Raw genomic sequence first — 72,089 nt, forward strand, 5'->3', positions numbered from 1 at the left:
ATAATGTAAGTGTATATATACATTTTTAAAATATGAGTTGTGCTAATCCCCTCATTTATGGAACTAGTGTGCCTTTGACTTGATATCTCTACAGCAATGTCACTGATGGGCCAGACCAAATGCTTAGACAATTTATTATATTATTGAAAATCCATTTCCCTCTTTTAACTGTCACAATAATTTCCAAATCTTGGCTGACTACTTCTCCATTCAGGGTTGACATCTTTTATCACAAAGCGTGAAAAGCAATCAAGCCTCAACACTTGACAGCACAGAGTCAAAGGACTTGCAGATTCATCTGCTCCTCCAGGTCTTGCCACAGAGCCTGTCTGTAATACTTCTTCATCAGAGGTATTGTAGTAACATGTACTTAGCTCATCTTTGGCAGAGACGTCCTAAGAAGGACGTTAACATACAGTACACACCCAGCCTCCCACACCCCTGTAATTTCCAACCTCAATCTATGCCCAAGTAAGTCAGAAGGTGAAGTTCCTGGCCCATTTTGCACTCTCTTGACAAACCAGTAACACAAATACAGCAAATGACAGTATTTTTCTCAAAATTATTGAGTATTCATGATTTTTCAGAGATTGGACTGAATACTTTCTAAGGTGTCATCCCATTTAATTCTTTTTTATTTTATTTTATATAGTTATTTGACTGAGAGAGATAGAGCACATGCACACAAGCAGAGGGAGCAGCAGAAGGAGAGGGGGAAACAGGTTCTCCTGAGCCTGATGCAGGGCTGGATCCCAGGACCCTGAGCCATGATCTGAGCAGAAGGCAGACACTTAACCAACTGAGCCACACAGGCACCTCCATCCTATTTAATTCTAAGACTGTATGAAGTACATAATATTTAACTCCCATTTTATAGGTGAGTGAACTGAGACATGGAGCAATTCAGGAACTCACTCAAAGCCATAATTCACTCAAAGCCATATAGCCCAGAAGAGCTGGATTCCAGATTTTTACTCAGGTAGTAATACCAGGTATCACTCTTAAATACTATGTTATTTAAATATGTAATATGTTAAAAATAAAATGAAATAACAAATTGAGAGACAATATTTTCAATTTATATAACAGAACTATCAGCCTTAGTGCATAAACAGAAACAAAAGATAGGAACAGGCAATTCATGACAAAATTACAAAAGCTAATAACCCTATCAAAAATTTCTACCTAAGTGAGTAAAGAAATTATATATATATATATATATATATATATATATATATATATATAGTTGGTTTATAGTGTTGGTATAGATATGAAATATTTTTTTAAAAATCACATTCATAAGTGATGAGAACATTACATGTTCCTCATTTTGGGAAGAGATTTGGCCTTAGAAATTGTCTATCTTTTGCCCCAGCATCTTTATAACTTTATAAATTATATTTGTATTTTTATAACTTTGTAAACTTTATAAACTTTTTATAACTTTGTAATTAAGAATTTTATCCCTAGGAAATAACTCTGGATGTGTACTGAGATTATCTACAAGGATCATCATTATAATACTACATCCCCCACCCCTGTTTTATTAAGATATAGTTAACTTACAACACCGTACTAGTTTAAGGTGTACAAAATAATGATTTGACATGTGTTCATTTGCAAAATGATTACCATAATAAGGTTGGTTAACATCCATCAACTCAAAAAAAAATAAATCCATCAACTCACATTGCTATAATTTTATTTTCTTGTGATAAGGCTTTATAAGATTTCCTTTTTTTAGCAACTTTCAAATATGTAATGCCATATGGTTATGGTTAACCCATAGCCATGATGCTATACATCACCCCAGAAATTATTTAACTTACAGCTGGAAGTTTGTACATTTTGACTACCCTCACCTATTTCCCCCAACCCCATCTCTGACAACCCCCAATCTGTTATGTTTCTAAGTTAGTTTTTTTTTAGATTCCACATATAAGTGTAATCATACAGTATTTGTCTTTCTCTGTCTGACTTATTTTTTAACATAATGCCCTCAAAGTTCATCCATGTTGTCGCAAATGGCAGGATTTCCTTCTTTTTATTGCTAAATAATATTCCATGCATGTGGCTGCATTAATTTTCATTCCCCATAAACAATGCACAGGGTTCCCTTATTTCCAGACCCTCACCCACATAGTCACTCTAGCTGGTGTGAGGTGATAGCTCATTGTGATTTTGCTTTGCATTTCCCTGATGATTAATGCTGTTGACTACTTTATCATGTACCTGCCAGCCATCTGTATGCTTTCTTTGAAAAAGAAAATGTCTATTCAGTTCCTCTGCTCATTTAATAACTGAATAGTTTATTATTTGGCTATTGAGTTGTATGAACTCTTCATATATTTTGGATATTATCCCTTCATTAAATATGATTTGCAGATATTTTCTCCTATTCCAGAGGTTACTTTTCCATCTCGTTGATGGTTTCCCTTTGCTGTGCACAAGATTTTTAGTTTACTGTCCTTTCATTGATCTATGTTTCTCTTTTTATGCTAATATCATACTCTTGCTTACTAGTGTTTTGTAATATAGTTTGAAATAAGCAAGTGTGATGCCTCGAGCTTTGTTCTTTCTCAAGAGGTTTGACTATCCCAGGTCTTTTATGGTTCTATACAAATTTTAGGACTTTTTTTCTATTCTTGTGAAATATGCCATGACAATTTTTATAGGGATTGCATTGAATCTATAGATTGTTTTGGACATTATTACAGTATTAATTTTTCTAATCCATGAGCATGGAATATCTTTCCACTTATCTGTGTCTCCTTCAATTTCTTTCATCTCTGTCTTATAGTTTTCAGTGTATAGATCTTTTACTTCCTTGGTTAAATTTATTCCTATGTATTTTATTCTTTTCGATACCATCATAAATAGGATTATTTTCTCAATTTCTCTTACAGTTTCTTGTTAGAGTACAGAAACACAACTGATTTTTACATATTGATTTTGTGTCCTGTAATTTTACTGAATGTGTTCATTAGTTCTAACAATTTTTCAATAGAGTCTTTAGGGTTTTCTGTACATATCATGTCATCTGTAAATAGAGACAGTTTTACTTCTTCCTTTCCAATGTGGATGATTTTTATTTCCATTTCTTGACTAATTCCTCTGGCTAGGACTTCCAGTGTTGTATTGAATAAAAGTGGCAATAGTGGGCATCCTTGTCTTGCTCCTGATCTTAGGAGAAAAGCCTTCAGTTTTTTGCTGTTGAATAGGATATTATCTGTGTTCTTTCCATGTATGGACTTCATTTTGTAGAGATAGATTCTCTCCTTAAAAGATTATTTTTACTTCTTTGTTTCTAACATTATTACTAAATAACAATATTAGTATACACACACTATTATACTCAACATTGTGATTAAGCTCTATAGAAGAAAACAAGGCATTATGAGAGAGAATAGGAGCATATAATTTAGAATAGGGTGTATTGGTCAATGATAGTCCTTCAGAGGAAGTGACATTGAAACTGATGCCCCAAAATAAGTAGGAATTAACCAGGTAAAGAGAAAATTGAAAGAGCATCTAGGTATCCTACATAAAGTCTTTAGGATCAGAAAGAATCAGGGATACCATAGAACCTGAAAGAAGTCTACTATGTTTGAGACAAAGTGAACAGTGAAGTCAAATGAGATTGGAAACAATATACACATTCTTTTTCTAGGGGAAACAATGTTGATCACTACCAGCAAACACACTGTTCATTATATTCTACTTGTTTCTTTGAAAGTCTTCATAATGTATATTTTTAAAATAAAAATAATAAACAATAAATCCATGAGAGCTAGAAGAATGGCCATATAGGAAAAATGTGATATTATTGGAATTAAATTTCCAGAAACTTTGAAAGAAGTGCACCTACAAAAAAAATCTAAGCAGGAGAGTTAGAAAGCTCTGAAGTTAAGCAAGTAATTGATCTTTTTTTTTTCATTTGATGAAAAATTTATACACAGTACACAAATCTTCAATGTATGTTTGTTGAGTTTTGACAAATGTGTGAACCCAACCTCCTATCAAGATAAGGAACATCACTATCTTTCTTCCATCCAATTCTCTCCTGCATTGCATAAAAGCAATCTGGTCTGATTTTTCTACTATACAGTAGTTTTAGCTGTTCTGGAATTTCATAGAAATGAAATCATAATTATGTACTCTTTCATGCAAGGCTTCCTTCATTCTGCATAACTTTTTGCATTTCATCCATGTTGTTGTATATATCAATAGTTTATCCCTTTTACCACTGGGGAGTAATCCATTGTGTTGATATGCAACAATTTGTTCATCCAGTCTCTGACTGAGCCACTTCCACTTGGGAGCCATTACTTACAAAAATGGCTGAAGATATATTTGTATAAATATTTTTGTTAACATGTGTTTTCACTTCTCTTGGAGCAATACCTAGAAGGGAATTATTGGGTCCTAAGGTGAGAAACAACTAGAACTTTTCCAATGTAATTATATCATGTACATTCCCATGCTATATTCTTGTTGCTCCCCAACTTTGTCAACATTTGGCATTGTCAGTCTTTTTAATTTTAGCCCTTCTGGTAAATGTGTACTGCTATGGAAGTAGCTACTTTTAATGTTTTTATACATAGTGAGACTTTTCTAATGCTAAATATTGTTCTAAGGCATGATTTTGGTTGACCACATACTGTTATTAGTACTAATGCCCTGTAATTCATTTAGTCACTTCCCCTGTTATCTCCTTTACAGATAAGTAGATAAGAAAATATATCTGGACAGTGAGAGCAACCTTGAAGGGAAGGGAGGGTTTTGAATGATGAAAGCAGAAATAAGACTTCAGCATTTGTTAAGAAACTTTTTTCTGACAACTAAATATAATATTTTCTATAAAATGTAATGTTAGCCTCTCCAGAATGGGGATGACTTAAGCTATATTGTCAAGATCACACAATGAATGTGACCCATCCAGGGCCAGGAGCGAGCGGGAGCAGTTGCTGGGCCATCTAGTAGCAAAGAAGTCAGTGATGTTAAATGATGGTTTTTGTACTGGAGTCCCTATGTACATAAGAGCTAAAAACAAAGTCTCCAGAAAAAGACCGATTACTAATCCTAAAATAGTAGGGGATGAAAGAAACAATGTGTAGATTATTTTTTTCCAGATTTGTTGAGATATAATTGACATATAATTTTGTGTGCATGTAAGACATACATTTTGATTATTTTTGAACAAAATGCCCCATCATTGCCATATCTTTCACCAGAAAGCAACTTTATATTTTTTAAATGATAAGAGCAAGTACTTTAATAGCACAAGGACAATTTATTGAACTATGGCTAGTTGTTTCTTCATTACTCCAGACACTGAGAGAATTTAGCAACCATTAAGCCTTACAGAGTACAAATTACTTATTTCAACAGAAATGAATAGAACCCCCTCAAATTTGTGAGCATGTGTGTGTGACTGCTTTTAGTTCAAATAATGGAGAATTTTGTTTTGAGAATGAAAGATCCAAAAAACTAAGTGCATTGCCAGAAGAATATTAAGGATATTTGGCAAGTTCCTCATTTCATTTAGTGAAAGAGCACTACAACTTCTTGCAAGGCACCTTTATGAGTTCCAGAATATTTGTGGATGGATTCTGTCCCAGTTCACTGTCTCCACCAGAGAGAATACAGAACAAAATCTAACATTCATCCAGCACCTGCATGTGCCAGGTTCTGCTTGACGGCTTTGCATGCACTTTATCACACTTAAAAAATATGTGGCTTAGGGACACCTGGTTGGCTCAGTCTGCTAAGAGTCAGCCTTTGGCTCAGGTCATGATCCCAGGGTCCTGGGATTGAGCCCCATGTTGGGCTCCCTGCTCAGCAGGGAGTCTGCATCTCCCTTTGTCTCTGCCTTTCCCCATGCTTATTCTCTCTCTGTCTGTCTTCTCTCTGTCTCTCTCTCTCAAATAAGTAAAATCTTAAAGAAGAAATGTGTGAATTATAAAGAATAACTAATTTTTAAAGCAATAAATAGCTAATAAGGGCCAGAGCAAAGTTTTAAACCAAAGATTAAAATCTGATTATAGATCTGAAGTTCTTACCATCAGGATATACTCATCTCCTTGTTATCAGTTACTAGCAGAATAGAAAACACAATCAGTGATTCACTGTTATGAGATTATGTTATTAATAAACCAGTACTGCCTTCACTAGTTATATCTTATTCGACATATTTTTGTATACCTGCCTTTTGTAGCACTCATCACACCTATGGTTGCTTGTGTAACTAAAATCTATCCTCCTAGCTAGACTGCATGCTCCAGCAGGACAGGACACATTTTTCTTTTCAATTGTTTCCTGTTTCATGCTCCAGGCTTAATACATTACTAAACACAGAATATGCACACAATAAATATTTAAGTTGGGCAGAGTTGAGCAGAACTGAGCTGAAGTTACAGTCTTTCAATCTTCAAAGAACCAAACCAATGGTTCTCAATTTCAGGTGCCTGTTGGCATCTTCTGGGGAACATTAAAAACTACTAATTCCTGGGCCCTACCCTGACAGAACTCTGCTTTCATCAGTGTGGTGTTCATTCTAGTTGTTGCTACCATTTGTTAGTCTAGCAAATAAAGATGTACATAGTCTTACCACAGAACCCAGCAGGTGTAAGATATGGAAAAATTGTGGCCTGGACATTGGAGCTTTCCAAAGCTCCCCAGATGTAGGACTGAACTTATCTCTCATTTAGACATACATGCATAACATGAATAACTAACAATTCACACTTCATGTAATTCAAAAATAATCTTCACAGGGAAGTCTTTTTGACTCCTCTTAAAGGATTCTGACATTATTTTTTTCTTTTGGTCTGCTTTTCTCTAGAATAATATCACCAAATATGATAACAGCCCTTTTGCTGACCTTGACGTGAATGTTTGTGTGGCTTCTTTCAGAAGGAGAGAGAAAGCAAATGAAGTTCAGACGGAAACTGAGAGGAAACACCTACAGCTGAAGCCTCAAATATGGAAATGAAATGAAATGTACAAGGATAGACTACCTAGAACTCCTTCCAATGCGAAAGCATTCTCGTCCATCAACAGTTCCTGAGGTCTTTGAGAGTGGCAAATTTATTCCCAGGACATGGTCAGCACACTGATGATTATTCTAGGCATTCAAACTATGTATGCCGTTTCTCCTCTCATTTTTCACTTTAGTACCTGAGGCTATCACAGTCATTCCAATAAGCTCAGTGAATATAACATATTTACAAAAACATTAATGCAAATTGACCCAAGTTTAATTTTTAGATAGATAATATCTTATACCTTTAGAAAAGGGGTAATTAAAAATAATTGCCTTGGGGGAGGAGTCAAGATGGCGGAGAAGTAGCAGGCTGAGACAACTTCAGCTGGCCGGAGATCAGCTAGATAGCTTGTCTAAAGATTGCAAACACTTGAAAATCCATCGGCAGATCGAAGAGAAGAAGAACAGCAATTCTGGAAACAGAAAAACAACCACTTTCTGAAAGGTAAGACCGGCGGAGAAGTGAATCCAAAGCGACGGGAAGATAGACCCCGGGGGGAGGGGCCGGCTCCCGGCAAGCGGCGGAGCAACCGCGCACAAAATCAGGACTTTTAAAAGTCTGTTCCGCTGAGGGACATCGGTCCAGAGGCTACCCGGGGCAAAGCCCACACGGGGTCAGCGTGGCCTCAGGTCCCGCAGGGTCACAGAAGGATCGGGGGTGTCTGAGTGTCGCAGAGCTTGCGGGTATTGGAACGGGAAAGCCGGCTACAGAGACAGAGCCGACAGTAAGCTCGCAGCTCAGGGTGACCTTGAACCGGTCGCAGGCTCGGTGAGCTCGGAGCGCGGACGGAGGTCAGGCAAACGGGAGTAACTGGGCACGGTTCTCTGAGCGCGCACTGAGGAGTGCGGCCCTGGGCTCTCGGCTCCTCCAGGCCGGAGACCAGGAGGCCGCCATTTGTATTCCCGTCCTCCGGAACTCTACGGAAAGCGCTCAGGGAACAAAAGCTCCTGAAAGCAAACCAGAGCAGATTACTCACCCCGGCCCCAGGTAAGGGCGGTGTAATTCCACCTGGGGCAGACACTTGAGAATCACTACAACAGGCCCCTCCCCCAGAAGATCAACAAGAAATCCAGCCGAGACCAAGTTCACCTACCAAGGAGGCGGTTTCAATACCAAGGAGAGCAGCAGAATTCCAGAGGAGGAGAAAGCAAAGCACTGAAATCATGGCTTTTTCCCTGTGATTTTTTTTAGTCTTGCAGTTAATTTAATTTTTTTCTTTTTCATTTTTTGTTTTTTATTCTCGCCTTTGGGTAAAATTTTTTTTTTTAAACTGTTACCTTTTTCTTTTTTAATGATTTTTTACTAGTTTATCTAATATATATATTTTTCTTTTTTATATTTTTCTTAGGTGGTTTCTTTTTTTTTTAAATTCTTTTCTTTTTTTTTTTTCTCTTTTCTCTCTCTTTTTTTTTTTTCTTCCTTTTTGAACCTCTTTTTATTCCCTTTCTCCCCCCTCACGATTTGGGATCTTTTCTAATTTGGTTAAAGCATATTTTCCTGGGGTTGTTGCCACGCTTTTAGTATTTTACTTGCCGCTTCATATACTCTTATCTGGACAAAATGACAAGACGGAAAAATTCAACACAAAAAAAAAAACAAGAGGCAGTAACGAAGGCTAGGGACCTAATCAATACAGACATTGGTAAAATGTCAGATCTAGAGTTCAGAATGACAATTCTCAAGGTTCTAGCCAGGCTTGAAAAAGGCATGGAAGATATTAGAGAAACCCTCTCGAGAGATATAAAAGCCCTTTCTGGAGAAATAAAAGAACTAAAATCTAACCAAGTTGAAATCAAAAAAGCTATTAATGAGGTGCAATCAAAAATGGAGGCTCTCACTGCTAGGATAAATGAGGCAGAAGAAAGAATTAGTGATATAGAAGACCAAATGACAAAGAATAAAGAAGCTGAGCAAAAGAGGGACAAACAGCTACTGGACCACAGGGGAGAATTCGAGAGATAAGTGACACCATAAGACGAAACAACATTAGAATAATTGGGATTCCAGAAGAAGAAGAAAGAGAGAGGGGAGCAGAAGGTATACTAGAGAGAATTATTGGGGAGAATTTCCCCAATATGGCAAAGGGAACGAGCATCAAAATTCAGGAGGTTCAGAGAACGCCCCTCAAAATCAATAAGAATAGGCCCACACCCCGTCACCTATTAGTAAAATTTACAAGTCTCAGTGACAAATGAAAATCCTGAAAGCAGCCCGGGAAAAGAAGTCTGTAACATACAATGGTAAAAATATTAGATTGGCAGCTGACTTATCCACAGAGACCTGGCAGGCCAGAAAGAGCTGGCATGATATTTTCAGAGCACTAAATGAGAAAAACATGCAGCCCAGAATACTATATCCAGCTAGGCTCTCATTGAAATTAGAAGGAGAGATTAAAAGCTTCCAGGACAAACAACAACTGAAAGAATTTGCAAACACCAAACCAGCTCTACAGGAAATCTTGAAAAGGGTCCTCTGAGCAAAGAGAGAGCCTACAAGTGGTAGATCAGAAAGGAACAGAGACCATATACAGTAACAGTCACCTTACAGGCAATACAATGGCACTAAATTCATATCTCTCAATAGTTACCCTGAATGTTAATGGGCTAAATGCCCCTGTCAAAAGACACAGGGTAACAGAATGGATAAAAAAACAAAACCCATCTATATGTTGCCTCCAAGAAACTCATTTTAAGCCCGAAGACACCTCCAGATTTAAAGTGAGGGGGTGGAAAAGAATTTACCATGCTAATGGACATCAGAAGAAAGCAGGAGTGGCAATCCTTATATCAGATCAATTAGATTTTAAGCCAAAGACTATAATAAGAGATGAGGAAGGACACTATATCATACTCAAAGGGTCTGTCCAACAAGAAGATTTAACAATTTTAAATATCTATGCCCCCAACGTGGGAGCAGCCAACTAGATAAACCAATTAATAACAAAATCAAAGAAACACATCAACAATAATACAATAATAGTAGGGGACTTTAACACTCCCCTCACTGAAATGGACAGATCATCCAAGCAAAAGATCAGCAAGGAAATAAAGGCCTTAAACGACACTCTGGACCAGATGGACATCACAGATATATTCAGAACATTTCATCCCAAAGCAACAGAATACACATTCTTCTCTAGTGCACATGGAACATTCTCCAGAATAGATCACATCCTCGGTCCTAAATCAGGACTCAACCAGTATCAAAAGATTGGGATCATTCCCTGCATATTTTCAGACCACAATGCTCTAAAGCTAGAACTCAACCACAAAAGGAAGTTTGAAAAGAACCAAAATACATGGAGACTAAACAGCATCCTTCTAAAGAATGAATGGGTCAACCGGGGAAATTAAAGAAGAATTGAAAAAAATCATGGAAAAAAATGATAATGAAAATACAACGGTTCAAAATCTGTGGGACACAACAAAGGCAGGCCTGAGAGGAAAATATATAGCGGTACAAGCCTTTCTCAAGAAACAAGAAAGGTCTCAGGTACACAACCTAACCCTACACCTAAAGGAGCTGGAGAAAGAACAAGAAAGAAACCCTAAGCCCAGCAGGAGAAGACAAATCATAAAGATCAGAGCAGAAATCAGTGAAATAGAAACCAAAAAGACAATAGAACAAATCAACGAAAGTAGGAGCTGGTTCTTTGAAAGAATTAATAAAATTGATAAACCCCTAGCCAGACTTATCAAAAAGAAAAGAGAAAGGACCCAAATAAATAAAATCATGAATGAAAGAGGAGAGATCACAACTAACACCAAAGAAATACAAACTATTATAAGAACATACTATGAGCAACTCTACGGCAATAAATTTGACAATCTGGAAGAAATGGATGCATTCCTAGAAACATATAAACTACCACAACTGAACCAGGAAGAAATAGAAAGTCTGAACAGACCCATAACCAGTAAGGAGATTGAAACATTCATTAAAAATCTCCAAACAAACAAAAGCCCAGGGTCAGACGGCTTCCTGGGGGAATTCTACCAAACATTTAAAGAAGAACTAATTCCTAGTCTCCTAAAACTTCCAAAAAATAGAAATGGAAGGAAAACTTCCAAACTCATTTTATGAGGCCAGCATCACCTTGATCCCAAAACCAGACAAGGATCCCACCAAAAAAGAGAGCTATAGACCAATATCCTTGATGAACACAGATGCGAAAATACTCAACAAAATACTAGCCAATAGGATTCAACAGTACATTAAAAAGATTATTCACCACGACCAAGTAGGATTTATTCCAGGGCTACAAGGTTGGTTCAACATCTGCAAATCAGTCAATGTGATACAACACATCAATAAAAGAAAGAACAAGAACCATATGATACTCTCAATAGATGCTGAAAAAGCATTTGACAAAGTACAGCATCCCTTCCTGATCAAAACTCTTCAAAGTGTAGGGATAGAGGGCACATACCTCAATATCATCAAAGCCATCTATGAAAAACCCACCGCAAATATCATTCTCAATGGAGAATAACTGAAAGCTTTTCCGCTATGGTCAGGAACACGGCAGGGATGTCCATTATCACCACTGCTATTCAACATAGTACTAGAGGTCCTAGCCTCAGCAATCAGACAACAAAAGGAAATTAAAGGCATCCAAATCGGCAAAGAAGAAGTCAAATTATCACTCTTCGCAGATGATATGATACTATATGTGGAAAACCCAAAAGACTCCACTCCAAAACTGCTAGAACTTATACAGGAATTCAGTAAAGTGTCAGGATATAAAATCAATGCACAGAAATCAGTTGCATTTCTCTACACCAACAGCAAGACAGAAGAAAGGGAAATTAAGGAGTCAATCCTTAATAATTGTGTATATATACACAATTGCACCCAAAACCATAAGATACCTAGGAATAAACCTAACCAAAGAGGCACAGAATCTATACTCAGAATACTATAAAGTACTCATGATAGAAATTGAGGAAGACACAAAGAAATGGAAAAATGTTCCATGCTCCTGGATTGGAAGAATAAATATTGTGAAAATGTCTATGCTACCTAAAGCAATCTACACATTTAATGCAATTCCTATCAAAGTACCATCCATCTTTTTCAAAGAAATGGAACAAATAATTCTAAAATTTATATGGAACCAGAAAAGACCTCGAATAGCCAAAGGGATATTGAAAAAGAAAGCCAACGTTGGTGGCATCACAATTCTGGATTTCAAGCTCTATTACAAAGCTGTAATCATCAAGACAGCATGGTACTGGCACAAAAACAGACACATAGATCAATGGAACAGAATAGAGAGCACAGAAATAGACCCTCAACTCTATGGTCAACTAATCTTCGACAAAGCAGGAAAGAATGTCCAATGGAAAAAAGACAGCCTCTTCAATAAATGGTGCTGGGAAAATTGGACAGCCACATGCAGAAAAATGAAATTGGACCATTTCCTTACACCACACACAAAAATAGACTCAAAATGGATGAAGGAGTTCAATGTGCGAAAGGAATCCATCAAAATCCTTGAGGAAAACACAGGCAGCAACCTCTTCGACCTCTGCCGCAGCAACATCTTCCTAGGAACAATGCAAAGGCAAGGGAAGCAAGGGCAAAAATGAACTATTGGGATTTCATCAAGATCAAAAGCTTTTGCACAGCAAAGGAAACAGTTAACAAAATCAAAAGACAACTGACAGAATGGGAGAAGATATTTGCAAACGACATGTCAGATAAAGGACTAGTGTCCAGAATCTATAAAGAACTTAGCAAACTCAACACCCAAAGAACAAATAATCCAATCAAGAAATGGGCAGAGGACATGATCAGACATTTCTGCAAAGAAGACATCCAGATGGCCAACAGACACATGAAAAAGTGCTCCATATCACTCGGCATCAGGGAAATATAAATCAAAACCACAATGAGATATCACCTCACACCAGTCAGAATGGCTAAAATCAACAAGTCAGGAAATGACAGATGCTGGCGAGGATGCGGAGAAAGGGGAACCCTCCTACACTGTTGGTGGGAATGCAAGCTGGTGCAACCTCTCTGGAAAACAGCATGGAGGTTCCTCAAAATGTTGAAAATAGAACTGCCCTATGACCCAGCAATTGCACTATTGGGTATTTACCCTAAAAATACAAACGTAGTGATCCAAAGGGGCACGTGTACCCGAATGTTTATAGCAGCAATGTCCACAATAGCCAAACTATGGAAAGAACCTAGATGTCCATCAACAGATGAATGGATCAAGAAGATGTGGTATATATACACAATGGAATACTATGCAGCCATCAAAAGAAATGAAATCTTGCCATTTGCGACAACATGGATGGAACTAGAGCGTATCATGCTTAGCGAAATAAGTCAAGCGGAGAAAGACAACTATCATATGATCTCCCTGATATGAGGAAGTGGTGATGCAACATGGGGGCTTAAGTGGGTAGGAGAAGAATAAATGAAAGAAGATGGGATTGGGAGGGAGACAAACCATAAGTGACTCTTAATCTCACAAAACAAACTGAGGGTTGCTGGGGGGAGGGGTTTTGGGAGAAGAGGGTGGGTTATGGACATTGGGGAGGGTATGTGCTTTGGTGAGTGCTGTGAAGTGTGTAAACCTGGTGATTCACAGACCTGTACCCCTGGGGATAAAAATATATGTTTATAAAAAATAAAAAAATATACTTGAAAAAAAAATAATTGCCTTGTAAATCAGTGTTTTAGGCTGATAATTTTTCAAATCAGATTTAAAGAAACATACTAGTTTTATAATGAAAAAAAAATACAGTTTACCTCACAAAGTGAAGGCTTATTTGCGTTGCCTATTAATTCCGACTGGAGTTGGATGATCATAACAAGGTCCTTAGTGGGACTAAATATGCTTATTTGTTAATATAAACTTGTAACTAATCACATTTGTTTGCATCTGGATGTGCTGAACAATCCCTAAGTTCTTTACTCCATAAGGAAACAGGTGTACCTTCGATGGCTATATACTACTGGTTTGGGAAGGAAAATTATCTTCATAATTAAGTCAATAAGGTATTCTCAACACTGATGTATTTGAATACATGATATGAACTCCCTCTTTTAAAAAAGTCTATACTTATTTGAATGTGCAGTTCACATACCAGTCATTTGGCAAACATTCTTTTTGTAAAGGATTTTATTCATTTATTTGACAGCGAGAGAGAGAGAGCTCAAGCAGAAGGAGTGGCAGGCAGAAGGAGAAGGAAAAGCAGGCCCACAAGGAGCTGGATGCAAGGCTCCATCCCAGGACCCTGAGATCATGACCTGAACTGAAGACAGACACTTAACAGACTGAGCCACCCAGCTGCCCCAATTTGGCAAAAATTCTTAACACCATCTGGGTTTGGAATGGTTCTTGAACCATAACCACTAAACATCAATCTAGCTTGGCCTCTACAAGGTTCAAGAGCTAGTCGGTCATGTTAAAACCAAAACATGAAATTTCAAATAAATTAAAGTATATATTCTGTTAACTGAAGAGGGAGGATTCAATATATAAGATTTATCCCATTATATGTGATATAATATTTCTACATTTATACAAAGAAAGCAGTTCGACTTGATATGAACAAACTAGAGAAAAATTTGGGGACTAACAGAGAACTAAAACATTCCAAAATACAGTATTTTTAAGAGAATGAATTCACTTTTAACTATCTTTTAACTTGTAATTATCTTTCAATTATATTACAATTTTGACACCTCTCTGCCTTCTTAAGCCAATAATTCAAAGAATTACTTAACCTTTCTTTATGTCTCAGGGGCATTCACATGCTTTCTCTAACCAGGTTGACACTCAGCAGTGACTTTGGAGGGGCCTTTTATCTCTAAATAGACTGGTCCACACGTCCTCACTGAGATATCAGAAGATCTACATGTCAGCTTTGACTGCATTCAGACATGAATGTATCCTGCTTCTAAGTTGGGCCTAAGGAGAGTCTTTTATTCATTCACTGATGCATTCAGTCAACTCATATTTCCTGTGTGTCTACTATGTGCGGCACTAGAAAGGATAGCAAGTAAGATAGTCAGTAAATAAGGTAGAAGACCTATGCGACAGCTCTATGTGACCTATTGGCCACATAGAGCCTTTGGTTTGTTTGGGTTTTGACTATTTCCCAATTAATGTTGGAAGTTCACTCAACTTCTCATTTAACAGATTTATAGTATTTTGAAACAGCATAGTCCACTCCTCTGTTATCTTTCATTTGTATTTATGCATCACGGGTAAAGTGTTAACAAAACCTTTTGCAGGACGCCTGGGTGGCTCAGTTGGTTAAGCAGCTGCCTTCAGCTCAGGTCATGATCCCAGCGTCCAGGGATCGAGTCCCACATCAGGCTCCTTGCTCTGCAGGGAGCCTGCTTCTCCCTCTGACTCTGCCTGCCACTCTGTCTGCCTGTGCTCGCTCTCACTCTGACAAATAAATAAATAAATAAAATCTTTAAAAAAAAAAACCTTTTGCTTTTCTGCAAGAGAATTTTCTCTTAGGTTAACTTCCTATAGCTCTGTTCTCCTAGCAACCTGGTAAAAGCCAAATGTCAAATATGTTTCTAAGCAACGCTGCTTACGGTTAAAAAAAAAAAAAGAAAGAATGAAAAAAAAAAAAGAAAAAAGGATCACCAATTGGTAACTTGCATCAGACCAAGAGAAATTATAAATGAATTATAAACTCTTGATGGGGAGGAGCACCATTCACTGGGCTTCCTGGAGCTAGAGGATTCTGGTAACTGGGTTTGCAGAATTTATGCCCATGAAGTTGTGGGTCTATGGAGCATGAGACTTTAATGTCTGGCAGATCCTGCACTTGCCCTGTGTGAATCTCCTAACACCAGAGCTGGATCTGACGAGAAGTTTTCTGGACATGTGTGTTGAATTCTGTAAGGCCTACCCCCATACAAATCAGGGGAGTGTCTGCCACTGCCCCCTGGCCCCTGAAGCTCCTTTCATACCCTCTGGGTAGACTCTCGCCATGCCTGTCTTCTGAGTCTGAATGTTGAGTTGAACCTAACAAGACTCCCTCGTGGGCATTGAACTTTTCCTTCCCGTTTCAGCAACTTTTAGAATATGTAATAGTGTCCATGTAACTCTTCCAGATCTTCACAGAGTCATGAAATCTGTCCAATCAAAGCTACAAAACTGAACAGATTGTGTCTAAAATTTGGTCACATCTATTCTTTTCTTCCACCAAGTCTTCAAAAAGCAGACCAGTTACTATAACACTTTCCATGTGAGGTCCTACCTTGTGTGATCACAGTACTTAAAGTACTTCTAGGCATGTTGTTTTGGAGAAGAGAAGATTCATTGGTAGTTACTCTCCTTCCACAAGTCTTCCTAATCAAATGCAGTTAAGAATAGTCCAAAATGTTAACATGTGGAGACAGTATTTAATAATGAATTAGCCATTTTTAAACCAAATACTTGAAAAAAATTTAAAAAGCTGAGGAGATAGGAGTCGTTTTTGATGATGCTAAAAGAGACAACTAGAATCTTCTATGGGTTTTAGGAAATAAGAGCACTTTCTCTTGCAAAAGTTCTTTTTCTAAAGTAAGCCGTTCCTTTCCTTGATACTGGAAAAGACACAGATTTTGGCTTAACATAAGAAGGAACTCAGGATGCCTGGGTGGCTCAGTCATAAGCAACTGCCTTCAGCTCAGGTCACGATTCCCGGAGTCCTGGGATTGAGTCCCACATCAGGCTCCCTGCTCAGGAGGGAGCCTGTTTCTTCCTCTGCCTGCCCTGCCTGCCACTCTTCCTGCTTGTTCTTTCTCTCTCTGACAAATAAATAAATAAAATTTTTTTAAAAAGGAAATAATTAATACCAACAGTGGCCTGAGATCAAGTGACTCTTGAGTTTGACTCTTGAAAATGGACCTTTCCATTTCTGAAAATCAAGGGTTAATGACTAAATTATCTGGGTCCCTTCCTATCCTGAAAATCTCTATTTAGGGTTTATTTTTGCAATAAATCTGTATTAAAGAACTACATGTAAAGTATAATATTTATGGAATTACTGAGTGTACTTTTGACTCATAAACAGAACTCAGTAAGAGAAAAAGGAAATAGGAGAGTCTGGGGTCACTTTGCAAATTTGATAGAACAATGAAAAGTAAGCAGAAAAGCCAGAAATAAAATAGAGAATATCTTATTTTAGAAGAATTACACCTTAGGGTGGAACGTGCTTTTTCTGGAAGGAATATTAGAAACTTCTCAGAATGAGGAATGATCTCCCACCATGAGCCAAGAGGCAAGATGGAGAATAGCAGGCTCTTCAAGCAAGGCTCTCAACTGGCTGTTGGGTCACTTGGGTATGCAAGCTTCGCTTTAGGTCTAAATTGTCTAGGACATTAGGGTTCTTGAGACATGATGTGGAGAAAGAAAATTGTAATAAGCTAACTAAAGAGTGGAGGAACTTTCAGGGTGGGGACAAACTCCTGAATGGAAAATGTTATTGTGCTTCTCCCATATGTTGTGAGATAAAGCTTATTTTTCCCATCCATTCATACCACGCTTCACTTAGCCCCCAAGGAACTGGATCTGTCTTCGATAACACTATTAACATAAAATGCTAAGTAGGGTCTTCAGGTGCATTCAGAATGGAAGCAGAGTTGGCCCAGAAAAGTCCTACATATTTGGGTCACAGGGATGACAAGAAAAAAAGAATATATATACATATATATGTATGTATATATATATATATTCTCTCTCTCTCTCTCTCTCTCTCTTTCTCTCTCTCTCTCTCTATATATATACAAAGAAAACAGTGAGGAAAATACACCATCTCTCCTTAAACAAACTCTCTCTCTCTCTCTATATATATATATATATATATATATATATATAAACAAAAAAAACAGTGAGGAAAATACACCATCTCTCCTTAAAATGAAAAGATGTGTCCAGCAATCATCCCAGACTCAGGAGCAGGAAGCAGGCTCCTGGATACCATGGTCTCAGTAGCTTCAAGGCGCTTCAGTGAAGAGGGGTCCTGGTGTGAGGACCAGGGAGCTGTGTGAGGCTAGGACAGAGGGTGCAGGGCCTAGCAGAAAGTAAAGTGTGGGGATCTCTGTTCAAAAAGCAGGGAAAAGTGATCATTCTGACACATGGACAAACCTATAAATTTTTTTTCATTTGTTTCCTAGTTTATATAATACAATAAATAATATGTATGTTATGATAACTTTATTGATTAGAAGATTTTCCTGGCTCAATTTTTTGCAGATTCATTTCTTAAACTACCAAAATCCATATTTTTGTAACTTTATTTTCAATCGGTAGAATCGCTCTAGGCAAATAAAAGACCGCAGATAATATTTTTAACTTTGAAAAGGAACTTTCTGCTGATGAAATTGTTGCTAGAACTTATGAAAGTATATCATAGACTATAACACTATGATAATTTTTTTTCAATAAGACACATTCCTGGTAAATTATTTTGAAACATAAATGTTACTACATCTAGAGTTGATCAATCTCATGGAACTTTTCTAAAAATATTAACTCCTAATACAATCCAGATGCATGTGAAGTTTATATTTAATTTTAAATGCAAATGTGTACAATGGCATTTTAATGTTTTCTCTGACATTTCCTGTAACTTGTGGATGTTGTACAAAGAACCAAGATGTACTTCATGGTTTGTTCATAATTCAAAATGCCTGTTGATGCCTTCTGTCGCTGTATCTTCAATTACAAGAGAAAAAGTAATTTTGAAGTTGTTTTCCTTACTAGTAATTGGTTCATATGAAACTGCAACTGAAAGGTATTTTTTTCCATCCTATGCAAGAAACCTTAAATTTAATTTCTAAGGGCACCTGGGTGGTTCACTCGACTAAGTGTCTGTCTACAGCACTGGTCGTGATCCCAGCCAGGGTCGTGGGATCAAGCCCCAAGTGGGGCTCCCTGCTCAACTGGGACCCTGCTTCGCCCTCTCCCTCTGCCTGCTGCTCTCCCTGCTTGTGTGCTCTCTCTCAAATAAATAAATAAAATATTTTTAAAAAAATTAATTTTTATTTCTGAGTCTGTGAATGTTTGCTTGGCAACATACAGCAGTTTTCACAACCAGAAATTCTAAATCCTTGAGGAATTGTAATAACTCTTTGCTGTGCTTTATTACAATGTCATGTACGCTTTGATTTTGCGATGACTTATCGACACAGTTTACCGCCAGGGACCTAGCCATTTCTGTGCTGGTGCTCAGATGGGAGATTTAATATTTGTGCAGATGCCTCAGGGCCAGGCTATGGGGACAATGAGCAAGACTGCCTTCAACCCCTGATCTTGACACTGCTCCCCACGTGGGACTTTCTGTCTCTTGCGTCTATCACCACCGCCAACTCCCTGGCTGCTGCGGCTGCCACTGACTGAGGCCCAGTTTCAAGCGTAGCCACCTCCTGGGGCTGGTGGTACCCCAGACTACCCCAAGGCACACACATACACGCAGAGCCCACTGTTGTATGTGCGCCCTCCACCCCGTACGTGGGCGGCTGAGGACCACGACGCCATATGCACACGGCCACGCAGCTTACTGTCCCTACTCACGCACACGCTGCAGGGGGCTATCAGTTTCAATTTATAAAAGTCAAGTTCAAAGACAAATGGTGACGAATTTTAAGATAGCAAAAGCAGACACAACACTGAGTAGAAGGTTCTCCGTAGTGCGAGACCTTCAGTAGGTTTACATATTGAAGGTCCTTAAAGTGGTCCCTGTGCCTGTGTGTCACACACGATGCTGGATCTCCTATGAGAGAGACTACAAGCCGGCTGGTTCAGACTCAATCCCCAACTTACCCACTAGTTGACCTTCACCAAGGTCGCTCAGCCCTGGTTAATCTAACCTGTAAAATGAGAGGAATAACATGCCACGAGTCAGAGAAGTGAGGACGTGATGGATATGGGGTGGGGTTGGGGGGGTGGAAGGATTGCTGCACAATAACCCACACAGAGCTCTTAGCACAGTGCTGGCATAGAGCAAATACTCAATAAATTAAAGCTCTGGGGCTGCCTGGGTGGCTCAGTGGGTTAAGCCTTTGCCTTCAGCTCAGGTCATGATCTCAGCGAGCCTGCTTCCCGCGCCCCCGCTCTCTGCCTGCTTGTGATCGATCTCTCTCTCTCTCTCTCTCTCTCTCTCTGTGTCAAATAAATAAATAAAATCTTTAAAATAAATAAATAAAAGCTCTCGATATTTTATTGCCTATGATTAGGAGAAGAGGAACATCGCAGCCAAGGTCGCGGCCCTGATTTGAATGCGTTCCTGGTGCCACCAATTCCTAACCATGACCCCGGGCAAGTTGATCTGTCTGTGCCCAGATTTCTCATCTGTAATAAAACACATTGATGAATACAGGCAATGAACTTAGAAAAGTGCGTGGCGCACTGCAAATACTTGGTACTGGCTATTCATATATGTCAGTATCATAATGTATTCTCAGTGTATATTGTGATGCTCATCTTACAGATAAGAAACCAAAGCTCTGAAAGGTCAAGTAGCAGCTTATCTGGCATCACACAGACAATAAGGGGTAGAACCAGCTCTCAGACACACGCTACTCCACCACACCCATCCCTTGAGCCCAGACTCACACCCACTAGCTATTCCCCCAAATAGAAGACATTCAAAGCAAAGCTGGTATAGTTGACTGGGCACTGAGAGTTCCACAGTGCCAGAGTTACTTCTGCAAAACCACAGTAGAAAACTTCTGGGTTTAACTGATTTCCAAACCCTTCCTGCTCTAACATCCAATAAATCCAAATAAAAATATTTGATATTTTCTCCGTTTGAGTTTCACTCACTGGTGGCTTCCACGGTGTACACCTGAACTACCCTCGACAGTGAGGATCCTGTCCTAAACCCTGGAGCAGATCAGCAAATGATGACCACACACTCTTACCACCGGATAGTATCAGCTCTGACTGCAAGCTAGCTGTCTCAATTACCCACCCCCGCCCCAACTTCTGCTGAGCCAGGGGCCAGTGCAATTTTTACCACACTTCCCCATCCATCCCTGGAGGCCCTCTCCTCCGGCTCAGCCCTATGGGCATACCAGACACGCTGGCCTCCAGCCTCGCCCCAGCAGGGGGAAGCGGGCAACTGGCTGGGAGCAGAAAGGGGACAAAGAAAGACCTCCCACAGTGGAAGACAAGTCAGGTGCAGGGACTGCTGATCTGCACAAGGGACAGGTACTTGTCCCTCCCAGGGTGAGGGCTCCCCACAGGCAAACCAAAGCCTTCTGTTTCTCCAGAAGGTTTTATTTACTACTGTCATTCTTCAAACTGTGAAGATCCCTCCAGCATAGGATGTGCAAAACCCACAATCATGAATTTGATTATATGGAAGCTCTTTGTGAACTGCTCTCTTAAAGACTATGAGTCTACAGTCAAACTTATTTTCTCAAGATTTTATTTATTTATTTATTTGAGAGAGAGTGAGAGAGTGAGCAAGCAAGAGCACAAGCAGGGGAGCTGCAGAGGGAGAAGCAGAAGCAGACTTCCTGCTGTACAGGGAGCCCCAAGTGGGGCTGGACCCCAGGACCCTGCGATCATGAACTGAGCTACCCAGGCGCCCCCACTGTTAAACTTCTGAGGAATCAGAAAGAGATTGCCTGTCTTGGCACAGGACTCTCCTACTGCATGTGCGGGGCTCACCTGGGAGCACTGCAGGGGTGGGTGAGGGGAGTGGGAGGATCTGCTGGGGTAGGAAGGGAAGAGTGGGAATGGGCATGTGCAAACTGGGGCGTGTGCTTTGGTGCAGGTGCAGGAACAGGCACCACGTGCTAACGGTGGGAGCAACCCTGAGCCTCCTCCTGGGGGCGCTGTGCACTGTACCCATGCACAGCTCTGGAAGCTTCACAGCGTCCTCACCAAGCACAAGCCTTTGCAATTTGTCAAGAAAATCCTCACGTGGACCTGGAATTTTTAAAAGCCCACTTTGGCCCTGCCAGAATGAGAGGTGCTGCAAGAAACCCAGCCCAAGTGAAAGCTTGTTGCATATGACTGGACTCACAATTACACCTATTTGGCAGGGGCTGCCCCTGCCCAAAGGGCTGCAGGACATGAAGTCTTAACAAAGTGGAACTACCTAAGAATACTCAGTGGCACAACCAAGCTGCATTTTCTGCCCAGGCTCAGGCTGAAAGATATTCTACACGACAAACTATTCACCTGAATACCATCACCATTATTGGCAATAATAGGAGGTTGGTAAAATCAGGGAATACTTCATATAAAATAGTTGCCATGATTTCAAGTTGGTGAAAGAAGCACAATGTCTTTTTGTTTAAGTAAACTTCCTGTTGAACTACAATCTATACTAAGTCAAGTTCACCAAGTATGTACAGCTGGATCAGTTTCTCCATAGGGAACACACCTGTGGTCACCTCTGCCCAGATCTACTTGGGTCAGTCTTTTGCTCCACATTATGTTGGTGAATTTTTTCCACAAATTGTGTTCAGTCTTTTTCATTATCATATAATATACTGCTCTATGAATAGGCCACAAGTGATCGGGATATTTGGGCCATTATAAATAATGCTTAAATAAGCACTTGGTATAGGTTATAGAATGAGGTTAACAAATCACCAAGCGCTCTTTCAACTCAAAACTAATTTCTAACCCTAGCAATTTATATTTGATAACTGGATATGCTGTTTACTTTATTCCATGGCTTCTAGCTAGATGAAGCAAGTTTCAAAAGTTTTACAAATTGGTAACTATTAATTGCAACATCTATTACTAACATGATAAAATGCTAAAATGGTCATTATCAAGGCAATAGAAAGGGCAATAAAAAAAATTTAAAGAAAGAAAACTTGTTCTATGTCAATGGTCTTCTAACTTGTCTGAAGAGCGCCTAAAACTTTTGTAGTGATATATCTTTTCTCATACATTTTTAATTTGTCATCTATAATTTTTTATATTTTTAAAATTATAAATGTAAGCAATTGAAAAGGTGCAATTTCTTATGTACTGTGTATTTCATGTACTTAAAGTATATTTTTCATGATACCTTGAAGATGTAGAGTGATGTCTGCCATGTATATGACGAAGCCAGTCCTCGGAGTCAAATGATTGTGAAGCAAAATTACACTTAACTATTAGAAGAAAATCTAACTTGGGTTTGAAAAACTCTGGGTAAACATTTATTTTTATTTTTTATTTTTTTAAAGATTTTATTTATTTGACAGACAGAGATCACAAGTAGGCCGAGAGGCATGTGGGGTGGGGGGAAGCAGGCTCCCTGCAGAGCAGAGAGCCCAATGCTCAGCTCCATCCCAGGACCCTGAGATCATGACCTGAGCTGAAAGCAGAGGCTTAACCAGAGGTTTAAGCACCCTGGGTGCCCCTCTTTTCATCTTTTAAAATCATCAGTTCAGGTGCACCTGGGTGGCTCAATCAGTTAAGCGACTGCCTTAGGTTCAGGTCGTGATCCCTGGGTCCTGGGATCAAGCCCTGCATCGGACCCCTTGCTCAGCGGGAGCCTGCTCCTCCCTCTCTCTCTGCCTGCCACTCCCTCTGCTTGTGCATGCACTCTATCAAATAAATAAATAAAATCTTAAACATTAAATAAAATAAATGAAATAATAAATCAGTGCAGAAAAGGAGCTAGGTAATAAGAAAGTAAAATTACTGGAGGCTCAGGCTATGTTGAGCTGGCTTGCCAAGAGTTTGTTGTGTTTGTCAGGAGGTAGGGAAGAGGGGTATATCTGTCCAAACTGGGTGCTCACGTACTGCGGAGAAGAGACAGAAACACAAAGCCTATAAATTGCAAGAGGATTGGCTGGGAGCCATCCATATATGCCCAGAATCCCAGAAAGGTTCACACTGCTGAGGGTGTTGAACTGGGGAAGTGGGGAGCGCCTTAGAGACAGTGTGTTGGGGCCAGAATTTACACCATATCTGCTACCTCCACTCTCCAATAAGTAAGCCAAATAGTGAGTTTAAAGTGCTCCTAAGAGAAGATATTGGGGTGATTGAATGCACCCCAATAATGCACACCTGCACAACAACGTAAATTTACTAAAACCAGACTAGACACTGAAAATAATTGAACTTTCTAGCATGCAAATTACACTTCAATAAAACTTTATAGGGTGGGGGTTGAAGAAGGGTAAAATTGCCTGTCTTGCTTCTCATTCTAATCACGATCCATCCACCAGCAAATTGTTCTAAAGCTAATACAAGCAATTAATGTCCTTCAATAGTAGTATTTCCACTGATTAAAGATAGAATGAAAAGGGGAAAGAAACTCAAGAAGAGAAAAGCAAAATAAAGAGAGGAGAAAACTTAGAGGTGTACCATGAGATACCGGCTGTGTTTGAAGAATCTCCCAGAATGATTACACAACCAAGGCAGAGAAAACCAGGTCAAATCTGCATATGTTCATTACCATAAATTCATGATTGCTCAAAAATTTTTTTAAAAAGTTCATTACAGGCAATAATGATCTTGGAATAAATAGAGGAGCAAAAATAAAGTATAACACCACTTCCTTTTGTATTTTTCCGGGACAGGGAGAATGGGAAAGTTTGGCTGTGTGCTGGGCACAGGGAATTCCAGTCACATGCCCCATCCCATCACTTTCTCCCCTGAGCCTTAGTCTTCTGAAACTTCTTAGATTCTTTGGAATATGATTACTTTCCCAGTAAGGTGGCAGTAAAAGTGCCCCATGTCTTTCAACCCTTGGATTACTATTCCTATGTGTTGTTCTTTGTACACTTTCACATGAGTCAAATATATCTAATACTGCTTCTTATTGTCATGGGAAGAGCAGATCTACCTATCAATGAATTCTGTTCCTAAATTTTAGAATCTCCCACTACCAAAATCAAGTCTCCCCAGATAACATATTTTGGTAAAACTATATTTTGAATGCATCATCGAGTGATTAGGTTTCTTCCACTATTTTGCAAAGTAATCCCCAAAGACAATATGTTCTTAAAATAGAGTCCTTTTTAGACAGCAAGTATGTACATTTTAATCATTATTTGGATTTTTGATATAATAAAACAATGCATGACATTTGTAAAAAAAAAAAAATCTAATAATACAGAAACAGACATAGAACATGGGAGGTCTCCTTTCATGCCTCTTAATTCTCTTTCCTGCTGGGGTAACCACTGGGAATGGCTCCATCTGTATTTACACACACACACACACACACACACACACACGCACTCACAATGTACTCATAAATTTGACTTCAGTGGAATAACTCTGTACTTTTTTGTTCACTTAACACACCCTGGAGATCTTTTCCTGCCAGTAAATATAGTTCTAACTTCATTTGTTTTATCTACTTCCCAGAATTCTTTTTTTTTTTTTAGATTATTTATTTATTTATTTGACAGACAGAGATCACAAGTAGGCAGAGAGGCAGGCAGAGAGAGAGGGAAACAAACTCCCCGCTGAGCAGAGAGCCCAACATGGGGCTTGATCCCAGGACCCTGGGATCATGACCTGAGCTGAAGGCAGAGGTTTTAACCCACTGAGCCACCCAGGCGCCCCACTTCCCAGAATTCTATCATGTGACTACACCATGATTAATAGGGTACATGGGCATTTAAGTAGTTTCTAATTTTTTACTATTGCAAACAAGCTTCAGTGATTCCTAGACTTGGAGGAGAAGCATCACAAGGCATGATGGTTACTGCCCAATTGCTTTGCATAAAAGATGGGCCGGTTTATACTCCCACGCACAATACATGAGAATGTCTGTGTTCTCACGTGTTCACCATTCCTGAATTTTAATCTAACTTTTTAATGTCTCAGTATTTAAGGATTAAATAAAAATAATATTCCAATTTAATTTGCATTTTCCTGAATATCAGGGAAATTTAGGATCTTTTCAGAGTCATTTGTATTTATTTGCCTATGAATTGCCTGTGCATTTCTTTTCTAAGTTTTAAGTTTAACTCCAGTTAGTTAACATATAGTATAGTATTAGTTAAAGGTGCAAAATATAGTGCTTCAATTTTTCCACGTATCACTTGGTGTTCATGACAGCAAGTGCCCTCCTTAATCCCCACCACCTCTTTAACCCAGCCACCCACCCACCTCCCCTCTGGCAACTTCTGTTTCTTCTCTATGATTAAGCATCTGGGATGCCTGGGTGGCTCAGTCAGTTGAGCTTCCGACTCTTGTTTCCAGCTCAGGTTATAATCTTGGGGTTGCGCAATAGAGCCCTGTACTGGGCTCCATGCTTAGGTGGGAGTCTGCTTGAGGTTCTCTCTCTCCCTCTCCCTCTGCCCCTCCTCCCACTTATTCATGTACTCTTTAAATAAATAAATAAAATCTTTTTAAAAAGAGTCTGTTTCTTGATCTGTCTCTCCTCTTTTTTCCCCCTGTTCTCATTTGTTTTGTTTCTTAAATTCCACATATGAATGAATTCATATGGTATTTGTCTTTCTCTGACTGACTTATTTGACTTAGCATGATACTCTCTAGATCCAACCAGATCATTGCAAATGGCAAGACTTCATTTTTTTTTATTTTATTTCTTTATTTAACAGAAAAAGAGACAGCAAGAGAGGGAACACAAGCAGGGTGAGTGGGAGAGGGAGAAGCAGGCTTCCCATTGAGCAAGGAGCCTAACACAGGGCTTGATCCCAAGACCCTGGAATTACAACCTGAGCCAAAGGCAGATGCTTAACGACAGAGCCACCCAGGTACCCAAAGATTCCATTCTTTTTTATGGCTGAGTAATATTTCATTAATATATATTGCCTCTGATTTCTTTACCTGTTTTTCCTACTGCCTTACTCAAATCAGTTTATAGGAATGCTATAAAATATGGCTTATTATCAATTCTTTATGTGAACATATTTTCTCCTACTCTATTGCATGTCATTTTACTTTGCTATACAGTTTACATTTTTTGTGTAGTCACATGAATAATTGATGAGTTTCCCTTATCTAGCTCCAAATTACAAAATAATTGTCCCCTATTTCATGTCAATACTGTTACTGTTTTATTTTTGTATCAAGATTCTTCATCCATCTGGATGCTCCATGTCCTATTTCCATTGTCTGTTTGTTTACTGAATTGGAGTTACCCAAGGTTTCTGTTGGGAAGAATAACTCTTTCTGCCATACCTTCCCCAGATGTGTTTTTAGGTTAAGGTATCTTTTGCTCTGGTTTTTAGAAATAGAATCCATCTGCTTACTAAACTCTAACTTCTAATTAGTCCTCACTAGTAGTCCCTTTCTTACTCTAAGCATTACTCTTTTTATTCATATTTTTATATCTTCCCTTTCAATGGAATTTTGCAGAAAAAAAAAGGATATAAATGCATATACTCAGTTTACCAGCTTACATGGAGATGTCTGTATGTCTGTATACTCTAAGAAACATTTTTATTTGGAAATACAAATATGCACATAATGGGAAGTTTGGAAAATACAAAAAGACACAAAGAAAAAAGTTCATCTATTTGAAAAGAAAAAAATGCTAAGACGTTGGTGAATTTACTTCCAGCATTTCTAATGCATTTTAATGAAGACTATCAGAAAAACTGGATCATATATATTTATTCTTATACTATGCTTTTATTTATTTAGTTAGGTAGTTAGTTTTAAAGATTTTATATATTCATTTGACAGAGAGTGAGAGAGAGAGGAGCAAGGGGAGGGGCAGAGAGAGAGAAAGAAGCAGACTCCCCTCTGAGCAGCATGCCCAACATAGGGCTCTCAGTCCTACAACCTGATCCTGACCTGAGCCAAAGGAAGACACTTAACTGACTGAGCCACCCAGCCACCTCAGTCTTATACTATGCTTTTTAAACTAACATTATGTAAAAGTATTTTCCTATATACCCTTAAAAATATGATTTTATAAAAGAAAATGGTTGTAGAGCCCTCCATCTGTGCATATTTATTAGAAAATAATGATCAGTTTGTTTTTATTAACCTGCTTATTCCCCAAAAGAGTATTGCATTATTCAATACAGTCAAAAGTCTCCCTTCCAACCCATGACTCGCACTGACCAGTTTCCCTTCCTGAAGTCAACAAATGACACCTGATTATTTTCTAAATATAAAGTCCCATTGGTGGAACTGGGTGAGAGGGTATAAACCTTTCTAGCTCTCGATATATACTTGCTCTTCAGCAATGTATAAATTATACCACCCCCTTACGAAGACATGCTCTGTTTTTCTAATATTTGTCACTTTGTAAGGCAAGAAACACTTTAGTATTCATTTCCCTAAGAATGAAGTTAGAGCATGTTTTCTTTCCTATGTTCATCAGCCTAGTCTACAACTTCAGTCATTGCATAGGCTTTTCCCAGCCTTTGCCACAAAAGACCTTTTAAAAAATACTTTCTTGGGGTGCCTGGGTGGCTCACTCAGTTAAGCATCTACCTTCAGCTCAGGTCATGATCCCAGGGTCCTGGAATTGTGTCTGAGTAAGACTTTCTGCTCAGCGGGGAGCCTGCTTCTCCCTCTTTGCTCACTTGTGCTCTCTCTCTCAAATAAAATCTTTAAAAAAGATAAGAATACATTCTTATCTTTCAGGATCATAGTGAACCTGCTGAGTTTCCCCTACTTCAAGTCAAATTGGGGTCTTCTCCAAACATCAAGATTTATATTTTCCTTAATGACATCATTAATGAAATTGCCACTGTTTTACATTTATACTTTGTTTTAATGGGATTTCTAATAATGCTTGAGATTTCTTTCCTGAGGTCTACTCTGAACTTCTCATTAGAAAGAAGAGTAACAGCTCAGAACTTCCCTCAAAGAAAACATGAAGACTTCATGGGCTGGTGTTTTGCACTGGCCACCAATCTGACCTCTTGCAGGCAGGTGATGTGAGCTGGAGCCCAGGACAGACTAGTCTGCGCCAGAATCCACTACCACTCCTAGGTGTTGCTCACCTCCCCACCTTGGCCCATTCCATCTCCAAAATCTGAAAGACCTTTCCAGTTACCTCTCCTCATGATGCAGGCTGGTTAGGGGCCCCTATTCTATGCACCCCAGGCATGGGGGTGCATGTCTATTGTGAAAATTAAAAACAAAACAAAACAAAACAAAAAAACAGGATGAGCCTTGAAAATTTGGAGCAGACAAAGCCAGTTGAGTCATAAGAGCAAAATTTAATTTAGCTTATTCTATAAGACTAACTTGACCTGAGCTGTTATCCCTCTGACAAAACTTGCAACTGTTTCCCAAGGTCAATAGATGGTAACCACTGACCAATTTCCTATCATTTAAGAAAATTCTAATATTATAACCAATCTCAGTGAAGAATAGTCACTGCCGTTTCACTATATAAGCTGCTTTAATATGAGACTCATGGGGCGCCTGGGTGGCTCAGTGGGTTAAAGTCTCTGCCTTCGGCTCGGGTCGTGATCCCAGTGTCCTGGGATCGAGCCCCGCATCGGGCTCTCTGCTCGGTGGGGAGCCTGCTTCCTCCTCTCTCCCTGTGATCTCTGTCAAATAAAAAAATAAAATCTTAAAAATAATAATAATAATAATAATAATATGAGACTCATTCCAGGTTTTGGTTTGAGCACTCTCAGTCTGCAAACTTTCTGGTGTGAGCCATAAACTTTCACTGACGACTAGTTCCATGTTTCACTGGTCTTATGTCTGTTATTTCTGTACTTTTGACACTAACATCCACACATGTGCAGTCCATGCATGTGTCCCCTCCACCTCCCCAACCAGCTCCCCAAAGCTCTGCAGTGCTCCAGAGCCAAACACCAAGCTGGGCACAACACTTGCCTGGCACAACACATGCTGGTAGGCAATGATTGCTGAGCTGAAACCCGTCCACACTCACCTGCCCCATTCACCTGCAGACAGCACAACTATGCACTTTGCACAGCTCACCACTCCCTACAGAACACCTGTAACGCACCAAAATGACCGTCACAGCTCTTCGCTGCACCAACTTTTCCAGACTTATACAACCCACCTGTTTCTTCTCATGGCCAAATAAAGAAGGAATGTTTAATTCCTCATGCAAAAATTGGCTAACCTGCTATCCTTCGAGCCTTCACCCCTTGTGTGTGTGTCTGACACAACCCTTTGTCAATTCCAAACAGTCTTGTCCTGACTCCCTGGCTTTCCTTCAACACTCTGTAATTTATGGATATTCCAGCTTCTTATATCACCCAGCAAACTCCACCCTATATAATCATCATTTCAACAGTGACTTATTCTATATTAGAGAATATACATTTTTTTGACAGATATACCATTGCTATACTGTCTAGATCTTGGTACACAGAGGTGTTCAGTGAGCACTGATTGGACCAGAGTATGTTGTTGACTTTTTCTCCACCTCATCTCCTTAGAACAAACCTCGCCCTCTCCTACTTCTTGGTCTCCCGCCAGTGCCGCACCCACTCCTGCCCAGCACTCCACCTGCCTTCCAAGAGACTATCCCACACCCACACTCCTTACAGCCATCAGGCCAGGGAAGCTGTTGACCTTGATCCCAACTACAGGAGTCAGATTCTGCTGGGGAATTCCTGCCCTGCTCTGCACTCTGCAGAGAACTGACCCCGCTCCCTGCGCACTCCCTGTCCCCCACCCAAGGACTCCTGCACCGGCCTCCTTTTCGGTCTCTAACACAAGGGTTCCCACTGTCCCTACCCCTCCCGGTTGTGCCTTGAAAACACCTGGGGAACCTTCCAACCCATAAGTTCTGACTTAATAATCCAGGATGCAGCCTGGATATCGGGATTTTTCAACATCCAGGGTTGATTCTTGTATTTGAACCGTGTGCGTCCAGCTATAGCGATCGAATGTCCCGCCTCTATAACTGGCAGCCTGGGGAAAAAAGAGGAGGGGTGGGGGAGGAAAGGAGGGAGGAAGGAAGGAAGGAAAGGAAGGAGGGAGTGAAGAAAAGAGGGAAGAAAGGAAGGAAAAGAAAAGAAAAGCGGAATCAAGGGGGCCCCAAGGCGGGGCCCCAAGGAGGCTCCACCCAGTGCGAGGGCGGAGCCTCCCCCACCTCGGACTTGGCCTAGGGCAGACGCGGAGATAAACTCCCGAACCTCGCGCAGCCGGGATCCTGCGACGCGGCGCGGGTGTCCGATCACTGCTTGTCGACCGACCGCGAAGGCTGCGTGTCCCGGGTGAGTTCCCCAAGTCCAGACCCGGGGCCGGGCGAGACCTGCGCGAGGAGGTGGCGCTGCACCCCTCCGAGGCGCCGTGGCTCTGCGCCCAGCCAGCCACCCACCCGCCGGCCGGCGGTAAAGCTGTGGCGGGGTGGCCTGAGAAAGGGGGGTGGGTGGCGTTGCGAGAGAGGGCGCGGGCCGGTGAGCCCCGGCCTTGAGGCTGGGAGTGAGCGGGCGAGAGCGCCCCGCAGCTCTCTGCTGCCCAGCGCGTCTACCACTCTCTCCCCACCGTGCCCAGTCCATCACAAACCTCTCACCGGGGCAGCTTGCTGCGTCCTGGCGTGGGAGGCACAAGACATCTGTTTACATTGCATCAAGTTAGTTCAGCACTTTTTTTTTTTTTTCCAAAGTAAGCTCTACGCCCAAGATGGGGCTTGAACTCAAGACTCTGAGATCGAGAGTTGCTGCTTTCCCGACTGAGCCAGTCAGGTGCCCCAAATTATTTCAGCTTTTGAACTAAGTAGTCAGGCCTTTACACACCAAAGTGTGTAACCCGATTAAATTTAATGTGCTCTGTAACTTCCTAAGACAGAGTCTTTACACTAAAACGGAACCTTACATTTACTTTTGTTTGTAAGTATACTTACTGTCACCGTCTTTCCTTGCTGTGGGCAGGGATCGTAATTTATATGCTAGCAGGAACACCAATCATAGCTCTAGCCAGTCCAGTCATTTTGCTGTTATGGTCCTGGCATTGTTCTAGAAAGGCCCCCACATTATGGGCATTAGGAGTGGAGACAGAGGTGATATGTAACTTGGCAGGTGCTGAAATCCAGCCCAACTCCTCTTGCCCCACCCCCACCCTATACACCCTGAAAGAAGGAGCTGTGTGCAGGACAATGAGAACCTTCCCCCTCACCACCTATTTGCTCAGAAATTTCATAAGGGATCTTAGGGGACAGTATTACACACCTTAACACTTTACCTGTATTAAGTTTTAACTTCCACAGCTCCCCGATTGGTGCATCCTGCAGAATCCCATTATTTAGAAAAAGAAACTGAGGCACAAAAGATAAAATATTTTAACCAAGTCTGCAGAAAAGTCAGTGGCAGATCCAGAATTCCAACCCAAACTTTAATCTCTACACCGCACTACCTGTGCAGATACTCAGCAGACACCCTAAACCCCAAATGAGAGAGACCTCAGGATGCCAAGCTATTGAGAACTTAATAAGCAGCTACCCAGACAGTGATAAGTGGTAAGACCTTGCTCCAGGTCTTACATCATGCCAGCACTGAACCGTGGAATCTGAAGTTTAGGGCCTCTGGCATTAAGAACCTTTCCCCAGGTCAGTGGTGAAACTTCTAGCCACCATATGGTGTTGGAGCCCACTGAGGAGAGAAATAGAACTCTCTCTCTTTGGCTCCTGGGTAGCTCAGTGGGTCAATGCCTCTGCCTTCAGCTCAGGTCATGATCCTGGGGTCCTGGGATCGAGCCCCGCGTCAGGGAGCAGGCTTCCTCCCCCCTCTCTCTCTGCCTACCTCTCTGCCTACTTGTGATCTCTCTCTCTCTGTCAAATAAATAAAATCTTTAAAAAAACAAAACAAAACAAAAAAACCCTCTCTCCCTCTGGCATGGACTCTCATAGTGGTGTGCCTGAAAGGGGGCATGGATGAGTTGGTGTGGGTCCTCTCGTGGAAGGAGTGTTGACAGTGCCCGGTCTGCTGCCTGTGGAGGGTACCCAGGGTGCTCCATTACTGTGGGAAGGCGGACCCTCATCCTTGCAGGTCTGAAGACACATATCCCACAATTGAACTTAAAATGAGAGTCTGAAAATCACCACTTGCCCTTCAGGTCACCTTCCTTCCAAATTCTGCACCAACCCCCCACGTATGGCCCCCCCCCATAAATAAGTCTTTAAAAAAATAATACCAGTACAAACCCCAAAGGAGGCAAAAGTAAAACCAGAAAGGGAGCAGTTACCACATAAACATTACAATATAGTTATGACTTTGAACATAAAAGCAGTCAGCGGGACTTGGGATTATTATGAAGAAAGGTTAACTATGAGAAAGAATTAACTTTTCCTTCAGGTCAAATATTGGTGAGGTTATAGTTCCTGGTTAGGGAACATTCTGTCCTGTCCTACTCAGATATGGGCCCAGCTTGGTTCTGTGAATGAAAGTTGGACAAGACACAGTCCCTGTGTCTAAGTTCAGAGTCTGCTACCAAGATAGAAGCTTAAATAACACGTCCCAGTTTCTTCTGCTATCTCAGAAAACATGAGCTCCATGTAGTCCACACACTCAGAGGGAGTGGTCACGGATGGCTTTATGTGGGTCTCTCTTCCTTTACAGGTCTCATCCACAACATGGCTTCCAGCCTGAAGTCATCCAAGGAATTGGTCGTTTTCTTAGGAAAATCGATGATTGCTTTTCTGGAGTCTTTGATTTTCACCATCATCCCCAAACCACGGAAGAATGTTGCTGGTGAAATCGTGCTCATCACTGGAGCTGGGAGCGGACTGGGAAGGCTCTTGGCCCTCCGATTTGCCCGCCTTGGATCCGTGCTGGTTCTCTGGGATATTAACAAGGAGGGGAACGAGGAAACGTGCAGGATGGTCCGGGAAGCTGGAGCCACGAGAGTTTATGCCTACACTTGCGACTGCAGCCAACGGGAAAACATATACAGAGTGGCCGAGCAGGTAGATCTTGTGTCTTGCTGTTCCCTGGGGGTAGTAAGCCCTGTACACGGATACACTCGCGTGTACTGTCCCTTTGCCTTGCTCAGTGCAGCTTTACCTGTCTCCAACTTCCCTTTAATTGAAAAAGTTTTGGGGAGTGAGAATTAGGATTTGTGAATTGTCATTGTATACCATACACCACATGAAACACCCCAGCTGTATTGTATCCTAATCCTATAAAGTGAGGTCCATGACTATCTCCGTTTCACAAATAAGAAAACCAAGGCTTAGGGAGGTAAGTAGCTCCCCTAAGGAACAGGTACTAAGTAGCAAAGATCCAGCCCAGCCTTGAGTCTGTTGACTCCATAGTACACACTTGGCCCTGCCAACCAGGTGGTACAGACTGTGTTACAGTATAGGAGGTAGAGGGTGGCCCTCTTCTTGAAGGAGGAAGGAGACATACAGATAATGAATAACCTCTCAGTGGTCCCAGCGCTAGCCCTTGACTAAGCCAGGGCTTGAACCCATATCCGGTCTGAGCTGAAACTCCCTATTTCTACCACACCACAGTGCCTTTCATTTGAATGTGTATTTCTCTTAAGTAATCATAAGAAAATCAGAATATTTCATTCATCCTAAAGATGCTTAACCACAGTTGCTCCTTTGGTGATGATACAGCTGCACATTTAAAGAAGACTTTAAGGAAATCAAATCCCCAGTAAGCAGTGGTAAGAGGTTTTTTGTTGTTATTGTTGTTCATCGAGGCAGGTACTTACTTGCTGCCTCTTTTCCCTCATAAGGTTTTTCTCTATACCCCCATCGGCATGAGTACTCCGCTCATCACTCTCCTGAGCCACCTTTTTGGCGGCCCCCAGAATTCCCCAATTTAGTGAGAAAGAAGGAACCAGACTGGCCTACAAAGAGCAGCCCAGCCCTATTGGAAAGTTCTTACACAGCTTCTAGCCCCTACCTCAAATACCCTTGCTGTTTCCCACCTTACTTCCTAGTGGTAAGATTGGCAAGTCATTGGCAGGTGAGTGTGCAGCTTCTGTTGAAATTTGTCTTTAAATTCTATACATCTGTGACTACCATCTCCAGTCCCACGGAGCCCCATACAGTCTGGAGACCCCAACCTGACAAGCTAGTGCCTCCCTCAAAGTGCCAACCTCACAGATGAATGTCTGTGCGCTTACAGCGATGATCACCTGGCCTGTCCCCTCATGCTGACTGCAAACAACTTCTGTAGCCACTCTTAAGCAATCTTCGGTTCATATTCACATACTGAAGACCATCCAAGCTAACTAATATTAGCAAGCTAATACGAGGCACTCTATAAATAACCACCTCTTCCCCATATCTGTGGCTTAGTTCTGACCAACATGCTTGGTTCAGAAATGGTCAAATGGTACATATTACCAGTTCATTATTCAGCTTTTCTTACTTATGGGTCTTAAGAAGAGTTGATTAGGTGCTCTTCGGAATTCAGGGGAAGCAAACTACTCTTCACTCATAAACTGGCCATTTGCACTTCTTCCTCTGGAGAGAGGAAAGATACCAAACGATTTTCTAAAAGTATTCCAGAGAGCAGTGATCATGATGAAAGGTTTCAGATTAGTAGGACATTGTGTCATCTCCACAGACCCCAAGAACTTTGAAAGCTAGTGTCCTCAGATCATAGTTTGACACTAAGTTCAGGAAGGTTTGGCACTAAGTTCAGAAAGGTTTGCTACTTGGCAACCAAGGTAAGCAATTATTTTAAACAATAAGCAAAACAATAAACACATGAGAGTGGGGCTGTGTCATGGTTGTTTACCTTTGCTGAGGCATGTAGAAGTGTCCTGACTACATTTAATGACTGATCCCTTAGACAAGTCAAATCAGAATCAATTGACTGCATTGGTTCAACAGTGGCGGGGGGGAGGAGGGGGCTTATTTGTGACATCTATGAGAATTCTTTAAGGTTTATTTTTGCTTCCTGATGTTCAAGGTCAAGTTTCAGGATCATTTCATCTTTTAAACCATGTCATCACTAGTAGAAGCAGACCTTTCTTTATTGCCCACCACCACTAATGAGTACTGGTTGGGAAGTTCATATCAGCCATCTTGGACAGTTTAAAGTGAGATGCTGACTTGCACGATCTTCTGGCTTTTCCTTCTTTTCTTTTTTTTTTTTTAAGATTTTATTTATATATTTATCAGAGAGAGCAGGGGAAAGCACAAGCAGGGAGAGTAGCAGGCAGAGGGAGAGGGAGAAACAGATTCCTGCTGAGCAGAGAGCCTCATGTAGGACTTGATCCAGGACCCTGAGATCATGATCTTAGCTGAAGGCAGACACTTAAATCGACTGGGCCACGCAGGTGCCCAATCTTCTGGCTTTTATTATAGCTGGGTTGTTTGTTGAGAAATCTCCACCAGCAGGCAGGCCCAGCTTATGTGGGAGTCTCACTAGACTTGTCATTCAGGGTTGAACACACTGTTGCCACATTCTTACAATGAGGAGAATAATGAATGCAAAAAAAAAAAAAAAAGAAAGAAAGAAAGAAAACTAGTCTGTTGCATTTTCCCTTAGCTGCTACCCTATGTCTCTTATAAAACAACACAGTGCAAACAAGCTTAATCTGATTGCATGGACGAGCATTTTATTGGGTTATCATTGGTCAGTAATACTTAAATATATGTCTCATACAATTAAACCTTTTTTTTCCCCTAATGTGGTAGAGGCTGAATACTCGTGATGTCTTTCCAAGCTAATTTAAAGAGCAAAGCAGACTTTGGAGCAAGATAATCCTTTAAAAAAAAAAAAAAGGGGGGGAAAGATAAACCTATATACAAAACAGATAAAGCAATATAAACCTATATACAAAACAGATAAGGCAATAGGAAGAAAGATTATTCACATGAAAAATCTTATCACAAGTGCTTAGCCTAGTACATTTAAGGTATGATTCATAAAGATACAGTATTCATATGCTGCAAAGACACAAGCCACAGATAATGAAATCAGGTGCCATTTTGAAATTAAAGTCTGATGTTAATTTTGTCAAGTATATGATAACATGCTTTATTCAGGTGAGAGGGGGCAGTGGACACACACATCTGTTTATTTCTCTGAGATGTCATTTCTGGCTTTGCCATCCCTGACTCTGAGCAAGGCTATGAGCTTCTGATGCTACTATCCTACTGGCTTCCAGTCCACAGCCCTGTCCAGCTTTTTTTTTTTTTTTTTCCATTTGAGTATAGTTGACACACAATATTATATTAGCTTCAGGCATACATCGTGGTGATTTAACAGCTCTACGTGCTAGGGTATTCTCACCACAGGTGCAGCTGCTCTCTGCCATCCCACAAGGGTACCACTGACTATGTTCCTCTTGCTGTGATTTTATTCCTGTGATTTATTCATCCTGTAACCAGAAGCCTGTATCCAATTTTGCCTTAGGTGGGGCTAGTTGTTTCTAGCCTTGACTTTTGTTCAGCTTGAATTTGACTAAATATTTTACCCACTCTCCAAATAAAACTGATCTATTTCCAGTGCTTTTATCTGAAAATGCTACCATAAGGTGAGGTTTCCTTGGTCCTATTTATTTCATCCTCAGTTTTCCCTAGACTGCCACTCTGGTTGGCTCAGAAATCCTTACCATGCCACCCTCATTGCTGGGGCTCAGGCCTTCCAGAGCAGTGGATGAGGTGGTAGCTTCCACCTGGCTTCAGTAATACCTCCTGCTCTGTGCCAGAATGTGCCATCCATGTAGAGAGCTGTACACACACACACACATAGGCACACACATGCATGCACACACACACACACACACACACACACACACACAGCTAGCATTGTAAGGGGTACTGCTGTGAGCTTCCTGTTCAGCACAGGGCAACTGCAACCAGGGGTTCTCTCTGATTGGGGGGGGGCAGAGCGCCTGCTTAGGATACAAATTACAGGAATGGAATTCTAAGCACAGAAAGGAACAAAGGGATAGATACCACCATCTCATGGCACCAATCCTGAAAAATCCTGCACTCACTTCTGCCATAATAGCCAAGATTACAAGCTAAAGATTTACTATAAATGAAAGGCTCCAAGGTCCCACGCAGAAATTATATTTCTTAAATACAAGTTATGGAGTACCTACTTTGGCCAGCATTACAGCAGCAAATGGGGCTTACTCTAATCCTCCCTTCACATATCTTAATACCTAGAAGCTGTGGTAGGGGGAAGAAAGCCAGCTAGTTGGTATAAGCAGGACAGACAGGTTCTGAGCTGTGGCGTGTGCATAAAACCTGTTTAGAAATGTCATGCTTCCTCTGTGCCTTCCTACTCCGCCCCATCTCGGTGTGTGCTGGGTCTGGATTTATATAACATGACTGTAATGCCCTCCTCAGTGATTGAAATAACCTCTACTTACCTGGAGCCTGAAAGAGGGACTAGAATGGCTCTAACTGCTCTGTTAAGGAAAGTAGCCCTGCAGTGTTGGAACCATCCTAGGGAGGGGGGAAGAACTGAGAAGAAAAGCATCAGACGTGGATCTCTGACGCACTGTACACTCAGCAGAGGAAATAAAGCATACTTTGCAGAGTACGTAACCTCCATCTGAGTTAACTAGGATAAGAAGCCTGTAAAACTATGGAAATTTACGCTTAGATCATGGAAAGAATTACTCCATGGGTGGTGTGTTGCTCTTGTTATTCAATGCAGGTTAAAAAAGAAGTTGGCGATGTCTCCATCCTAATCAACAATGCCGGAGTCGTGACAGGCAAAAATTTCCTCGACTGCCCAGATGAGTTGATAGAAAAGGCTTTAGATGTGAATTTTAAAGCACATTTATGGGTAATTATTTTTTCTTCTCATAATAAATCTAAAGTTACTCTGAATTTAGAAGTACCTTCCTCTTGTTTTCTTACAATTTTATTCACCTCTAACTAAAGCAGGGACTTCTCAATTTCAGATTTCTCCTGCTTGACCCCGATGCTCCCCCTCCCCCGCCCTGGATCCAACTTAACCTACACCTGTGTGAGCCTTTGCTCGGAAATCCTGCAAAGACAACTGTCCTATGGTTTTACTGTCATTTATTGATTATATCAGGTTCTGTCCTAGGCACTTCCTGTATAATCCTTGAAATAGCTCAGTGAAATAAGGGATCAGAGGAGTTAAAAGATTTGCTCAAGGCTGCACAGAAATGACATCACATAAACTTGACAAAGGTGACCTTTTAATTTCCCAAAACTGGAACCCTTTTGAAAGTGGAAAAGATAATAAAAAATAATAATGATGATGATTGAAAAGAGAAGGTGAAAGAGAACATTATTAATAAACAAGCATTAATCAGGTCTATTCTGGGCAAACCAAGATGTGCAGTCACCTCACTCAGTATCTAATCAAGGAAAAGAGAGTTTCTACCGTAGCCTGGGTAACATTAAAGGGCACAGGACAGGTGCCGCGGACATGAAGGATCATAGCCCCTGACTTCTAATATGATGTGCCCCTTGCAGAATTTGGGTTTTCCTAGCTTTTGCTGAACCTAGTCTTGCCACACGTCCCCATCCACAGGCATGCCCCCCATTGCCTCTTTGCCCCACTGCCCTGGGTGGCTGTCTGCTGGGAGGGTGTATTTGCTGGAGACTTCTGAGCTCCCTCCACCCTCCTTACACCTCCCCAGCAGACTCCCCGCCCTGCCATCATTGGCAGCCTTCAAATGTTATTTGGACTTTGTCGGTTTCTGTCACCTCGTTTCACCAAAAGTGTCCTGGCGCTGGTGGTATTGTTGGTGTTCTGTGTTGTTTTCAGGAGAAAGACGGAAAGACTCTGAACTAAGTGAGCACCGTGTTTCTTTGGGAGCTACTGCAAGTGACTTATGTGTTCTTGTCCCAAATATCCCTCTCCTTTGTTAGAATGAAGTTAGATTCTTAGGCCAGAATGAAAACAAAACCATCATCTCATTCATAGTCTCCACTACTGTTGTGTTCTTTTTCTTCCTGGGTCTCTTCTTTCCCTGCTTTCTCTCTCTTCCTCTAATTGTCCCCAGAGTCCTGGTGTCCCTGACCCCAGTCATTCTCACTCTGGACACTCTTTCTAGGCAAGTCTGCATACGTTCTTTGAGCCCTGCATGGAGTAGGCACTTAATTGCTAGTGGGTCAGAGGGCTCCTGGTGGCCATGCTCCCAAGGGATGCGTCCCCAGGGAGAAGTAAAGAGACTCACCTCAGACCATCAGAACTCAGGGAGCTTTTCATTATGCTTTGCTGTGGACTCGCTTTGATTTTCCGCCTCTAAGTGTTAGTTATCACGTGGAAAGTCATTGTGATGCACGCAAAGGTCATTTGACTTCTATAAGAGATCCCTTTTCTCGTATTTACTCATATGATTCAAGTGTGAAAATAAATATGAAATAGAAATTCATTGAAATATGCAAGTATTCCTGTGTAATGAGTTATTTCTGTGTTGTAGAACATATCTTCTGTCAAAGCTCATTTCTCTCTCCTTTACCTTCTTTTTCCCACAGGTCCCACATCAAAGGTGAAGGTGCTCTATATTACTGAGACACAGCACACACCCATTCTTTCTAACATATCCTCTCTGCTGACATGGAATCGAAATTAGAAACCATTATTCAAAGAAGTAGAGACGAACTTTAAAACAAAGTGATTTTTTAAACCAAAGCCAATAGTGGCATGTCCTGTGCACAACGTTCAGAAAAATTTGAAATCCAAATATGATCCAAGAGGTGAAAAAAGGCAATATAAATCTAAATTATCATATCTCCAGTACTCTCACTGGTGTGTGGGTTGTGCCTGCCACAGTTAAGATTCTCCCATACTTCTTGAATTATTGTCAGAATATTGTTTTTTAAAGTCACATATACATGAAATATAAGTCTAAATAAGTTGTTTTGAACAATATTGGAACTGCCGTCATTAAATACTGATTTGCCAGGTTGAACAAACTAAGAGGCTTGCTTGCCAGATGTTTACATTTTTATACCCTAGTGCCTTCAGGTAGTTTGATGAGCTTAAAAGACTCTTTTCATAACAACGATCATATAAACATCTGAAAAAAGTGTAAAATGTTAACAGTTCTTTCTTGCTCTTCTTAGACTTATAAATCCTTTCTTCCTGCTATGATCGCTAATGAGCATGGACATTTGGTTTGCATTTCAAGTTCAGCTGGATTAGTTGGAATAAATAAACTGGCAGGTAAGAGAAATATATTATTTAGCAGTTGCAAAAAGTTTTATAACTTTATCTTACTTAGCTCTGAACAATCAGCACTCATTTGATGTACCAATGATAAAGGGTTATAAATTAAGAAACATATTCAATAAGATAAGTGGTTGAGAACATGGTACAGCAGAATTGCCTATCAGATTTGCTTACATGCAGGTGAACTCTGCACTTTAGAATGATTAAGTCAGCGCAATCTCCTGGGCTTTCAAAAAACAAAGAGGGGCCCCAGGGGGTTCAGTCAGTTAAGGGTTTGCCTTCTGCTCAGATTGTGATTCCAGAGTCCTGGGATCCAGTCCTGCATCAGGCTCCCTGCTCCCTGCTCAGCCAGGAGTTACCTTCTCCCTCTGCCTCTCCCCACTGGCTTATGTACTCTCTTTCTCTAGCTCTCTGTCAAATAAATAAACAAACAAACAAATAAAAATTAAAGAGGAAAAGAGAGACCTTACTGATAAATTCTATTTATGCAAGTGATTAGCATAGTCACTATCTGGGGGACCCCTGGCCCTGTTAATGGGATGGTAAGGAGAAGCACTCTGGCTTCTGAAATTTTCATTAAGTGGTCTCCTTCTGCTGGGCATGTGAAGAAAGTTTCTCCAGTCCAAGAAATCTAAAATTAACCTCTCTGCCTCCCACTGGTTGCAGACTCTCAGCTCAAGATGGTAAGCACAGTTCAGCTCCATTATGGGAATAGAGTTCCCAGAACCATCAGTCACCCCAAATGTTATGCATCTGTACACATCTCCCCATAAGCGGTCCTCCCCTTCCTCCATCCTTCTTAGAGTTCACTAGGTTTTATTGTGACCTTGTGGGTCTCTGAACTCCTGCTGGTCTATTTGTAGTGCCTATGAATCCTTTTCCTGGCACAGTATCTCTGTCTTAGGATACAAGACTCTTCCACGCCCTGCTCACCCTAGAAGCATGTGTAAGACTTTTGTAATTCCCGTGGTGTGGGTCTTGGCTCCCTGCTTCATAATCAGTGGGAGTGCTATGTAGAATGCAGATTGCCTGAGTCCGGGTTGTTTCTGCTCATCTGAATTTCAGAGATGCAAGGGCTCAATGAGGTGCATTCATGCCCCACGACTCAGGTGATCCTAGAAGCTGCTCGGGACTCCCCTCTCCCCTTCCCTTCCTCTACTGTCTAACCCGCCGCAGTCTAGGAACGTGACTCTTGTTGGTTGTAGTGGCTGCCTCTCCCCAGAGGAAGGATGGCTCATTTGCCTCTTCTGACTTTGTGAGGAAAAGGAGAGTCAGAGTCCACTTAAATGCCGGTTCTTCTCCAAGTGTTCTGTGAGTTCAAGATTCAGGTGTTCACTTGGCGTGAGTATGATTGTAGACAGAAAACTCAAAACTGACATTGATGCCACTTCCCACTCCCGCTGCATTCTCAAGATGGGTAAGAAGTAGACGTTGACGTTTGCCAGTCTGTTTTTCTCCAACAAAGGGAAAGTTAGAGGTTTAGTTAGAATATAGTTAGAATACTTAGAAGAAAATTTGATCTGAGTATCATGACCCATGGTGATCTCTCTTGCCTGGACTCCTGCATCCCTTATTATTTCATTTCTTCTTCTGTGTGTCTCCCTGCCCTGATGCTCTTGAAACTCTTTGGGTCAGGGACTGGACACACATGTCATGCTCCACAGAACAGTTCACCCAGTGTCTGACCTCTCGTCAGTGTGGAAGTAAAGTCTAGCAGGGTGACCCGCAGGGGACTCCCCGAAGCCCTGCATCTCCCGGAGGGCACTTGGTCCTTGTCAACAGACCTTTAGGTGACGCTGCTCCTCCCCACGCATTCCTTACTTCCTCCGGTGGGCCAGACCAAGATCATACAAAATAAGAACTCTGACATGACTGTCCTATTCTCCGTGTGTATTCGTGTTTATGAGGAAAGCTTAATGTAATGCCGCTTAAAAACACTGGAATATACATTGGCATTGTTTGCCTTTTTCAGATTACTGTGCAAGTAAATTTGCAGCCTTTGGATTTGCTGAATCTGTATTTATGGAAACAATAGTCCAGAAACTAAAGGGGATCAAAACCACTATTGTGTGCCCATTTTTTATAAAAACTGGAATGTTCGAAGGTTGTTCTACTGCGTAAGTATGTCCTTTGATTTCAAAGAAATGACATATTTTTAAAAATGATTGACTATTTTATATTGTTCTATTCATTAATGTTGTTTTAAAAAGGTATTTTGTAGGATTCAGCTGGATTTATAAGTGATTTCAGAATTGTTTCTTTCTTCAAATGTGTTTGTGATTAAGCCATTGAGTTTATTAATGGTTTGGGATGGTTTAATGGGATGGTTTATGAAGGCCGGGTCCAGCTCACCCCACGCCATAGCCAGATCTGCTAAGCACCCCTGCAGCGTTCCTGGCCATAGTTTCTTTCTGCCACCAAACTCCATTCTGCACTCTTCCCTGACTGATTCCACAGCAAGACTGAAAATCATGGGGATGGAGGGCACAGATACCTAATTCTGCATCTTGTGGAGATGTCAGGAAGTTGTTTAATATGGTTTCATGCAGATACATATATTGTATCATCAGTGTGTTAATTAGAGCATCATTTGCCATTTTAAAGTTAAGTTGTCACTAGCATGTTGATAATAAAGGAGTAAAGAGAGAAATCGATCAGATCTAGAAGGGAAAGAAGTAAATAAGTGCTAATGTTTGCAGCCTTTTTTTATCCCTAATCTATAAGATTTTTTTTAGTAATTTATAATTTTTTTTTTCTTAACTCCTTAGCCGTCCTTTCCTGTTACCCCTTCTGGAACCAGAGTATGTAGCTGACAAGATAGTAGATGGCATCCTGACAGACAAAGTATACTTAAATGTGCCAAAGTTTATATCCTTCGTGTTGTTCTTAAAAAGGTAACCGTATCAGCTTCCTATTACTTCTCTAACGAGCCAGTCAACAACTCATTCTCCTACCAGGAGGAGCCACTTTAAAAATATCTGTTAAGTGAATGCCCTTGGATCCCTTCCTTGTGCCTGTCTGCCAACATGACCTCAAATTCGCAGAGCCTAGAAGATGGAATTGGATCCTGCCAGCCACCTTAGTATTGCATGATTGTCAGAGAGAAGTGCATTTACTGAATGACCTGTGGACAGATCGAAGTCTTTTTTTTTTTTTTTTTTTTTTTTTTTAGGATAGATGGTCTTCTTGTGGGTATCACAGAGTAATTGCATTGGAACAGATATTGTATCCACACTTCTTGAGTACAGATCCCCAGAATCAAGGGCAGACAGTAAGCCAAACATTTCAGGAAGTTATAGTATGGATATAATTGGCAATAAAGGATAAACTTGAAGTATAAGAGGGTTAAAAGCATTGGCGGTAGGGACTAAAAAGATAACCACCTCTTGAAAACACCAAGGGCATATTTGCTTACCCTCTCTAGTCCCATTTGGATTCACATTCTAATTATACAGCACCCCCCACCCCATCAAAGTTTCTGCTTTGCAAGGAAACATATTCCGTGATTGAACCACTTTCCTCCATGGCACTGAAATGTGTCTCGTTTTAACGTTCACTGACTCTAGCTTTGCCCTTAGCGTTATGACTAATTCCTTCCCTCTTGACAGCAGTTCTTGAGTTATTTGAACATAGATAGTATGGCTGGCAGCCACTGTCCTTCTTACATAAGGAAATGCCTTTTTCTTTCCTGTTAATTGTATCTACTTTGCACAACGCACCAAAATCATTCCTATGTCCTTTCACGGACCAGGTTTCACAAGAGAGATAGAGCCGACAGGCTCTGGGAGGCGGGGCAAAGGACCTTGGACAAGCACTTTGAAATCTGGGATTATGATCCTGCAGTTTACTAAATTTGTGACTCTGAGCATGCCCTTTATTCTCCCAGCCAGTTTCTTGTTTACGATTTAGAAGTCAATGCTTGTTCGAGCTTGTAGATTAGTGAGCGTCACGCAATTTTTAGGACAGTGTGGGCATTCACAGGAGAGTGGCTATCTGTTGCTTAATCGATAGAAGTATGTGGTATAGTAATGCCAAGTGTAAAGAACAGAGGAGTTAGTTTTTCTAATGTTTTTGAATAATCATAGAGGTTATATTTACTTTTATAAGATATGAAAGATCTACATAGTTCCTGAGAAGTACTTGGAAACAAGAAGTTCAGTAAAGGGGATGACATCACACATTCCCTCAAATATTCATTCAGTAAGCATTAAAGAGTGCCTAATGTGTGCCACAAATTGCTGATCGTCCTAGGACCCGGGGTTACAGCAAAGAAGGAGAGAGAAGAGTCCTTGCCTTCACTGAAATTTTCTTCTTATGGGGTGGGTGGCAGGGAACAGACAAAAAAGTTAAGTAAAAGAAAAGGCATGCTGGGTAGTCATAAGTTCTAGGAAGAAACAAGAAAGCAAGAAAGAGAAATCTAAGAATAGGAGGCAGGCGGTGATGCAAGTTGAGTTTGGCCGTTCAGTGTGTTGCTTAGGAGAGGGATCATGGACAAGGTAAAATGTGACATCCTAGAGAGCCCACAGATGGACAGTGAGCTGAGTGTCCTTTCCTTTCCTCTACTCTGAGGACAGGTCTTAGGTTTAATGTGCCTCCCCTTGCTCTGCATTGTGACTGTCAGAGGGGTGGGGTCTGTGCTGTCTTGGGAACGGTGAGTAGGCATGGAGATGAGCAGTCCTAGTTAGGTCTTGCCAAAGGTTCTGGGACCTATCTAATCCCACAGGAGTGCCAGAAACAGAGACCGAGGACTTCATTTGATTCCAGAAGAAACAGGCTCAAGAGTTAAGTAATGGACCTGGGATGGTTTGTGAGTGACAGGGCTAGGATCCAAGCTAGGCTTATCCGACTCCATAAGGCTTCACTGCTTCCTGTCAATCATGATGTAGTGCAGTGAAGCTTTGGAAACCGATGTGAGAAGTGAGTTGAGTAAACGTAAATAAAGCCAGAAGAGTTAGAAAGGCCCTGAGCCAGTTCCCCCCATATAGTGGACAAGCCCCAAGTGGTCCTAAATCACGCACACTGATGTGTGCACATGCCAGTGACTCCCATCTGCAGCAAAGTCAGTGACCCTGCATCTCGGCCGAGTTGGTCGAGGCGCTTCCATGATAGTAACCAAGAAAACTTCTCTTGTGTTCTCTTTAGTATCTTGCCTGTCAAGATGGCAGTGCTTACGGCTGACTATATGGGCGCTTTTAATGTGATGGACAGCTTTGTTGGCAAGAACAAGAAAAACTAAAGACCAACTCCATGGCTGATACCCGGCATTCCATAATCCTATTTCAAGAAAAGCATTTTTGTCCAACAGTGTATCTGGAAACTACAAGTACCATTCTTTCTCTGCTCTCTGGACTATTTTCAACCAATACCTTTGAAAATAATGTTCCTATCTGCTTTCTGGTTGTTGTTGTTGTTGTTTAGTTAAAAAAAGGAAGAGCCTATTTTTGTCATTTCTGCTTGCAACTGATTTGTTAAGAAAATGAATCCTGTCTCTCATGAACTGCCCTTCACTTTGGTCATTGGGGACGAGGCCCAAGCAGAAGAGGTGGCTTTGCTTGAACCTGCAGCAGGGTACGGTGAGGAGTGAAGAGGATGGATGAGTACTTTGCTTGAATGCCCTCTAAACAGAGGACACAGAGTTCAGGGTTCCCTGTCACCTTGAGTCCCATGTCCTTCTTTCCAAAGCCAGCCATACAAATGCTCTGTTCTACATGTCCCAGGTACTCAGACTACATACCAGTCCCACTCAGGGTATTTCAGGGGCCACTGTGCCCTGCACATTCCCTGAATGAACTTAGTAGACAGTGATTTTCGACCAAATTCTGTGTTGGAGCATTTTTTTTTTCCCTAGAAGAGATTAAAGAATGGTTGCTTCTTATTCGGAAAATGACGTTCCACTGAGTTAGATGAACTGCTGCCTAGTGGACTGGAAAACATATTCATGTGATTACTTTCAAATGTTTAATTTAGTATTTCAGAGTGGGATTCATGTTATATTTTTCCACAGAATGGACAGGTCTATGAATTGGCATTCATCTGTGATGCCTTCATTTCAGATCTATTGTATGCTTACAGTTTAATGAACTGGCCAACTGGAGATTGGAGATTAACTATAAAAGGAAGATTAAGAAAAATATGTTAATTACCATATCCCTGAAACTCCTTCCCAGGCTGGGAGGGGCATCTGCCTTGCGAGAAAAACAGGAGCCTTTGTCTCTCACCTTCTTTTGTGTGGGGAGCAGAAAAGGATGAGAAGTACCTCAGAAGACTCTGTGAGATTCAAAAGAAACAAGTCATGAATATCTTGGGGGTAAGATGCTCTTAGAAAGGCAGTGGCCTCAGGGAATGTAGAATCTGGAATCCACTGTGGACTGATTTATCTTGAGCTGCCTGAGTGATTCTGACAACTCTGCCCCTATATTTCTTGTCTGTGCAGAAAGCCTCCAAAAAGCGGGGGTGACAACAACTTGTTTTATAATTATAAAAGTAATAGCTGAGGTTTTATTGTGCCTGGCACAAATCTATGCCCCTTACACATATTAGTTCTCTAAACAAGCATATCACACCATTACTCGAAGAATAATAAAGGTATTTGGTGTATGCTGAAGAATAAAAGGCATTTTATTTCACAAGAGTGACATCCTACTCAACTGCAGACGTGTACCAAGCAGCTCAAAAGGCCCTCTTAGCCTAACCAGCTAATGTTCCAAATCCTTGGTTAACAAGGTTAATTAAGAGAGAGGCACAATATTGCTCCCCTATTACAATTCCAAAAGCGTACATTCCAGGGGCCTGTCTATTTAGCTGAAGAATAAAGAAGAGACTCGAGGGATTTCCAAGAACAAAGGTCTGGGGCACAGTGGGCAGCCACCACGTCGTCACAACATTAACAGCAATTTTTTCTAATTGGAGTGCATCTTGGCTGAACTGCTACAAAGGCCTGAAATTCAATTGTGGTTTTACAGTACCCATGAAATTGTCTAAACAAATTTGGATTTACTTGAAGAGCTTCTATGAGAAGAGACCACATGTAAATTACAGCGTTCTAGAGGGTAATCTACAACAAGGTGACTTCATCCAAGGGGAGCAAGTGCTCTCCGCATTGGTTTCCCAGCAGTTTCCACTTGAAGTTTTGCCCTAATGAAGCCATGATCAAAAGCCTGATGCCTAAGCAAGTCTTGAGACGTGGAAGCCTCAAAGATCATCCAGAATGACATGATTTGGCATCCAGGAGTCAGCTGCTGCTCAAGAACTGAGAAGAATTCTTGACATTAGAAGGAGTTTGGCTGGATACAAATGTGCAACCATGCCCTTGTTCTGTTCCTTTGGGTTTTACACTGTGATGCAGTATTAGACCACAACAAAGTACTGTGGGCTGGGGAGCTGAGACAACAACAATTTATTGCCTTACAGCTTTGGAGCCTGGAAGTCCAAAATCAAGGTGTCAGGTGATTTGTTTCTGTGAGAACTCTCTCCCTGGCTTGCAGAGAACATCCTTCTGTGTCCTCACACAGCCCTTCCTTTGTGTGTAGGTGCAGAGAGGGAGATCTCCCTCTTCCTCTTCCTGTAAGGCCGCTAATCCCATCATGAGGGCCCCACTCCCATGACCGGATCTATCCTTAATTATCTCCCTGAAGCCTCATCTCCAAACACCACCACACTGCGGGTTTAGGGCTTCACTATATGAATTTGGGGAGATATAAACAGTCCATGATAGAAAAGGAAATCCAGGCTATACATGATCTTTACACTCCTCAGTGTTCTAAGACTGAGGTAGTCATGATTTGTCAAATGAAGTCATTTAGAATCTTAGAGGTAGAGTGACTCAGATGTTTGGAAATAAACAAAAACAAAAAACCTGAATAGCAACCTCCAAGAGTTAGCACTTGAGAGAAACATGACCAAGAATTTGGGCCAGCAAACAAGAGCTGACATGAGGCAAAATGTCCCATGCAGAACTAGTTTGTGAAGACCTCTTATGGTGGTCTCCACCTTCATTTCTGGGATAGTGGCCTGTTTGGGATTTATTCAAACATCCCAGCTCACTTCCCTCCCAAGCTACTGAACAGTTTCCTTCTGCTATGAACATGCCACAGCTGAGCCACTGAGATTGCCATTCGTGGCCTGGATTCCTTTTTTTTTTTTTTTTTTTTTTTTTTCCCCTCATAAGTTTGCTATCAACTTGGAGACCAAACCAGTAACAAGTGCACCAGTCATTGGTGCTCAGCCCTTGGGGAGTCTGCTTCTAAGATGGTAATGTAAGTGTCCTTGCACCTGGACCCCCTTCCTCTGGACCAGTACTAAGTAAAGCAGTGATGGCAGAGGTAAGGTCCCTCAGCTCCGTGTCCTCAGTTCCTGCTGCAGGGCTTGAGCTTCATTGGTTGGCCTCACATTGTCTTCCTCCTAGCAGTTTCCAAAGGCTAGCCTTGATCTCCCATGGGGCCTCAACTCAGAGCCAGGCAGATCTGTCCCCCTTCGCTCCTTCTCTTCCCCCTGGTGGCCTTTCTGTGCTTCCTTCTCAAGTCCACCACAACCCATCCCATCACCCACTCTTTCCCAAGGGTAACTTCTCTTGCCTCACCAAGAAAATGGAAGTTGATAAGGACAAATTCCTTCAGCAACCCAAACTGATATCTTCACAGGCACTTCCTTCTGCCTTCACCTCCCTGCTCTGGTTGACCCTGTGGCTTGCACTTTCCTTCCAGTACTTTCCAGGGCTTTTCTCCCACACCTCAGTATCTCCACCTCCAAGCTGTTCCCTGCATCCTGTCAGTGTACTAACCACTGTGTGAAGCTGAAAACTAGCAAAAATAAATTAACTTTACAAAAACCTCCATCCCACTCCATCCCAGCAAATCTCTCTTCATTGGTAACATCATCTAAAATACAGCCTAGAGGAATTTGTCCATCTCCTCTCCTCACATTGGCTCCTAAGCCACCCTGCTTCCACCTCCAATGGGTCACAGCGATTTCTCTGAAAAACGGGGATTTCACTCCACATCTTATTTTCTTCTTAGGACTGATATTAACCTCTCTGCCCTTGTTCTTGGTATCATCTGCCTACGGGCCTGTTCTGCTGTCCCCTCCTCAAATTATTAATGTTTGTCAGGTTTTTGTCCTTGGATTCCTCAATGTGTAGATCATGCCCCACCCCCAGGACTTCTAACCATGTCCACTGTTCCTCCTTCTGGGCTCTGTCCATTATTATCAGCAAGATGGCCACCATCATGGCTGCTTTCCAGGCAGCAGATGTAGGAAGGGACAAAGACTAAAGAAATAAAGGCATCAATTTGTCTTTTAAGAATATTTCTAAAAGCAGCCACACAACATTCTTCAAACATTTGGGCCAGATGCTAGTGAGACTGGGGATTGTAGTTTTTCCTACAGTAGCCATGACTCCATCTAATAACTAGAAGAGTGGGGAAAAGGGCATTCAAGTCATCTTGGTCACAGACTCTCCCAAGTCACAGCTGGGGATTCAAATAAGTTTAGCTATGCAACTTGGGTCAAGTGAGGTGAACTTTCTGAAACCCTTTTCCAATTCTGCCAATGACTGTAATTCCTCATATGATTGTTGTAGGGATTGAGGTGACAATTATAAAATGCCTAATGTAAGGTTGGTTATATACTCAATAAACACCTGTCTCTACTATGTCCCCTAACTAAATTCTGACCTTGAACTTCCAGTTTGTGAAAATATGTGTGGTACTACTTGAAATCTCTTTATCTTACAATTATATTGACACTTTCTAACCTGTATATGAAAGGTATTTTAGTATTTCATGGTGAGAAGTGGAATTATTACCTCTGGATGAACATTTGTGAAGGTTACAGCATTGAGAAACAAGTCCACTGGAAGGCTGATGTCTAATCAGAAGCTAATAGAAAGCTCCCTTTCTCCCCACTCCATACTATACACCAACAGACACCCAGCATAGCAGCAGATTACATTGCTATAAGTCACATGCTCTCTCTCTGAAAAGAAATACTTAGGGAAACCCAAAGATTACAGAGGAGACAAAAACAAGGATCCTAAGGGAATTTGAAGTCTTTGGCACTTATGGCCACAGAGAACATTGAACAAGCTCCTAGCCAGATAACATCAACGCTCACACCAAAAGCCTACTTACCCCAGTTTCTATGACCCAATAAAATATGCTCAGCTTTCAACAAAAACTCACAGAATGTGCCAAAAATCAAGAAAGAACACAGTTTGAGGAGACAGAGTACCATTTGACCCACACTCAGATATAACAGAGATGTTCAAATTATCAAGAAAAGAATTTAAAATAACTATGATTCCTGTATTAAGGGCTCTGATGGAAAAGTAGATAAGTAGATAAAGTAGATGTTATCCAGCTAACAGGCCTTTTTCCTCTTTCCACAACACCTGAGTCATGTTAATACAGGGAATTTTGGAAAGCCCTTAGGAATGGGGGCTGATTGCCAGGGGAACCAACCATGACTAAAGGGTTGGAATTTTTAGACCCACACCCCAGCCTCCAAGGAATGAAGAGGGGCTAGAGGTTTAATCAATTGCCAGTGGCCAATGATGTAATCTATCATGCTTAAGTAATGAAGCCTCCTTTAAAACACAAGAAGGCAGGCCTTGGAAATATTTCCATGTTGGTGTATGCTTCTACCTGCCTGGAAGATGGTGCACTCCATTCCATGGGGACAGAAGTTCCTGCACTTGGGAACTTTCTGGGATTTGTGTACCTCTTCCCCTAGCTATTCACCGACATCCTTTATAATATCCTTTATCATAAACTGGTAGACACAAGTAAATGATTCTCTGAATTAGTTGAGCCTTTCTAGCATATTAATCAAACTGGAAGAAAGGAATGGGAACCTCCAATTTATAGCCAGTGGCTCAGAAGCACAGATAACAACCTGGACTTAAAATTGCCTTCTAAATGGGGGAAGACTTGTGGGACTAAGGCCTGTCGACTTTAAAGTAAAACAGCCAGTTATTTTACCGCAAAATGGGTCTATTCAGGAATAACAGAAAATGCAATTCAGGACATGCCATGGCAAACCATAAAGTCTAGAGATCAAGGAGAGGAAGGTTACTTTCCAGAGAGAAAGAAGAAGGTGGGAGGGGCTGCTTTGAATGAAATCCGTTGGAGGCAAGTGAGAGTTCTAGGCTCTGATGGTTTCTCATTGGCTAAGTTGTCGTGTTTTCTTATTGGCTGAGCTTATTGCTGTGTCAGGAGTCCTCAGACTGGAATAGTAGAGTAGGCTCCTTCTGCTAGTAGTGAAAGGTACATCTTTTCCCATCGGGGTTGTGACTACAAGTGATAGGGCATGAGAGCTCCCATTTCTGGCCTCCTGACTCCATTTTATTTATTTATTTATTTATTTATTTACTTTTTAAGACTTTATTTATTTATTTATTTGACAGGCAGAGATCACAAGGAGGCAGAGAGGCAGGCAGAGAGAGAGAGAGAGAGAGAGAGAGAGAGGGAAGCAGGCTCCCTGCTGAGCAGAGAACCCGATGCAGGACTCGATCCCAGGACCCTGAGATTATGACCCGAGCTGAAGGCAGCGGCTTAACCCACTGAGCCACCCAGGCGCCCCCTGACTCCATTTTAGATGAAGTTTCCTTTACTGGGTTTCACATTTCCCCCTTTTGTTCAAGATCTTTCTCTGAAAGCATTCTTGAAATAAGAGTCAGGTTTTCCACATTTAGCAGTTTTGCTCCTTGTGCCTGGAAGAACATTTCCTTGTGATGTCCTATGTTGGAGGGAAAGTAGGTAACAGTTGGAAAACATGTAAGACCACATTTGAGTAGCAAGGAAGGTTAGGGAAGAGCACTTTCAGGTACTTCTTATCTAAAGTCTGTATCTAATCAAGGTCATAAATGTTAGAGCTCATCTAGAAGCACTGAGCCTAACATCACCCTATTGGGTATGTCATTTCTACAAAGGTTTGACAGGCACAGGTACAAGACTTTAAAATAATAATGTAAAACAGAATCAAAAATACTATGACAAATGCAGCCTGTATGATGATTCTAGCCAGGAGTCCAAACCTGAAGGTAACTAGCTAAATGGATTTAAAAAAAGAAGGTGTCATTAGGTGAAATTTGTTGTACCCAATGGACTTATTCCTTGATTCTGTGTAATTGAATTTCTACCTCTCCAGAGGCATTTATCCAGGTGCAACAGGTGGGATTTGCTTTACACAAACACCTTATTTAGCAAGTAGGTACGCAAGGGCAATACAGCTAAGACTACTTTAGCCAATGAGTCAAGTGATCTATTTTCGGCTGCTACTGCTTTGGCTGTGGAATCAGCTAGCACACTTAATGTTAGGGAGAGATTTCTGATCCTCTTTCATTGGCACTTACTTCAATATAGGGGAGAAAGTCTCTCCTGGTGGAAGCAAACCCACAGCCATGTATACTTCCTGGAACTTCCTGTTTAAGACATCTATGAAGGGTTAATGAGGGAAACCAACTGGAGGCCTCTGATTTATTATGGATGTTGACAAGGACAGTTGAACATCCCAGTAAATATTAACCTTTATCTCACCAGCTATCTAAATATTCATATGCCCACAACTTAAAGCAGGTAGAGTGCAGAGAAATCCAACTAAGGTCGGTTATTGCTATATCTGTTAGCTGGAATTTCCTGATTGATTTTTTCAAGCCACAGATTAGAGAAATTTGGATGATATTCTGTGAGGTACCATCCCATCCAAAAGGGGTCTCTTTGGAAAATCTTACAATGAGAAGTTAGCCCGTTTGTATTTCCCTTTGGTACAGGGGACAGATCATAGGAAAAATTGGTTACAAGTAAGTCTAAGGAATCTTTGGCATGAACAGAACAGGATTTCTGGTGACAAGTCTAATAGAAAAGTCACCCCCCCTTAACAGTAACCAGGGAGATACGAATAATGATGTTCTCTTCCCAGGCCAATCTAAGAGTAAAAGATGTAAAGAAAAGAATAAAAGATTTTGTGTTTAGTTAAAGTAGGAAGTCCTGATCCTTTGAATTGGGAGGAAGCAGTCTACCTGATGTCAGGTTATTGTCTTCCTCGTCGATTTGATTTGGAGGTCACTGGCATTTGCACAGGAGGGAGGGGATATCAGGCAGAACCTTCTTCCGGTGTGAGATGTGTAGTCAAGGCTCAAGTCCCTGAAGTTCGGCTGCCATTTCAGTAATGAACAAGACCTGCTATAGTGCCCTCCAAGACCTAGGAGCAGTCTTTGTTCTTACTGATTCCAAGTCAGAAGAGTGGGACAAATCTGGAAACATTAGTTTGGAGAGTTGTAGCCAGATATATGAGGAAACTGGAAGAGTTCAGGATCCAGTCCAGTTTACTGGTATATAACAAAACCTCAAAGACAAGTAACAGGACCAGAATCAAATAGAGACAAAGGTGCAAACACAATTTTTCTCTCTGTAAGTATGCCCATATTTTGCCAAAGATAATCACAGTAAAACTCACGTGTTTGCATTAAATTTGCCCAGGTTATTCACATAGCTGTGCTGAAAATAATGACTGGCCATTTAAGTTCTTTTTAAGACTGTTTTTGCTGGAACTTTTCATAAGGAGTCTCAGACTGAACTATCAGGCACTGAGGCCAGGAAGTCACACCAAGACTGGCCATTAGATTTACCTATAACTGCATTCCAGTCAAGGCCTTGGCAATATAGCCAGTGTCTCTGATTGTGTCCTGTTATAAGGAGAACATATTTTTATTGAACTTACGCAAGTAACAATAATGTCATGAAAAAAAATACTCAAGAGTTTCCAAATTCCAGAAGGACCAGGGAGGGAGAAAAAATAAATGTTTTCATCTTTCTTTACAAAGGTATACTTTAACGAATTGCTGTAAATCATAGATAACTTAAGAAAAAGTGCTCCTTAATCTGAAAAAACCAAAGCATCAAGGAAGGAGCAGTATTTCAAAGAGTCATAGTAATTATAATCACCCTCCTTAGTTCATTTAGTCCCCTATAATTTATACTTGTTCTGCCTGAATCTAGTTTGTCCACTAGTTCTGGAAATTCTTATCAAGTCCAGTTTTATCATCTTAAAGTTATCAGAAACCTGTATTTGTCACAAAAAAAAAAAAAAAAAAAAGTCCTCTCCATGAATCTCCTTAAAGATCAGGTACTTTTTCAGGAAAACATGTAAAAGCTTCAGCGAAAAGCAGTAACGATCTGTAAAAAGACTTAAAGATGCTTATTTTTAAACATCTGATGAGAGTTCATTATAATGGAATTGACAAGTAAATTTGCTTATTTCTGTAACATGCAACATTTGAAGATAACAATTAGAATTTATGACTGATAACATTATACTGGAACATAAGAGATTTCCAACATTTCACACAATTTCAGGAATGCTTATAATGTATACCTACACAAATAAAACATAAAGAAGGCTTAGTATTACTTCTCATTCAACAGCACTTCCTACATAATTTAACATAACAAATTAGCGTAATTAGTTTAACATCTTCCTTTTTATAAGAAGAGACAACAAATCTTTTGAGAAGCTCCATGGACTCTCTGGAAAATCCAAATGTCAGTTTGACTACAAAAGACAATATTTAGAATTTTATTTGAAGGAAGTTATTAAAAAATATCAAAAAGGTTTAAAACATTTGATCGAATAGCATCATAGGTCACTGTGAAACAATACTTAGTTACACATTTAACCACAGGGACAACTAAAGACTTCATGAACAAATATAGAAGATTACATAGCTATGAGCAGAACTTAGCTCTTTTAATATAGTGAGTTCTACCAGATTTAAGACAATTAAAGACCTGATTCAGACAACAAATACAGAAAACTATTTTGATATAAAGATCACTCAAAAGGTAAGGAAACCCCTGTTTACAATTTCTTATTAAAATTTGACCAACAGGGGCGCTTGGGTGGCTCAGTGGGTTAAGCCGCTGCCTTCGGCTCAGGTCATGATCTCAGGGTGCTGGGATCGAGTCCCGCATCAGGCTCTCTGCTCAGCAGGGAGCCTGCTTCCTTCTCTCTCTCTCTGCCTGCCTCTCAGTGTACTTGTGATTTCTCTCTGTCAAATAAATAAATAAAATCTTTTTAAAAAAAAAAAAAAGTTGACCAACAGGATCACCTGGGAGGTTCAATCAGTTAACCCTCTGCCTTCGGCTCAGGTCATGATCCCAGGGTCCTGGGATGGAGCCCCGCACTGGGCTCCCTGCTCATCAGGAAGCTTGCTCCTCCCTCTCCCTCTCCCCCTGCCCCAACTTGTTCCCTCTCTCTCTCTCTCTCAAATAAATAATTTTTTTTTTAAAAAGTGACCAGCAATTCAAGAAAACTTGTCCTTTCAGTAGATGAAAGAAAATTAAGGGTTGGTTTTATATAAGTACAATTATTGATATAAAAGGTTTTTTCTTTTTTTAAACCTTGAAGTTCATTTATCTTGACCATGCATGAAATTTCTTTCCCAAGATTCCTTTCCACAAACCTTCTACAAGTTTTTCCATCTTTTGTTTTGTTTTGTTTTTTACATTCAGATTTTGTTCTATGTTTTTCTGCTCTAAATAGTCTCACATTAGGACAAAAATACTTCCTTTTCCTTCAACAATAATGCATCTCTATTCTTCATACCTTCTCTTACTGAAAACACACATCCTGCTTTCCTTGCATAAGATGTTTCCCCTATTATTCCCAGTAGACTTAATTACATTTATTAGAATTTGTACCTCACAGTTGCATTTATTCACACCAGAAAGAAAACAACATGTCTACAAGCACACAGCAATGCTCTGTGTTGCCATCTAACAGAGCTTACTGAGATTTATAACCAGGCTGATGGTCCATCTGATGTGTACTCCAAGTAAAGATGGTTAATGATGACTACAAGCAGGTGCAGGACTCAAAGCTTTCAAAGCTTTACTTATTTTATCAGCACTTCTGATGTTATAAATGACACCCATCAACCCCATTCCTACACAAATCTGGTAAATTTGAGTATAGTAGGGCTTCATGGGAATCCAAACTTTTTTAACAAGGCTTTGGAGCATCTTAACCCAGAACCCCCAGGTCAGGCTGCCCCAACCTGCATTGCCAATGACTTGAAAAGGTCACCAAGTGCCTATCATTTATTAAAATTCTTAACCCTCTGAAAGCTTAACTTCTAGTGAAAACTAAGAAGTAAGCAAAGTTACATCAGCCTTCTTTAGACTGGCAAATTTATTAGCACATTTTATAATTTCTTAAAGTATATGTTTTTTAAATTTCATAACACAGCACTAACACATCTAAATATCTTTTAGTTTCTTAGTCATAAGAAACCAAAAGTAGATAAAACTCCATTCATAATTAATGTATCAGTATTTTATTTTGTTTGGAAATGATCTAGATATTTAGTGACTATCCATCATCTAATTTAACTTAGCAAAATTCTAAGGTTTTAAGTTACCAAAAAGACTTGGATAATCCATTTAAGTAGACATGAGTATTGCTGAAAAGTTCATTTGTAAACTTCTTCTTGCATCATTTTAATAATAAATATTCTTAATATTACATTAAGATTTGTCATGAAAATCTCATGAGATATTAAACAGCTAACCATCATCTTAAATTATCTTTTTCGCTGACAAATTTTAATACCTAACATGAATACATTTAATCTTTAGTAAGCCTCAGATAATTAAAAGTATTTTATTTACTACTGAAAAGTCTAAAAAGTGCCTATTTTAATTAAAGCAACAAACTTAAAGTAGCTTAAATACTGAATTTTTTCCTAAATCACATGAACCCGTAATTCATTTGGATTAAGTTTCTATTATATTTCTAAGAACCTAATTTATTTAATTGCTTAGTTTTCCTTATGTTAATTAAATAGATCTCTTTTAAATATTAATTTTAGCAATATCATCTGGAGGTAAAAAATACCATACAACTACACATCTACATATGTAGACACACACGAACATACAAGAGAGATGCAAACAGAGACCTTAAAGTTCCCATGTTAAAATTACTATCATGAATTAATTAAAATAATACAAAGCTCACTAGTTATAAAAGAAATCAAGTCTATTCAAATAACCTTTCCTCCTTTCCTTAGCCTTCTGATAAAAATTGCCTCCTTGAAGTTTGCATATCAAAGACATTGTCCAGATAAGAGCTCTGGAGAAGACCCTGAGTAGAATCTTGACACCTCAAAAGCATTTGGGGAAAAAAATGCAAGAATTTTATTTCCTTGGGACAATATGTACAAGCTTTTTGGGATGAATGGTAGAGGTTTGGGGATTGATAAATGGGATTGGTGGGCTTCAAGTTGTTTTTGGAGCCACACCTCTGGTCATGCAAAGACTAAATTTGTACAAGCACAGCCTTTTTAATTCATGGAAGAATTCAGTTGCCATCTAAGTGATACAAAAGGATTGGCACATCCATCCACCATTCACCTGTTAGCATGCTTTTCTTTCCCTCTGAGTACATTTACCTTAGAGGAGAAAATCTAAAAACAAAATTCTATCAGGCTCTGAATACCAGCTTCCAATCTGACCAAATTTCTGATCACAAAGTTATTAAATCCTTCCAAATGTCTTGCCAGGTTGTACCTGGGACAAACAGTGCATATTTCTGACAACATTAAACAACTCTATGGACCCAGGAAACATCCTCAAGGAGAATATAAAGATGTTATCATCACAAGATTGATAGTCACTCCCAAAGATTACCAAAAGGACTGACAACCTGCACATCCCAGTCAGGCAGAAAGCCAAGCCAAGTTTGTAAACTGAGGCAAGCAAGGAGGCCATAGTCATCCCTGCCTGGGAGAAAGAGTATCAATAATGAATTTTTCTGGATTTGGAAAGGAAGGAAGAATGTGAGATTTCATTTTCCTCTCAAGACGAGGTGCAATAGGTAATCAATTCACAAAATCTTTCGAGAATCCTCCCTGGTTTAAGAAATTCTTTAACTATGACTCCTAGTTTGGCATTTGACCAAGGATTGCAAAATACCTGAAGAGAATCACCCGTAGCGTTGGGTGGTCTTATTTCAAAAGGTAACCATTTAATTATCTCTTCAGAATAGAAAGGCAATCCTAGACAATACTTAGTACTAGACTGAGTACTCAGGTAAAGAAAGTAAAGGGGAATTACATCAGTCTTATAGGTCAGTCTTATAATCTTTTGTGGGAGATACCTTTTATCTCTTTACTTTTTCATGGGCCTTTTGCCATGAATTTTTCAATGAAATTATTCTGATATTCTGAAATCTTTTGGAGGCTTCTGTATGCCAATTAAAATAGGTATCTCATTCTCTTTGTCTTTCAATTTTGGAGATGCAGCTTTCCAATTTACTTTTGAGAAAAACAAGTTTGGCAAAATAGAAATTTCCCAGGGTGCTTGGGTGGCTTAGTTGATCATGACTCAGGTCATGATCCCAGGGTCTGGGAATTGCGTCCTATGTCAGCAGGGAGCCTTCTTCTCCCTCTGCTCCTCCCCTATGCTCTCGCTTCGCTTTCTCTCACATGCTCTCTCTCAAATACATGAAATCTTTTTTAAAAGAAAGAAAGAAAGTCCCCCATAATGACCATTGAAATTTTAAATTATTTCTAGTTAAATTGGACCATTTGGTTAAAAATGCACCTGAGAAAGGACCACAGTTTTTAAACATAAAACCAACAGGAACCCTTGAAGTGGATGTGGGGGACTCTCCACAAAGTATTTAGAGGATTGAGATCCCATTACTCAAAACCAGAGGTTCACAAAAACAAACAAGTACTCCCCAGAAAGGACAAAGCCCTCATGAAAACAAAGAGGACAAAGCTTTTGAATAGATCCCTAAATACAGTCTGCAGAGCTCAAAACACAAAGAGACTACAGCTTGAATGCAGGAGAAAACATACCCTCAAATTCCAGGGTCAGGGACAAAGCAGGGAGTTCAATGACCTCAGTGGGTACTGGCAAGTGTTTGATCACCAGCCTTGGAGCTGTTGAGGTCTTTTGTGAATCTTATTTCTCTGACACCAAGTAATGTCAACCTTAAAAGTAGAACAGCCCATGATTTTACCAGCCAAATGGGTTTCTTTGGGAATAACAAAGGAATTGCAATCCAGGACATGCAAGCTATGGCAAACCAGAGACAAGTCTGAAGATCAAAAAAGAGGTGAGAAAGGAAGAGAGTTGGGAAGGGTTGCATGCCACATAAAACTGAGTAGTGTTATTTAAGAGTGGATTCAGATTAATCAAAACTATGTATTGTGAACTCTAGAGCAACCATTAAAATTTTTTAAGAAGTATAATTGGCACACTAAGAGGTGATAAAATAGAATTATATAAAATGCTCAATTAAATAAAAAATGGCAGAAAAGGATGGAAGGAAACAAAAACAAATGACAAATCAACAAATAGAAAATGCTTTATTCATCTACATAAATAATCACTTCAGATGTGAATAGATAAATGCACCAATTAAAAGACAGCGATTTTCAAGGTGGATTAAAAAAACACAGCACAGGATTCAACTATATATTACTATAAATATACTTCAACTATAAAGACTCAGGATAAAATAAAGGTTTAGAGAAAGATATATTATACTAACACTAATCAAAAGAAAGCTGGAGCAGATATATTAATTTCTGACAAAGCAAACCTCAGAACAAGGAGGTTTATCAGGGATAAAAAGAAGCACTACTTAACGATAAAGGGGTCAATTCTCTTTGAAGATGTAACAGTCTTAAATATGTATGCATCTAACAACAGAGAACCAAAATACAGAACGCAAAAACTGATAGAACTGAATGGAAAAATAGACAAATCCACTATTATAGTTAGGACTTCAATAGCCTTTCATCAGTAAGTGTATAGATAAAGTAAATGGTAAATCAGTACAGATACAGATCACCTGGAGAGCACTATCAATTGATCTAATTAGCATTATAAAATAAACCATCCAACAACAGGAAAATATATTTTCTTCTTAAGTTCATCTCTATCTTGGAACATCCACCAAGATAGACCACATCCTAGACTCTCACACACATCATAATAAATTTACAAGAATTAAAAACATTAAAGTAGGTACCCTGACCAAATGGAATTAAGCTAGAACTCAATAACAAAAATATATCTGCAATGTTTCCAAATGTTTGAAAATTAAACAATATACTTCTAAATAAGCCATGAGTCAAAGAAGTCTGAAAATAAACTTGAAAATATTTTTAACTAAATGAAAATGAAAATACAAATTACCAAAATGGATGGAATGCAGCAAAAGTCGTGCTTACGGGGAAATTTACATCGTTACATGTATCCATTAAGAAAAAAGAAAATATTTTCAAGTCAATAATCTGAGCTTCCACCTTAGGAATCCAAAAAAAAGAGAAGAAAATCTTAAACCTAAAAGTTAAAGAAGATAAAATGGAATCATAAAATTCTTGCAATGAGAAAAGAAAGTAAAAGAAATCAGCAAAATTGAGAAGTTTGTAGTTGTCCTCATATCTGATAGAAAAGTCCCAGATGCATTTTTTTTTTAAAGGTTGGCAGATTCTCATGGAACTTAGACCTTAATTCCCCCATTAAAGTTTTAGAGGCAGTATATAAAAGTTCATTTAAAAATCTAACTGGATTTTATTTTTATATTGAGCAAACAACCCCTTTATTGAGTGGTGTGAAGGCTAGGAGTTTTAAGTGGTGCAGAGTAAGAAAGGGCTCTCCAGCAGAGTGGTAGAAAGATGGGTTTCTTAATTAATGGCATTGGAACAACAGGAAAACAAATAAGATACCTTACACTATAGTAGAACAAACTGCAAATAAATAAAAGATTTAAATGTACTAGAAGAAAAATATGAGAAAATTCAATTTATTAAGAAAAAGATGAGAAAATTTAACTAAAAATACATAAAGGTACTAGAAGAAAAACATGAGAAAATCCAAAGAGAGTCTTAGAGCAGGGCAAGCCATTTTAAAAAGATTAAAATCTGATTAAGACTAAAAGGCTAGTGAGTCCAAGTAGATAAATATATAAAACTTCTTTATAGTGAAAAAAGTTTTATATTCATTTTAAAAGGAATGTATATAAAGCTTCTTGAATAAGTAAATAGTTCATATACTTCAATATTTACCATTCAGTGAATGTGAAATCTTTTGGCATATAAAATTTATCAAGTGAATAAAGTTTCCTTACATTCCTAATTTATCAGAAGTTTCTTTTACTAAGATCATAAATAAGTGTGTTTTTTCAGTTTTCTGAAATAACTTGCATTAAACCAGAATTAGCTCTTCCTTGAAAATTCTATAAACTGTACGTATAAAACTGAATGGGCTGGTGGGTTTTGAGAGGGAGGATATTGGCGTCATTTCCATATATTTAGTTCTTACCGGTTGATCCAAGTTCCCTATTTCCTCTTTTTTTTTTTTTTTAAGATCTTATTTATTTGCGAGAGAGACACAGCAAGTGAAGGAACACAAGCAGGGGGAGTGGGAGAGGGAGAAGTAGTCTCCCCACTGAAACAGCAAGAGAGGGAACACAAGCAGGGGGAGTGGGAGAGGGAGAAGCAGGCTCCCCACTGAGCAGGGAGCCTGATGTGGGGCTCATCCCAGGACCCCAATCATGACCTGAGCGAAAGGCAGACACTTAAAGATTGAGCCACCCAGGAGCCCCTCCCTATTTCCGCTTGGATCAATTTTGTCTTTGTATTTCTTTCTAGGAATGCGGTCATTTCATTCAAGTTTTCCATGCTCATAAAACGTATATCATTGGTAATACTTATATTAATTCTAAATCTCTTCATGTCTACAATTGTTGTTCCTTCTTCTATATTATAAGTGATACTGAATCCAGCTCTTTCTTCTACATTCATCTTTATGAGGAGTTGATGCTTTTCTATTTACCATCTACACAATTTTTTTTTAGAAAAATATCAGTAGAGTTTGGGATTGGCCAAAGAAGATACCTTCAATAGAAGTGTTCCTTGTGGAGGTTTCCAAGGCAAGTTCCACAGCCAAGCCACGAGGCTTGTTTGAAGGTGGGCTGAGGGTAGAAACTGGAGTGAGAACAATTTGAAATTCAGAAAGGAGGAGTGAGATTAAAAGATCAGGCAGCTAGAGGTTGTTACTGTACAATTTTATTACTTCATGTGTCAGATATGTAGTATGTCACCTGAGGCCATCCTCCGAGTATGAGAACCTCATTCTGTCTCGGCCTTTACCCAAGCAACACAAAAGTTAGTATGAACATTACAAAGGAAAGTCATCACTCATTACTGATTTTTCCCTAAATTTTATCTGAAAAAAACGGGCCCTCTTTAGAACCCAAATTTTACACACACACACACACACACACACACACACACACCCCAATTCTGGATTTTAGCTAAATTAATCAGAAGGTGTTGTGTAATGTGTTTTGGCAATATTCTCCCTTGTGCATGTACACTTTATCTTGGCCCAATGCTTATGTATTTGTGTTATCTGCCATCCGAAGTAAACATTTGAATTATTGGATCCTAGTATAATAGGTCTGTGAATATGGTCCCTTTACAATCATTACAGACTTGTCACCTGAGAATAGAAGGTTTTCTGGGCACAGACCCGCCAGGTCCTGCCCTTTATGCACCTACCAGTGCAGTATCCATCTTCGCTCCTCACACCTGACCAGCAATAGTTATCAACCTATAACAAGCCATAGCCAAACCCTGAAATTTGAAAATATCCTATGAAATCAGAGCTTGCTACTTGCTCTTACATTTAACTTTTCATTGTGATGAGAAATGTCTAAAATTATTGCATTAAAAAATATGTTTCTAAAACTCTTATAAGTGAAAAGTGCTCCTAACAACTGATCCAAGGCTATAAAAAATAGGATAACAAATTGTGTATAATCCAAACGATATAAAATTTAAAATCATTTGGAGAAGACCTTAGAGGTAGACATGTACCAAAAATATCTTTGGCATTGCCTCCATGGGTAATATGACTGAGGGTGATTTTTTTGGTGGCTGTTGCTTGTTACTTCTTTTTCCTGTATCTTTCAAATTATAATAAGAATGTCACACTTGCTGTGGGTGACGGCTCAGATCTCCCTTACCCCCTGTACACCATCACAACTGCCGCAAGTCATTACTAACAGGTTGAACCTGTGACCTTCTCTCCAGACACCATTTGTTGAAGAGATGGTCTTTTTTCCATTGGACATTCTTTCCTGATTTGTCAAAGATTAGTTGACCATAGAGTTGAGGGTCTATTTCTGGGCTCTCTATTCTGTTCCATTGATCTATATGTCTGCTTTTGTGCCAGTACCATACTGTCTTGATGATGACAGCTTTCTAATAGAGCTCGAAGTCTGGAATTGTGATACCACCAACTTTGACTTTCTTTTTCCAACATTCCTCTGGCTATTTGAGGTCTTTTCTGGTTCCATATAAATTTTAGGATTATTTGTTCCATTTCTTTGGAAAAAGTGGATTGTATTTTGATAGGGACTGCATTAAATGTGTAGATTGCTTTAGGTAGCATAGATATTTTCAAAATATTTGTTCTTCTAATCCATGAGCATGGAACATTTTGCCATTTCTTTGGGTCTTCCTCAATTTCTTTCATGAGTACTTTATAGTTTTCTGAGTAAAGATTCTTTGCCTCATTAGTTTGGTTTATTTCTAAGTATCTATGGTTTTGGGTGCAATTGTAATTGGGATTGACTCCTTAATTTCTCTTTCTTCTGTCTTGTTGTTGGTATATATAAAGGCACTGATTTCTGTGTGTTGATTTTATATCCTGACACTTTACTGAATTCCTGTATGAGTTCTAGCATATTTGGAGTGGAGTCTTTTGGGTTTTCCACATAAAGTATCATATCTGCAAAGAATGATAATTTGACTTCTTTGCCAATTTGGATGCCTTTAATTTCTTTATGTTGTCTGATTCCTGAGGCTAGGACTTCTAGTACTATGTTGAATAGCAGTGGTGATAATGGACATCCCTACCATGTTCCTGACTTTAGCGGAAAAGCTCTCAGTTTTTCTCCATTGATAATGATATTCATGGTGGGATTTTCATAGATGACTTTGATGACATTGAGGTATGTACCCTCTATCCCTACACTTTGAAGAGTTTTGATCAAGAAAGGATGCTGTACTTTGTCAAATGCTATTTCAGCATTTATTGAGAGTATCACATGGTTCTTGTTCTTTCTTTTATTAATGTGTTGTAACACATTGATTGATTTGTGGATATTGAACCACCTTTCAGCCCTGAAATAAATCCCGCTTTGTTGTGGTGAATAATCCTTTTAATGTACTGTTGGATCCTCTTGGTTGGATCCTAGTAATTTGGTGAGAATTTTCACTTCTATGTTCATCAAGAATATTGGTCTGTAATTCTCTTAGTTGATGGGGTCTTTGTGTGGTTTTGGGATTGAAGTAATGCTGGCCTCAAAAAATGAGTTTGGAAGTTTTTCTTCCATTTCTATTCTTTGGAACAGTTTCAGGAGAATAGGAATTAATTCTGCTTTAAATGTTTGGTAGAATTCCCCTGGGAAGCCATCTGGCCCTGGACTCTTCTTTGTTGGGAGATTTTTGATGACTGCTTCAATCTCCTTACTGGTTATGAGTCTGTTCAGGTTTCCTATTTCATCCTGGTTCAGTTTTGGTAGTTTATATGTCTCTAGGAATGCATCCATTTCTTCCAGATTGTCAAATTTGCTGGCATATAGTTGCTCATAATATGTTCTTATAATTGTTTGTATTTCTTTGGTATTTGTTATGATCTCTCCTCTTTCATTCATGATTTTATTTCTTTGGGTTCTTTCTTTTTTCTTTTTGATAAGTCTGGCCAGGGAATTATCAATCTTATTAATTCTTTCAAAGAACCAGCTCCTAGGTTAATTGATTTGCTCTATCGGTTTTTTTGTTTGTTTGTTTCTATTTCATTGATTTCTGCTCTGATCTTTATTATTTCTCTTCTCCTGCTGGGTTTAGGCTTTCTTTGATGTTCTTTCTCCAGCTCCTTTAGGTGCAGGGTTAGGTTATGTATTTGAGACCTTTCTTGTTTCTTAAGAAAGGCTTGTATCACTATATATTTTCCTCTCAGGACTACCTTTACTGTGTCCACAGATTTTGAACAGTTGTGTTTTCATTATCATTTGTTTCCATGAATTTTTTCAATTCTTCTTTAATTTCCTGGTTGACTTCTTCATTCTTTAGAAGGATGCTCTTTAGCCTCCAGGTATTTGGGTTCTTTCCAAATTTTGTCTTGTGATTGAGTTCTAGCTTCAGAGCATTGTGGTCTGAAAATACACAGGGAATGATCCCAATCTTTTGGTACCAGTTGAGACCTGATTTGTGACCCAAGATGTGATCTATTCTGGAGAATGGTCCATGTGCACTAGAGAAGAATGTGTATTCTGTTGTTTTGAGATGGAATGTTCGGAATATATATGTGATGTCCATCTGGTCCAGTGTGTTTGTTGATCTTTTGCTTAGATGATCTGTCCATTTCAGTGTGTGTGGGGGGGTATTAAAGTCCCCTACTATTATTGTATTATAGTCAACGTGTTTCTTTGATTTTGTTATTAATTGGTTTATGTAGTTGGCTGCTTCCATGTTAGGGGCATAGATATTTAAAATTGTCCAATCTTCTTGTTGGACAGACCCTTTAAATATGATATAGTGTCCTTCCTCATCTCTTATTATAGTCTTTGGCTTAACATCTGATGTATCTGATATAAGGATTGCCACCCCAGCTTTCTTTTGATGTCCATTAGCATGGTAAATTATTTTCCATCCCCACACTTTAAATCTGGAGGTGTCTTTGGGTCTAAAATGAGTTTCTTGTAGACAGCATATTGATGGGCTTTGGTTTTTTATCCATTCTGATACCGTGTGTCTTTTGATGGGGGCATTTAGCCCATTTACATTCAGGGTAACTATTGAGAGATATGAAGTTAGTGCCATTGTATTGCCTGTAAGGTGACCGTTACTGTATATTGTCTCTGTTCCTTTCCTGTCTACTACTTTTAGGCTCTCTCTTTGCTTACTTAGAGGATCCCTTTCAACATTTCCTGTAGAGCTGGTTTGGTGTTTACAAACTCTTTTAGATTTTATTTGTCCTAGAAGTTTTTTTTATTTCTCCTATTTTCAGTGATAACCTAGCTGGATATAGTATTCATGACTGCATGTTTTTCCTCATTTAGTGCTCTGAATATATCATGCCAGTTCTTTCTGACCTGCCAGGTCTCTGTGGATAAGACTGCTACCAATCTAATATTTTTACCATTGTATGTTACAGTTCTGGGCTGCTTTCAGGATTTTCTCTTTGTCACTAAGACTTGTAAGGTGTGAACCTATTCTTATTCATTTTGTAGGGGTTCTTTGCACCTCCTGGATTTTGATGTTTGTTCCCTTTGCCATGTTAGGGAAATTCTCTACAATAATTTGCTCTAATATACATTCTGCCCCCTCTCTCTTTCTTCTTCTGGAATCCCAATTATTCTAATATTGTTTTGTCTTAAGGTATCACTTATTTCTCCAATTCTCCCCTCGTGGTCCAGGAGTCGTTTGTCTCTCTTTCGCTCAGTTTCTTTATTCTCTGTCATTTGGTCTTCTATATCACTAATTCTCTCTTCTGTCTCATTTATCCTAGCAGTAAGAGTCTCCATTTTTTTTTTTGCACCTCATTAATAGCTTTTTAAAATTTCAACTTGGTTAGATTTTAGTTCTTTTATTTCTCCAGAAAGGGCTTTTATTTCCCCAGACAGGGTTTCTCTAATATCTCCCATGCCTTTTTCAAACTCAGCTAGTACCTTGAGAATCGTCATTCTGAACTCTAGGTCTGACATATTACCAACATCCATATTGATTAGGTCCCTAGCCTTTGGTACTGCCTCTTGTTTTTTTGTTTGTTTCTTTGGTTGGCTGGGTTTTTTTGTGGAGACTTTTTCTACCTGGTCAGTTTATCCAGATAAGAATATATAAATGAGAGAATAAAATACTAAAAGGATGCAAAGACCCCAGTATAATGTGCATTAACTAAATCAAAAGAGAACCCAAATCATGGGGAGAAGATAGAGGGTAAAAAGAAGTTCCAATAAATAAATAAATAAATAAATAAATAAATAAATAAGAAAAAGATAAAATGTATTATCTGGTGAATAGAACAGAGCCACCCACTTGATTTTGGGAGTATTTCAGTCTCTTAGAAGAAGCTATGTCCCAAAATTTTAAGTAAGAAAAGAAAAGAAAAAAAAATATATATATATACACACACACACAAATAAGGGTAAACACGATGAAGGGATGGAATATGACTGTAAATATAATTTTTTTTTAATTCTAAAAAAGGAGTTGATAATATAGGTTGGTTGGAAAAAGAAAGAAAAAGAAAGTGGAGAGAATTTGCTCAGGGCGGAGACTAGAACAAACCCTGAGCTAAATTTAGGGTATAGTTCGATCTATTAAAAGAAGTTGTGTCCCAAAATATTTTAGAAGAAAAAACCCTATATGTATACAAAAGATAAAGTTAGATACAATGAAGGACAAAATATGACTATAATAATAAAGGCTCAAAAAGATTTTTTAAGAAGGTTATTGTTAACATAAACTAGTTATAAAACATTAATAGGGGGTCTGCGGAGCCATAAGGTGAACTGCAGGAAGATCCCAGCCCTGTACACATGGGGCAGAGCCAGCCAAGAGGCAGGGAGAGGCCAGAGCTGTTGTTCTGGGCAACCCACTCGAGGATGGCTCCCAGTCTTCCGGAAGGTGCTCGGCTTGGGGAAAGCAAACCCTCGCCCTGCTCCTTTTCCATTGAGAGCATTTTAGGACTGTACCAGAAGAAAGACTGTGTTCCCTCAATGAAACCCCACAGGCCCTGGGCCGACACCTGCGGCTCCTCAGGGAAAGATGTTAACCTACGTGTGCATATCCCAAGCCTTCCCAATGGGATATCCTTCCCTTGTACTGTGGATCACCCAGTGCCAGAAGAAAGATTTTTGAAATACAAAAATTACTTTTCAACCTCAGAAAGACTTTCATTGAAAAGAGAGCTGAGTTGGTATCGAGGCCGGAGACCCAGAACTGCTTTTACTCAAAACCAGATTGAAGTGTTAGAAAATGTCTTTAGAGTTAACTGCTATCCTGGCATTGACATCAGAGAAGACTTAGCTCGAAAATTGAATCTAGAGGAAGACAGAATCCAGATCTGGTTCCAAAATCGGCATGTAAAGCTAAAAAGGTCCCATAGAGAATCACAGTTTCTAATGGGGAAAAAAATTTCAACACGAATCTCCTGGAATAGATAGAAATCTAAACATTTGAGATTCTCTTACAATTGCAGACCATGAAAAATCAATGGAAATATCAAGTGATAAAAATGTGATGTTTTCTTTTCTGCATTTAATCTGAGTGTTGTCATTTTTTCCCTAAAATATATTGTAAATATTTACTGTTATAACATGGTACCTATTATACTTGGGCACTTTTAGTTACAATAAAGCCCTTTCCTATATATTTTAATAAAATTTTCAGAAAAAGCCAGCTATTTTTTAAGTGAATTTAATCTAATAAATGTTAAGCAAATTTAATCTAATAAATTAGTTCAGTAAAATCAGCAAACTCATGACTAGGTGATTCCACAAGCTGGATTCAATTTACAAAACAATTCAAGTAAAATAATCTGAAGAATGGCACAAAGATATGATCTGTTTCAATTACTCTTCTTTAAGTGCATTTTGAAACGGGATTATTAGTTTCTCTTAATTTCTGGCATAAAGCAGCAAAAATTTTTCACCATCTATCAATACAAATCCTTCTAGCATGCCAGTTTCAAGTTTTTTTGTTTTTCTAAGCAAAATCATTATGGGGAGGTAGAGATAGAAAGGTATCAGTTTCCTATTCATACATACATTGTAAAAAGATTCTACCTGGAAATAAATGCAAAAATTTAAAATAAAAAAAAACGTTAATAGAGGAAAAAATAAAAGTTTAAAAAAATTAGAATAAGAAAAAATATAAAATTAAAACAATTTAATTAACTTTGCAAGACTAAAGAATCATGGGGAGAAAGCCATGAATCCCAGGCTTTGCTCTCCCCTACTCTGGAATTCCACTGTTCTCCTTGATCAGTGAACTTGGTCTTGGCTAGATGTTCTTGTTGATCTTCCGGGGGAGGGGCCTGTTGTAGTGATTCTCAAGTGTCTTTGTGTGAGGAGGAATTGCACTACCCTTGCCAGGGTCCCAGCTAGGTAATCTGCTGTGGTTTGCTCTCAGAAGCTTTGCTTCCCTGAACGCTTTCTGTAGAGCTCTGGAGGATGGGAATGAAAATGGTGGCCTCCCAATCTCCAGCCCAGAGGAGCCAAGAGTTAGGGCCCCCCCTCCTCAGTGTGCCCTTGGAGAAAAGCACTCAATCACTCCCATCTCCCTGGCCTCTGGCCATGCTCTGAGCTCACCTGGCCTATGACTGAGCATCTCTGTCTCACCCACAGAGTCCCACCTGGAGTCTCCAAAGCCACCAGATCCCTGCCACTCTTCCAGGGGGGTATCCCCAGATCTACCACTTGTGAGGTCCCTGCTCAAAGAGCAGTGGTCTGACTGTGCCACGGATCACAGTTTAAGGTAACCCCAAGCTGAGAGTTCACGCCTGTGCTTCATCTCTGTAGCCAGCTTCCCCACTCTAATAGCTGCAAGCTATGCTACACTCAGACACCCCAGTACTTCTGTGACCCTGTGGGACCTGAAACCAGGCTGTTCCTGCAAGGGCTCCACCCCTGCTTAGCATCTGGAGTGATGTCCCTCAGTGGTGCCGACTTTTAAAAGTTCTGATTTTGTGCTCCATTTCTCCTCTGCTTGCTGGGAGCTGGCCCCTCCCCACTGCAGTCTATTTTCCTGTTGCTTTGGATTCACTTCTCTGCATGTCCTACCTTTCAGAAAGTGGTTGATTTTCTATTTCTAGAATTGCTGCTCTTTTTCTCTTTGACCTCCTGTTGGGTTTGTAGGTGTTCAGAGTGGTTTGATAACTATCTAGATGAACACCTGCTACCTGATGTCATTTCAACCTGCTACTCCTCTGCCATCTTAGGAAATTGAGCCCTTTTTTAAAAACTTTTTTAAAGATTTTATTTACTATTTGACACAGAGAGAGAGGGAGAGAGCACAAGCAGGGAGGGGTTACAGGCAGAGGGAGAGAGAGAAGCAGGCTCCCCACTGAGCAAGGATCCCAATGCTGGACTCAATCCCAGGACCCCAGGATCATGACCTGAGCTGAAGGCAGATGCTTAACCGACTGAGCCACCCAGATGCCCTGAAACTGGTATTTTTAAAGCCCCAAGTTTATCTAATATGCAGCCAGGATGACGACTTACTGACAGTATTTAAGGTTGAGCTGCTCTGAGAAGTAACTATACAAGTATGATGCACCTTACCTCCATTCCATAATATTCCCTATCTAGAATGTAGCTCTGCTGTGATATTTGCTGAGCTAATACCTCTTAAGACTTGGCTTAGCTAATGTTGATAACCCAGGGGCTCTCCCACACTCCCTTCTGCAGACTAGGTTTGGTCTACTTTCTCTGGGATCCTGTAACACCAAATACATTTTTCTAACATTGTAATAAGTATCATTGTGTACACAATATAATTGTTTCTCTTTATCTCTTCCAAGTAAGGTTGAGCTCTTTAAAGGTAAAGACCTTAATTCATGTATCTCTGCCTCCTTTGAGGTTAGTGGTGTCTGGAGTGTGTTGGTACTGAATAAATAATTGTTGACTGAATAAATGAGTGAATGAAAAAAGGAATGGCTTACTCTCCTTGAATTATAGTTGGAGTAGCATGAAGTTAGAATATTGGAAAGAAGACAATATTTAAGAGTGTAGCTGTGAATTACCAGGAGATGAGTGGAAGAATTGAATTTTGTGAATATATTAAAGCGTGGGAATCAATTTCTTTATTGTGTTTAAAGTATTGGCTTAACCATGCAATGCTCTCTATGTGTAAGGTACTTCAGGTGCCATACAGCTGTATGAATATAATTAGGAAAGACGCAAAGAGGATTTAGTTGTTGTTGTAATGGGTTGTCAGCCCTTTACACCTTAGTGTAAATGAAAGCTTTAAAGGGAGAAGGGTGCCATCTACTGAGAAAATGGAGCATAACAGAG

The 72,089-nt window shown here is 40.0% G+C and overlaps 2 protein-coding genes and 1 pseudogene across 2 annotated transcripts; 2 read left to right on the forward strand and 1 right to left on the reverse strand.

The window, feature by feature from the left end:
* The first annotated feature begins 30,989 nt into the window (after positions 1-30,989).
* On the forward strand, positions 30,990-46,485 carry SDR16C5 (short chain dehydrogenase/reductase family 16C member 5). Its single transcript, XM_059166412.1, has 7 exons — positions 30,990-31,127; positions 33,468-33,814; positions 38,490-38,621; positions 40,883-40,982; positions 42,961-43,105; positions 43,757-43,882; positions 46,131-46,485. The coding sequence occupies exons 2-7, from the start codon at positions 33,482-33,484 to the stop codon at positions 46,222-46,224; spliced, it is 930 nt and encodes a 309-aa protein (XP_059022395.1). The 5' UTR covers positions 30,990-31,127; positions 33,468-33,481; the 3' UTR covers positions 46,225-46,485.
* A 10,342-nt stretch (positions 46,486-56,827) lies between these two features.
* Positions 56,828-57,004, reverse strand: LOC131828063 (ATP synthase subunit ATP5MJ, mitochondrial-like). The gene has a single exon (XM_059168922.1). The coding sequence runs from the start codon at positions 57,002-57,004 to the stop codon at positions 56,828-56,830; it is 177 nt and encodes a 58-aa protein (XP_059024905.1).
* An 11,674-nt stretch (positions 57,005-68,678) lies between these two features.
* LOC131828064 (homeobox expressed in ES cells 1-like) lies at positions 68,679-69,235 on the forward strand (annotated as a pseudogene).
* The last annotated feature ends 2,854 nt before the right edge of the window (positions 69,236-72,089 follow it).

This window comes from Mustela lutreola, chromosome 3 (genome assembly GCF_030435805.1).
Source record: "Mustela lutreola isolate mMusLut2 chromosome 3, mMusLut2.pri, whole genome shotgun sequence".
Classification (NCBI taxonomy): Eukaryota; Metazoa; Chordata; class Mammalia; order Carnivora; family Mustelidae; genus Mustela; species Mustela lutreola.

Excerpts from the sequence above, each read along its gene's own strand:
- SDR16C5 (XM_059166412.1), top strand. The coding sequence starts at position 33,482 with ATGGCTTCCAGCCTGAAGTCATCCAAGGAATTGGTCGTTTTCTTAGGA. Across the intron at positions 38,622-40,882 it reads ATTTTAAAGCACATTTATGG|ACTTATAAATCCTTTCTTCC; the intron begins GTAATTATTTTT and ends TGCTCTTCTTAG. Across the intron at positions 43,106-43,756 it reads TTCGAAGGTTGTTCTACTGC|CCGTCCTTTCCTGTTACCCC; the intron begins GTAAGTATGTCC and ends TTAACTCCTTAG.
- LOC131828063 (XM_059168922.1), bottom strand. The coding sequence starts at position 57,004 with ATGCTCCAAAGCCTTGTTAAAAAAGTTTGGATTCCCATGAAGCCCTAC.